This window comes from Rhinolophus ferrumequinum, chromosome 24, assembly GCF_004115265.2.
Source record: "Rhinolophus ferrumequinum isolate MPI-CBG mRhiFer1 chromosome 24, mRhiFer1_v1.p, whole genome shotgun sequence".
In the NCBI taxonomy this organism is placed as follows: Eukaryota; Metazoa; Chordata; class Mammalia; order Chiroptera; family Rhinolophidae; genus Rhinolophus; species Rhinolophus ferrumequinum.
The window spans coordinates 40026378-40097032 of NC_046307.1; the positions used below are offsets into that span (position 1 = coordinate 40026378).

The 70655-nt window shown below is 53.1% G+C and overlaps 1 protein-coding gene across 3 annotated transcripts; it reads left to right on the plus strand.

Moving 5' to 3' along the window:
- The first annotated feature begins 18992 nt into the window (after positions 1 to 18992).
- Positions 18993 to 50601, plus strand: HRH2 (histamine receptor H2). 3 transcript variants are annotated; one of them, XR_004421912.1, is made up of 4 exons: positions 18993 to 19120; positions 29870 to 31410; positions 43291 to 43406; positions 48003 to 48098. XR_004421912.1 is itself a non-coding variant. In XM_033095652.1 (3 exons), the coding sequence occupies exons 2-3, from the start codon at positions 30341 to 30343 to the stop codon at positions 48193 to 48195; spliced, it is 1263 nt and encodes a 420-aa protein (XP_032951543.1). In that variant the 5' UTR covers positions 18993 to 19120; positions 29870 to 30340; the 3' UTR covers positions 48196 to 50601. The 3 variants fall into 3 exon arrangements, 2 of the variants coding, with proteins under 2 accessions (XP_032951543.1, XP_032951544.1); XM_033095652.1 differs by lacking the exon at positions 43291 to 43406 and having other exon boundaries at positions 48003 to 50601; XM_033095653.1 differs by lacking the exons at positions 18993 to 19120; positions 43291 to 43406 and adding an exon at positions 27208 to 27278 and having other exon boundaries at positions 48003 to 50601.
- Positions 50602 to 70655: the final 20054 nt, after the last annotated feature.

Consider the following 70655-nt stretch of genomic DNA (forward strand, 5'->3'; position numbering starts at 1 on the left):
GACGGAGCAGTCACTGGGTATCCATTCATAGGGTGAACTTGGAAATGGCAGTTCAACCAGGCATACTTCACTCTTCTTTTAACATTCAGCAAACTATTACCGAGTGTCCATTCTATGTGCTAAGAGCTGGGCACACAAAGGTGAAAATACATACCCCTGCCTAGAGGTGAAACGTATGACCCAGAGGGTCAAAAAAGAGGCACCCATGTGAATAAACAATTGCAACGGACCAATCTGTGGGCCACAATCGGTGGGAGCACTAGAGGAGGAGTCCTGCCTAATGCTGCCCGGGGACAGAAGTTGAAAACTCATGTGTCTTCCATTCTGAGAGTTTAGGGGTTATGGCTGAAGAAGACAGGCAAATAAATGATATCAATACACCAGTGACCTCCACAGATGTGCGGGCCCCATCCAGCGGGAGCTGTGGAGAAGGTACAGCTAGTTCTGCCCTGCGGAGCTAAGCCAGGCTCCCCAGACCAGAAGAGGAGCTGAGATTTGGGAGCCCAGCGGGGCTGGCTAAGTCTTCTGAAGGCCCCCGCCTCCCTCCTGCCCTCCCAGCGTGTCCCACCAGAACCCTGTTGCCTCAGCCAGTGCCCCAGCTCTGCTCACACTCAGCGCCTTCCTCACCGCTGCTCTCGGGGGCCCTCCCACCGTTCCCCGAGGTGCCACTGGCATTAAGCCCACCTCAGACTCCCGGGAAGGCGGGGCCAGGACAGCAGAATCTCTTGGTTCTGTGCCCACGGAGGTTTAAAAAAATGTACTTTGGGGACTTTCTCTCTCTCTGTTTCTGGAAGCTGCCAATTCACGGACCCCACCCGCTCCAGATTTCACAAACACACAGAATGTGATTTACCCTTCCTCTAAGAAGGGGTCAACATCCTGTATGGCTAACTTATTACACATCTTTTAGAGAAGAGACCACTGAGGCCCAAACATTCTGATGAGAAATGCCAGAGACGGAGTTCACGCCAAGCTCAAGGCTCCAGCGGTGACAACTCAGCGGCCGGCCCTCTCACCACAAGGCCACGGGCAGCTGCCAATGGCCTTCAGTGAAAGGCTGAAGATAAATCACCATTCATTCAACAAACATTATTGAGCTCCTACTGTGTGCCAGGCATGGCCCTACACACGGGCAAGCGGGCGTCGAACAAGCCAGACAAACCTGGAGCTTGGATTCTAGTGAAAAAAGATAAACAAGAAAAAGGCAAGTAAATGAGTCAATAGGACCATTCCAGAGAGTGGTATCACTATGACGACAATAAAACAGGTAGCGGGATAGAGGGTCACGGGAGAGAAAGGGGCTGCTTGCTCAGAGAGAGTGGTCAGCTCCGGGGCAATTTCAGGCTGAGCAAACAGCACGTGCAAAGGTCCTGAGATAGGGAGGAGCTTAGCATGTGCGTGAAACAGTGTGAACAGTGTGGCGGGGGCGGAGTGAGGGAGAGGCTGGTGCTCTGACATGGGCCTGACTGAAGTCCCACTTCTAAACGCTGAGGGCAGAGAAGCAGAATTCAACCACCTGGACAGCTGCTTCCGGTGTTGCCACAAGAGGTCGCTGTTGAACACCGGTCTTGCTCAGTTCTGTGAACACTCTAAGGCAGCAAGTCACCCAGGCTGGTCAGCCGCTCCCGGGTGATGCCACAGTGTGCCCCGTACTTGGCACCAAATTGTAGGTCTCTTAGGGCGCATCCTATATGCTCAGCGCTTTTCTTCTGAAGCACTACCTGAAGCCAGGGTGGCTGAGTCCAGAGGGGCTTTTAGGCACATGAACTCAGCTCTTCCCATGAACCAGACTCCCCTTTCCTCACTGAGGAATTCTTCTTTAAGGAGATCGCCAGCAGTTCCAGGTCAGGGCCCCCCCCCCCATTTTAAATTTCAACAACCATTTTAAAGGGGCTTCCAATCCCTTCTTTTCCTAAGTATTCTGGTATATTTTGGTTTGGAAATCAAATCTGTTTAAGCTCAATGTAGCCAAATCTTCCCATTTTTTCCCCTAGTAAAAGCCATAAATTCTTATTTATATGTGAAATTTCCAGATCTTAAAATATCACAAGGGCCCAAACCAGTCAACTATAAAAAGAAGCACTAACAAGCAATCATTTATTTTGTTTGTCATATGAACACAAACCATACGTGTGTGTGTGTGTGTGTGTGTGTGTGTGTATACTTTTCCAACTTTTCAAACCAGTTCTTTTTTTTCTAGTATCAATGAGAAAGTGAAAACGGCTCCGCTGGCAGCCCGACCATGATGTTCTCATCTGAACATAAACAGCTCTCACAGAACAAACTGAGCCCCCAGGATGGGGGGCTCGAACTGGGCCGTGCTGCACCTGTGTCTCAAAGAAGACGGAGACAAAGCCATTCAGACGCCACAAAAATGACTAAACACCCCTTGTTTGATGAACGTCAGTGATTGCCACTTTCTACTGCCTCCAGAATACAGTGCCTTCCGATACCCAGGGACCAAGTTGCCCTGGTCGTTGACAATACCCAGAACCCGTGTCCCTAATCCCACCTTAGAATCACCCAGGTCAGGCCCTAATGCTCTGCCCTACAGCTGTGGTCCCTCTGGGGTGCACCCTCCCTGACTGCAGCAAGCCCAGGAAACCCACCGCGTGATGACAGCTGCCCCTGGTGGCCTCTGCCAACAGCGTATCTTGAGCCCCTTTTTCATACCAGTCACGACAGATATCAACACGTTTAACAGCTGCCTCGTACTGCGTTGTTTGGATGGCAACATCGAAGTTACTTCCGTGTTTTTCAATAGTCCCCATCGTATATTCCCTGATCACAGCAGCTCCTCACACCCCGGCACTGGTTTGTTTCACTGCATTTATTTGTATGGTCGCTTTGCTGTATTGTAACTGGTTGCTTGCTTCCTGTCTTCCCCACAGGACCCTACGCTCTGTGAGGGACCCCATCCTCCCAACCCAAAGTCTGAGTAGAGCTCAGTGATCGGTGAACAGAAGCAAACGGGAACTAGAAGACCACTCACCACCCAAGCAAAGAGAAGAACAAACAAGAACAGTCTGGAGCGTTTCTGGATCACTGGCAAAATCAGTGGCGCCTGCTCCACAAGGAAGTTGTCGCCTACACAAGAAAGAAGTGACCTGCTGACCTTGGCCGTGGCCTGCCTGCCGGGACCTCTCGGGTCTATGAATAGCCTTCACACAGGGCAGCCCAGCCGTGCTGGACGTCCTGGAGCCAGAAGCAGTGATATACTAATAAGGGCAGCAATGTGGCTGGGCCAGGGCGACCCCCAGCCCGGGGAATGAGCTTTGCCCTGGAAGCAACTCTGACACACAATGAGCCGGCATTCCGTCTTTTATGGAGGGAATAGAATTGAGAAGTGCAGGGACTCCCCACCTTCCACGCTTGTTGAATCCATGTGCCACTAGACGTTCTGGAAATCCAGAGACACCCCCTGACTCTGCTGGGAAATAGAACTCCAGAGTAAGGTCGCCGGCAGCTTAGCAGGCGCCAAGCCCCGTGTGGAGCTGAATCTGAGGGCTGTCCGGCGACAGCTGTGTGTGCTCAGTTTGGAAGGGAAGACCCCACTCTCGGAAGCTGAGCTGGCGTAGAATCAGACAAGAGAGCTCACGCTTCCACTATGGGCAAGACGTGAGCTGGAATTCAAACGTGGACCAGAGATTTTGAGCATGGGACTGGATGTTAGAGGACCGACTGTAGGGTCTTGAGCCCGCTCCTGCTCCCTTCCACCTGCCCTTCTAGAAAACAAGGGATGGGGCTGCATGCTCACCAAGGGCTCTTTTTGCTCTACAAATGGTCTAGCTTGGTCTGTGCTGTATGCTCTGGGACTAGCCACATGTCCTCTCTGAGCCTCAGGTTTTCTGTAGGGAGAAGAGGGAAGTGGGGAACAGTGGGGACAGTGCTGACTGCGTCCTGCTGACGTCATGCTGGGGCTCAGACACTCCCCGGTCCCCAGGAAGCTCATCCTCTGAAGCCAGGACAGGTAAATAGCTCATCGCGATGCCGGAGGGGCAGGCAGAGGCACTGAGACAGGCTTCATCCAGGTGTCAGGCCACCTCCGAGAATGAGTGGGACTTCCCTGGGGAGCAAAGGACAAAGACACCCAGGTGAGGAAAGGTGGGAGCAAAGGCAGCGGTGTGTGTTTTGCTTGGGGAGCACCCAGAAGCCAGGAACACATGTCTGCGTGTTGGACACTTGCAGCAACATAGTCGAGGGCCTGCGGGGTCCGGGGAGGTGATGGACACGAGTGAGGTGGCAGGTGTGTGGCACCAAGGGAAGTGTGGGGACTTCAGAGAACTCATGCCCTGTCTAGAGAGAGTCTTCCTAGATCCTATGAAAAGCTGCCCAGTGAGAATTAGCCCAGTATCTGACTTTTTAGAAAAAGTGTCTGGGTTTTTAAGTGAAATCTTCTGCTTTGTAAGTGTTGACTCCAATGTGCCAGACAAAGAAAACAGGCTGGACAGAATTCTTGGTTCCCCAGTTTGCGATCTCTGAGGAAGGTGTTCCCTGAGGTCCCCTGCGGCTCTTCTCTTCTAAACAAGAGAAGAACAAGAGCTCTTCTACCAGGGCAGGTAGAAGGGCACGTGGAAGGAAGCACCAGCTTCTACCAGCTCACGTCTCTAGTAACTGAGAGCCTGGGCCGTGCAACCAGAAAGAGCTGAGTTCATTCTTGGCACCGACTCTTAGAGGCTAATTCACCCAGTTTGCGAATGTCATCGCCTGGAGTTGTGCAGTGCACAGCCTGAGCAGCTGTACACGGTTGTAACCATAAGCAAGGGCCTTCTCTTTTCTAAACCCCAATTTTCTCACCCGTAAATCGGGATGATTATCATGTACCTATAAAGGGAAATAAACTTACATAAGCACGTATGTTGGGTATAGAGTAAATATTCAAAATGCGACCTTTTTCACCCCAATGCCTCTCTGAGGCTCCAGCTGAATCTTTTGGCCTCCTGGTGGGTGGCATTCCTTGTGCCAAGAGAATGCTGGGTGAGGGTTGGAAGGGAAGACCCCACACTTTGGAGCTGGGCTGGAGTAGAATCAGATATGAGAGCTCATGCTTTTTCCTGGCAAGTTCATGAGCCAGGATTAAAACGTGGGAAAGGAGATTTGGAAAAACCTGGGTACCAGGTTCAGGTTCTGAGAGAATTAGTTAAAGAATATATTAGGAGAACCAGGCTGGAAAATGTTATTTTTTTTAAGCTTCCTGTTCAAGCCAGGAAGGGAGCCCTCGCCGTCACCTGACCATGCTGGCACCAGTCTCCAGGCGGTGAGAATAATGTCTGTTCTTTCAGCCACCCAGTCTGTGGTATTTCATGATGGCAGCTCCAGACCAGCTGGTAAGTCATGGAGCTGGGACTCACACCAGGGAGTCTGGCCGCCCATCTGGCCCAGGGACACAGGACGACTCCTGTGGGCTGGGGTCCAGGGCTCTCGCTGGGACCCTCGGAGCTGAAGTGCTGATTTAAACATGCTCAAGGGACCGCAGGCCATCAGCCAGTGCAGGCAACTTGACCGCTCATTTGTTGCTGCCTTGACACTTCGCTCAGCCCTGAGGAAAGTTCTCGAGCACGATCCTATCCCACTAGGAGTCTGGCCTGAGTATTTGGATCCCTCCTAGTCCTATTGCATGTCACAGTGCCGAGCCTGGTTGGAAGCCAGCCAGCTCCCCGGACCCCTGATGGGGCTGGGGGACCAGAGCAGTGGGGGTCCCCAGTCCTCAGCCTCTGGGTCCTAGCTCTGCAACTCAGTAGCTGGGTGACCTGAGGCAAGCCCCTAACCTCTCTGAGCCTCACTTTTCCTATGAGAAAAATAAGGGTGCTGAAAAGAATCGCACTGCCTCAGAGGGTGTGGTGGGGATAAGTAAGTTAACACAACTGAAGGGCTGACCAAGGGCCGGGCATGTGGCCAGCGCTGGGCACCTTCACCATCGCCCTCCTGGAGACTGGCACGTGGCTCCCTGCTGCAATGGGCGCCTTTCTCTGCCCCTCCAAACTCTCTCCACCCAAAGGTCTGCTGGGCAAAGGGCTCCCTGCCTCCATCTCCCCACTGCGCTCAGCCAATGGCCAGTGCTGCCAGAAGGGCAGGGGAGAGCGGGGTTGGGTCTGTGTCCCCTACTTCTCTACTGTGGGGCCATGGGGAGTGGCCACCTCCCTCTGCAGAAGGTCACAGCTCCTTCTAGACAGTTCTTTCCACCCAGCCCTCTGTGTCCAGGTGCTGGAAGCTGCTGGCTGTCTTGTCCCTCCGACCCAGGGGTAAAGGTGCCCAGCTGTGGCCAGGGGAGGGTGCCACCCCATCTTTCCTTGCTTCCCTGCCCCCTGCTTGCCCTTTGTAAAAAGTCCCTGTGCTGTACCCCTCAAATGACCCAGTTGGGGGGCCATCTGTTTCCTTCCAGGACACCTTCTAACGGGTGTGCCTTGTAGGGGCTGTCAGAAAACTCACTTGGGTCCAACAGTGAGAGAACACACTTATTATTACATGGGGTTAGTAGGTAATTAACTATGTCATCAGAGGGACTGAATGTTGAATTGCAGAGATAAGGGTTTAAATTCTTCAAGCCCTATGTAAGCTCACCAGATGGGGTAAATGGTGCTGAGCCTGCAGGAGCAGCCACCTGGGGAGAGCTGGGGGCTGGGGGGGGGGGGCTAGGTGCCAGCCTACCTCCCACATCCAGGCCCTGCAGGGTTCTAGTCTGCAACCAAGCCAGGCCCCGCCTCCTTTGCCTTGAAGTCAAGGTCCCTGAGAAAGTACCCAGGCAGGGGTCTGGGAGGTGGAGGACTCAGAAGTTCCATGCTGGGCCATTGTGATCTCCTGATTTATAACAAGAAATATATGTTTGCTTTTGTTCCTGTTTCTGACTCAGAGCTCCTAAAACCCTTGGCTTTTCCTAAGTGTTAAGAGCAATTGGTGTTATAACCAGTCCCTTTCAACCAAACCTGAGTTGATAATGAAGTGACTTTTGGAAAATCCCTAAGGAGGGGGGACGGTTGCCAAGAAAATCAATCATATGACTAGAGGTTGGAACGCTCTGTCCTGACCTCCAGGCAGGGGGACGGACTGGAGGTGGAAGCAGGTGTCAGTGGGCCATGACTTAATCTATCACGACTGTCCAGAAGCATAAACCCCCAAAGGACGGGGTTTGGAGAGCGTCCGGGCCAGTGAACAGCTGGAGATTTGGGGGAGAGTGGCAGGCTCGGGGAGAGCCTGGGCGCTCCGCATCCTTTCCCCACACCTGGCCCCGTGCATCTCTGCCATCTGGCTGTTCCTGACTTATATAGCCTGACTTTTGTAAGAAACCAGTGGTCTAGTAAGTAACGTGTTTCTCTGAGTTCTGAGCTACCCTAGCAAATTAAAGGAACCTGAGGAGGGCATCACGAGAACCTCAGATGTGCAGCCGGTCAGTCAGAAGCAGGGGTGACAATCTGGACATACTATTGGCATCTGTAGGGGGAAGTCTTTTAGGACTGAGAAACCGGTGGGATCTGAGGCTCTCTCCAGGCAGACAGTGTCAGAATTGAGTTGACTTGTAGGACACCCAGCTGGTGGCCGAGAATTGTGGTATGGGGAAAAAACAAAACAAAACTCACTGCAGCCATGAAAGTGAGTAACGGAGGAGGAGCTAGGAAGGGGTGGGATTTCTCCCCGAATCCCCAGGAACTGTAGTACTTCTCCTCTGCCCTCTTCTTCTATCACCTGGCACCTCTGTCTCTGTCACTCTGTCTGTCTCTCTCTCCCCTACGTCACCCCCCGAAAACTTTCCCCCTATAGCCCCCTCTTCCCTCTCTCCAGATTTCCTTACCCCCCAGATCCACTCCACCTGGTCTCAGGCAGAGCAATTTCACTCTCTCCCAGCATCGCCACACACAATATCTACATCGTCTTCAAGAATCTGAACGGTCATTAGATGCCGTACTTGACACATGCGTTTAGTGAACAGAAAGCTCCCCCAGTTACCAAAGAGTTAGGGTAGGGGCGAGGGGTTAGAAATATTTTTTTTTCTTAATTAGAAGATACATTTTTTTAAAAAGATTTTTTTATTGGGGAAGGGGAACAGGACTTATGGGGGAACAGTGTGTACTTCCAGGACTTTTTTTTTTTTCCAAGTCAAGTTGTTGTCCTTTCAGTCTTAGTTGTGGAGGGCACAGCTCAGCTCCAGGTCCAGTTGCCGTTTTCTAGTTGCAGGGGGCGCAGCCCACCATCCCTTGCGGGAGTCGAACTGGCAACCTTGTGGTTGAGAGCCCACTGGCCCATGTGGGAATCGAACCGGCAGACTTCGGAGTTAGGAGCACGGAGCTCTAACCGCCTGAGCCACCCGGCCGGTCCTAGAAATATTTTTTGTATACAGTAATAATAAAGTACCCCGCATGATGGTACGTGGCTGAGAGTTATGAAATATTTATGCCAGTAACATTCCTAAGTAATCATAATAGCAGACATTTATTGCACATTTGCGCGGTACCAGGCCACACCCTCAGAGCGTTACCTCACACGTCCTACTCAATGTTCACAGGAAGCCCGGGGAGCAGACGCTACTTCTTCTGTCTCAGATCAAGAAACAGACTCGGGGTGGTTGGGCGATTTCTCAAGGTCACACACCTTGTTAAGGGGATTCATGTCCAGATCTTGCAGGGCCCCAAAGCCAGTGTGCTGAGTCACAGATGCCAGCAAGAGGGAGTCTCACCCAAGATCCTAAACGCTCAGTCACTGTAACGGAGAAAGACACCTTTGAAAAGAGCAAGAGAAATGGCCGAATACCCGAGGATAAACTTACAGGAACCAGCAAGGCCAAGAGCAAGGAAACAAGGCCGCTTCACAAAGCGCAGCAAAGCAGGGGGGTGGGTTCTGGGGCTGTAAGGTTGATGTCCCTCAAATTACCCCCTTCATTTGTTGTAATGCCAATAAAAATCCCATTAGTGCTTGGGAGATGATCTTGGCAAATTAATTAAAATTAATTTGGAAGAAAAAAAATGCTCAAGGGTAGCCAAGAAAATGTTCCAGCAGCGGAATAAGGAGGGGGACTCACTCGTCCTTCAGTGGGTATTTCTTGAGCACCTACTATACACCAGTGCTGAAAATACAGACACCATCCCCGTCCTTGAGGAGCTTCCGGCCTAGTGGGGACTGAACATGCTATGGCACTAGGGCCATGTGAATGGTGCAGCCTGGGGCAGAGCAGGGAGGGCCCCGGCACAGGCTCCTGCAGAGGCATGCCGGGGGATGGCTAGGAAATAATAATCCTGGCGGTGTCTCCTGACAGCTTGGCGTGTCCTGCGTCATTGCATCCCCAGCAGCCCTGTGGATCACGAACCCTGCTGCTGCCCACTTTACACATGAGGACACAGAGCCCAGAGACATTAGCCTGCTCAAGGTCACACAGCCAGTGAGTGACGGAGCAGGGCCCAGAATTCAAAGCTGCCCAACTCCAATGTCCCTGCTCGTAAGCACCACCGACGGTGACTGACAGGACATCAGGAGGGGAAGAGGGGCTTAGTCAATCAGCCGTGTTGGAATCATTACATAAATGATGATTAACTTTGTTTTAAAAACAAATGTGAAACGGGTTAGATATTTAAATGTCAGACAAAACCCATATAAGTAACAGAGAAAATAAAGGGAGACAAGGTTTATAATTTGAGTAGAGAAAGGCCTGTCTGAAATGAGAGTCAGTAATGATGAAAGATCAGTAGATCAGACCACACTGCAACTTAAAATGTCTTTACAGCACAAGGGGTGCACACAAAGAACAAGAAGAGAAACTATATTAACATCATACATGACAGACAAAGCTTGATATTCAAGGAGCTCTTATAAGAGGGAAACACCCCTCTAATAGAAAAATGAGCAAAGGACACAAACAGGCAACACCAGGAGAATCAGAGGGTGTGGGGTTGCTTGCCCCGTGCAGGGCCCCTTCTCTCCTGCCTCTGGAAGGGACCATCCTGTGAGCTCATCGGCTGGCCTGGGACCTGTCAGATCCTCTCTCTGAAGATCTGAATGAAGAGACGAGTCATCGAGCTTGTGGGAAGTCAGAGTGAATGGTTGACTTAGGAGAAGGCCAGAGTCACTGTCATGAAGGCACAGCCTGAAGCCAGACAATCATGAGGGATGCTGCCAAGTGACAAATTGAGAACAATTGAATGTCCATCAACAGGAGACTGGCTAAAAAAACCATAGTTCATCCATATAATGGAATGTCATTTAGGAATGAAAAAGCATGAGGTAAAGGCTTATATACAGGAAAAATGCAGAAAATTAACGATGTTTTTATTTTATTAAAAAAACCCCACATTTTCAAAAATTTATGTTGAGTGCTTGTGTGTGTGTGTGTGTGTGTGTGTGTCTGTGTGTGTGTGTGTGTTTAGGATTCAAATTGCCCAGGTTTGAATCCCAATGCTGATATCATTAGCCATGTGGCTTTGGGCGAATTACTTAACCTCAGTTTCCACATCTATACAATGAGAAAGAACTGCATCATCTTCAAATGGTTGTCTTAATGAGGATTAAAACATAAATTATCTTAGAAGAATGTTAGGAACACACTAAGTGCTTAGTAAGTGGCAGCTATCATCATCATCCTCCATAGAACACAAATCCCAGAAGGACATACATCACATTGTTAACTCTCTACACCTCTGACAGAAGGGGCTGGGGCGGGAATGACACAGTGACATTAACCTCACACACACCCATTAATACATTACTTAAACTTTTCAAAACGGATATGTTTTTATTTTGGACACTGAAAGAAAGCTATAAGGAAGCTTTCTCCTCCAAGTGGAGGGACTGGTTAGTAAAGAGGGGGGAGAAAATGGAATAGATGGGCTGAGAGAAGCAGACCCCTCCTGGGTCCCTGGGGACTGTCTGCAGGGAATTGGGGGGCTTGGCGTCCTACTTCTCATAAGGCAAAGCAGTGGTTTATGGACTTGCTGTGTGTTCTTACAAAAAGAAAAACAAAACACCCTCTTCCATTAAAAAAAAAATTTTTTTAGTTAGTTCAAATGGCTTTGTGTTCCTGGTAACCAAAAAATCCTAACCAAAACAAGTAGCTGATAACATAAGAAAAAATACTCAACTCTACTGAGAAGCAAAGACTGCATACTGGAACACAGAGCTATCCGTGTTCCCCTATCGCTCTGGAAAATATTTAACAGGTTGTTAAACGCTCTGTATCGCTGCCGAGGCTGGAAAGAGTCAGCATTCACATACCGCCCACTGAACATATGCACTGGGTCAACCTCTGGGCTAGCACTTATCCATGAATCGATTTGCCCTTCGATCTAGAAGATTCCACCTTGAAGAATTTTCCATAGACAATCTTGAAGCAATTCATGAAGATACAAGTTCAAGGATGATGACATTGTTTATATTGGTGAGAAAACTAGAAACACCCTAGCCAGGGGTGTCCAAACTTTTTTCAACGTTTTTCACCAAGGGCCATATGCGGTAAAATACACAAATAGCCGGGCCACTCACTCGAGGTGAAGTACGTATTGCCTCACCTGGTTTATTTAAGGAAACTAAATATATTTTTGGAATTTGCTGCGGGCCAATTAACAATGGATCACGGGCCGCAGTTGGCCCGCGGGCCGCAGTTTAGACACCCCTGCCCGAGACATTCATCAGCAGAAGAGTTCAGTAAACGAGACACCGTGGCAGATGGTGGGTGGCCCAGGATCCGGGGTCCTGGTACTCACATCCTTGTGTGACGCCCTCCCCTGGAGTATGGGCGGGACCTATAACTTGCTTCTAAGCAATGGAATACCTCCGTGTTGAGCGGCGATCACTTCTGCAATTAGATTACAAAAGATTCTGACTCTGGTCTTGCTGGCAGATTCTCTGCCTTGCTGGCTTGGATGAAGCAAGTTGCCAGGTTGCGGAGGGCCAGATGGAAAGGAACCGAGGTCGGCTTCTAGCCAACAGTCACGGAGGAATTCTCAACCCAAAAGGAACTGAATCCTGTTAATGACACCACGTAAGTGGGCTTGGAAGTGGTCCTTCCTGTTGAGCCCTCAGAAGAGAACGCAGCCCTGCCCATGCCTGGACCGCAGTCTAGGGAGACCTTGAGCAGAAGAGCCAGCTAAGCTCCGCCCACACTCCTGACCCACAGAAACCGAGACAATAAATGTGTGTTGTTTTCAGCCACTAAGTTTGTGATAACTAACACATAAATAATGCCACTGTTCAGAGGGTTAAGAATAAAGATGGGGAAATAACCACACTACTCTTATGTTAAAAAATAAAAAGTAGATGGAAGAATAGTATGTGTGATATAATCCCGTTTTTACAAATGGATGCTTAAAATATTTTTATGCATAGATAAAAGTCTGGAATGAGATGCAGATCAAATTATTCATAAGCTAATCTCTGGAGGGAATAAGATTTCAGGAAACTCACCCACATGGTTTGAGTTTTTACAACGAGTTTATTACTTTTAGAATCAGTAAAAAATAATAACAGTATTTCCATTAAAAAAAGATAATACATGGTTAAAACGTCGAAGAACCTAACAAATGACCTTGTCGTCTGTGGCACATGCTGCCTAGGGGCCAACCCACCACTTCCAGTCCCAGCCCTCTGCGCCTTTGCCTGCCTCCCACGATGGAGGCTGGAAGGGTGACACTGTCACTTTGCAAACCTCCCGTGTAGCTAGGGATGACCGTGTGGTAGGTCTGGACCAATGAGACATAAGTGGGAACATGCTGAGGGGGTCAAACATCACTGGCTCCCTGCCTTCCCCCTTTCTATTTACCACTACACAGCACCCATCTCGTGGGAAAAGGCCATTACAAGACACGTGACATGGGTATGGACGTAAAGGAGCACCAGGCTAAGAAGGCTCCAGGGAGAGGCTTGTGACCCAGCCAGGGCACTTAAACTTGACTTTCAAAGTAATATCTAGCAGGGGAGCGGGCAGAAACTAGGGAGACTGTCCCAACAGAGCCAAATTAGGTCACCATGCTCTCGAAGGGCAGCAAACTGCAGATGGCGTCATGTTTTCTGCACATTCGTGTAGTTCCCCCTGGGAGCAGGATGTGTTCAGCTGTAAGTCCCAGAAGCCCTGACTCCCAGAGGGTGTCTCATTGTCACACAAGTGACAAAGTCGGGAAGTAGGTGTTTCCAGGGTTGGTCCAGCAGCCCTACGATATCCGGAACCTGAGTTTCTTTGCAGTTCTGGTGGTGTTTCCCTCCCGGCCACACAACGTGGCTGCCTCAGCTGCAGGATCAAGAGAAGGAGGCAGTGGAACAAGCAAGGAGAAGAGCGGGATTGCGCCTGGCCACGCCGCCAGCCTATTACAGGAGGGAGACTCTGCACCCGCTAACGACTTCCCCTTCATCTCATTGGCCAAAGTGGGTCACATGACAATGTCTGTCATGGAGGCTGGGAAAGCAAGTATCTGCCTTTCTAGCCTTTACAGCGGGTATGAGCCAAGGAGAAAGAGGGTAGAAATCACACACAGCAGCAGTGCCCGCTGCCCCTGCCTGGACCAGGGACAAGCTGCCCGAGTCTTCTTGGTGGCCCAGCCTCACCTCCTGACTCCCACGTCCAACCTCCTGGTCTCCCCCCTGCTCCCATCACTGGCCCAGCCGGGCGCCCAGGGGGGTGGCCCAGCACGATTCCTGGACCTGGCTGTGTCTTTATTCTGGGCGATTGTTGTCACTTGAATCCCAGTCTGAGTTGCCTGTGAGAGTCGACATGACCTCCCTGCTCTAAAGCTTCTCTCTCATCCCATCTTGCTTCTCACAGAAGCTCCTCTTCTGTGCACTAGTCAGCCTTCTCCAGACAAGCAGAACCAATAGGGTCTACAGAGGGAAAGAGATGTATTTTAAGGAATTGCCTTAAAATAACATTGAGTAGGCTGACAAGTCCAAAATCCACAGAGTGGGCTGCCTGGCCAGAGACCCAGGCTGAATGTAGCATTTCCGACTCTGGGTTCCCACAAAACAATCTATTTTGCCAGTGGAGGGGGCCAGGAGAGCAGTGCTTGGGCTTTGGAGCTGGCCAAGGAAACCCCCAGGGAGCTATGGGACCTTGGACAACATTGACTTTCTGAGCCTCAGTTTCCTCCTCTGTAACCCGGGCAAAATAATAGTTTCACTTCAAAGGCCCTGGTGCGAATTATTAATACATGAGATGACGTATTCACAGAACCCAGCACAGTAGCCAGAAGGCAGTAGGCAGTCAGTAAATTGTGTTCCTTCCTATCCTGTGAGCCACAGCTGGGGTACCACGCAGTTTTGCAGACGCTGGGGAAACAGCCAAGGCTGGGGTTCCGTGGACTAGCCTGGTGGGGCAGGAACCCGTTGCAATGGTCTGGGGACTCCCAGCCCTGAGGCCTTCCCAAGGTCTCCCTCAAGACTCAGAGCTCACGACGGCAAGGAAATACTGCTCCCCACACACCCTGGCCACACTCTCAGTTGCCCCACTATAAACCCTGCCCCAGCATAGAGAGCAGGGCACAGGCAAGAAACAACCAATAATAAAAACCGGTGGGTTTCGTTGGAATTTTCTGCAGACCACTGTCCCGCATCAGTCAGGGTCTTAACTGTCGCCAGCTTCTTTTTCTGTTTTCAATTTTAAGCTGTCAAACTCTGCAGAGATTACTCATCTGAAGGAAGCACATGTTTTTTGTTGTTTTTTTCCTACTTCTGTCAAAAAGTGGTTTGGGTTTCCTGAGAATGAGAAGCTTCTTCTAGTTTCCTTTGAAAGGCAGTACTTACCACACATTCAGAGGAAGGAGGAATTTGAAGCCATCGGGTCCCAAAGCCCTCTTAATAATAATGATATGACTTCTTCTATAATCAAAGTGCTTAGCAGTTTTCAGATCTAGTACAGAACTGGAAACTTTTAGAGCTGGAAAGGGGTCGCAAATGTCATCCTGATCTGTTGGGTGGCCAACGATGGACTGCCTCCAGCAATAACTCACCTCACAGCGTGTGAGGGTACCATTTCCCTATTAAAACCCTCTAGTGGCTCCTTTTCATTTAGGATGAAATCCACACGCCTCACCATGGCCTTGGTTGGTACCAGCACCAACCACTGTCCGTCTCCCTCAGACATTCAGCCACGAGGACCTGCTCACGTTCCTTGCCGGAGCCAAGCTTGTCCCTACCTTAGAGCATCTGCACGTATTGCTCCTTCCCCGTGGGGGCGGTTCCCCCTTATCTTCATATGCCCGACTCAGCTCAAAGCCACCTGCTCAAAAAAACCTTCTCCAACCGTCTTAGAGTACGGCCCCCGGTCACTCTCTATTACACCACCCAGCTTGCTTTCCTCCTCGCAATTCTCTTCAGCTGGAATTACCCGGCTTGTTTACCATCTTTCTCTTCCTAGCATGTCCATCACTGTATCCCAGAGTTAATCCAGTTCCTGACACACAGTAGGTTCAGTAAACATGGCTTGAGTGAATAAGTGAATTTAATATCTGTTTCTTTTTTCATCTGAGTCCCATCCAGACTCTTGGAGGCAGATATCCCTCTTATACTTATTTCTCAGTCAAGGAAACGTGCTCGGGGATGTTAAACGATTCCCCCTAAGGCCTGTTATCCAGTGATTCACTGCTTTGTAACAAACCACGGCCAAATGTACTGGCTTAAAGCAACAAGGATGTGTCATTTCTCCCAACTCTGTGGGTTTCCTGGGTGGTTCTCCTGCTGGTCTTGCCTGCGCTCACCCATGCGGCTCTGAGAGCTAGAACAGCTGGCTATCTGTCTCCACGTGGCCCGGCTTCCCAGACGTCTTCACAGCCTGCTGGTCTCGGAGCATTTCCCGAGCCAGTGAAAGCAGACGCGCCCAGGCCTGTACCGGCCTAACCTCGGAAGGGGTATAGCATCACCTTCGCCGGGTTCTATCCCTCAAAACAAGCCACAAAGCAAACCCAGACCATGTGAAGGGCCACAGACTCCACTCTTGGCGGGAGGTGCTGTCACCTTGCAAAACAGCTTGGGCCACACTGTTGTGGCTGCCTTTGAAAATCTGTCACAGCTAATAAGTGTCCAGCTTGACCGAACCTCTGACTCAGGGTGGAAAACCAAAGGACTGTGATGACCCAGCAATCCCGAATGACTCCAGAAATCAAATGGCCTACAACACACTGGTCTTTCACTGCCATGACATGCCCACTGGGAGTTGGTGGGGGTTCTGGGACTTTACTCTGGGACCCAAGGTGACAGAGCAGCCTCTCCTAGGAATATTGTCTCAACAGAGCCATTCTCAGGACAGAAAGGAAAGGGAAATGGCAAACACTGTCCCAGAGCCTCTGCATGGAAGTGACACAAATCACCTCCACCAACACATGGGTGGCCAACAGGTCACCGTCCCTCTGGGAGGGGCCCTGAACAGGAGTGGACAGTCACCCCACCCACGCGGAGCACTTTTTTCTCTTCGATCCTTAAACAAACCCTTCTTTACAAGCCAAAACCTGTCTCATTCTATGTCTGTCATTGTTCCAAATGTGGCTCTCATCTGCTCCCTCTTCCCAGAATGCCCTTCGTAGAGACAAAGGTCACTGGAGCCTTCTCTTCTGCAGGAGACGCCTCCCAGCCCTCCCAGCCACCCAGCCTGAAAACCTGCCGTAGACCCATTGCTCACAAGATCAAGTCCAAACTCCCATCCCTGTCGTGTCCTTAAAGACCACACCAGCTGATCCCTGCCGGACTGCCACCGGACTGCGTTCCCTGCCTGGCCAGGCTGTTTCATGCTCTCTGCCTGTCTGTGCTGCTTCCTCTGCCCCTACGGCCCTTCCCATCTCCACCTTGTGAAATGTGGCTTTCCCTTTTAAGATCTGGCTCTAAAAGGCTCCTCTCTGCAGATGATCTTTTTTCCCTCGGCAGGGAACTAACTTTTCCCTTTTCTAAACCCCTTCATTATAGCATCTATTCATCTGCTCATTCAACCAACATTTGTTGGGCACTTATTACTATAAATGCCAGGTGCCATTCCAGGTTCTGGGGAGACACAGGGAATAATACAAACAAGGTTCCTGCTCCTCCGGTGGTTACATGCTGGTGAGTAAAAGCGGATGATAAGCATACACACCAAGTAATTTTAGATAGTGGTAAGTGTTTTCATTACAACAAAAAGGAATGAGATGAAAAACACCATGCCAAGGAAGGGACTGCTTTCGGTAAGATGACCAGGACCCTGGCCTCTCTGAGGTTGGAGCAGCCGTGGGGAGATGTGGGGAAGAGCATTCCTGGCAGAGAACAGCCAGTGCAGACTGCGTGGGGGTAGGGCCGGGTGCAAAGAGGAAGCCACTGCACAGGGAAAGAGGCAGGGAGTGTTGAGACAGGAGGGCAGAGAGGGGGGATACAGCCAGACCCTGCTGAGGTGCTAAGGGGAGTTGATTTTATTCTAACTACAGCAGGGAGGCCAGGGAGGGTTGAGGGCTTCCAGCAGGGGAGTCCCGGAGAGACATGATCTAACTTATACTATTCAGAGATCACCTACGTTGGTTGCTGTGTGAATCGCAGGCAAGCAAGAGTGGATTCCCGGAGACCAGCTTGGTGGCTCTTGCTGTCATTCCACGATGATGCTGGTGACTTGGATTCAGACTGCAACAGCTTCCCCAGAAGCTGTGACCTCAGAGCTCTAGGGGATGGTGACCTTAGCATCTGCACTTCAGCCTGAAGCACAAGGCTGGGCCCATGGTGACAGAAGGACTTAGCATGGTGTGTCAATCATTATTAGCACATGTCTGAAATTTACATTCAGCTGAACCGGCATCCTTTCGCTCTCTTTTGCTAAGCTTCTCTAGAAACTGCCCTCCATGTACCAGGTTCCCCAAGCAACCAGGGGCAGCCCATCTGACTTCCTGCCTCCCCTTCACCGGGCTGGAAACCTGGCATCCTGCCCCCCCAGGCTCCCTCCGCTGAGGTCACCTGTGGTTCGCACAGCAGCCTGACAACACACTGTGTAAGAGCTAAGTTGTCCCATCTGAGTCTATACTTTCTCATCTGGAAGGTGGGCATTATTTTCCCAGGACCCTCCCCCCTACTCTTCTCTCTCGCCATCCTTTCCCTTGGCTAGAACAAATCCACTCTTCTCTGAAGTTCCACTGATTCCAGAATTACCTAAGCTTTTCCCTGGAAACTAGTTCTCTCCCTCTCTCTTCCAGCCTCATTCCAGGTGGCTGGAAGCTGGGCACCCAAGGTGAGGGGTTGCTTACAGCCTTCCCAGGGCAGGCCCTCCAGCTGTGGGTTGAAGCCAGTGCTGGGCCACAGCTGGGAGTCCCCTTCCACTCAGCCAATTACTGCGCAGCTGGACGCTGGGTCCCATGCCAGGCTGTGGGGAGAGTGGTGGTGGTGGGGGGGAAGTGACAAAGAGGATGAAGTTTGACAGAAAGAAAGAGAAAGTAGGAAGTGTCAGAGCCAGAGAGGGAAGAAGAGAAGGTCTAGGGAAAAGGAAAAGAGAAAGTGAGTGAGAGTGTGGGAGAGCGAGAATGCATGTCGAGGGAGAAAAGTCAAGGGTGCACATGCTACAGGTGAAGTGGGGGGAAGGAGAGGAGAGGAGGAGAGGGGGAGAGGGAGAGTGGGGAGGGTGGGAGAGAGGGGAGAGGGGGAGAGGGAGAGAGGGAGAGTGGGAGAGTGGGGAGGGTGGGAGAGTGGGGAGAGGGGGAGAGGGAGAGTGGGGAGAGGGGGAGAGGGAGAGTGGGGAGAGGGAGAGAGGGAGAGTGGGGAGGGTGGGAGAGTGGGGAGGGTGGGAGAGTGGGAGAGGGGGAGAGGGAGAGAGGAGAGTGGAGAGTGGGGAGGGTGGGAGAGTGGGGAGAGGGGGAGAGGGAGAGTGGGGAGAGGGAGAGAGGGAGAGTGGGAGAGTGGGAGAGTGGGGAGGGTGGGAGAGTGGGGAGAGGGGGAGAGGGAGAGTGGGGAGAGGGGGAGAGGGAGAGTGGGGAGGGTGGGAGAGTGGGGAGAGGGGAGGGAGGGAAACTGGGGAAGAGCCAGAGACTTGGAGAGAAAGGAAGGGAAGGAGCGGTTGAGAGCGAGGAGGAGCGAGTTGGGGGCGGAGACGAGGAAGTGGGTGCGAGCCGTCCTCTCCATCTCCGCCCGCCGGAGCAGAGCGGGAGCCGGCGCGGGACCCAGGCGAGCCTGAACCGAGCCTGAACCGTGGCAGGACCACACTCAGGGGCAGCAGCTCCAGGTAACGCGGCCGCCGCCTCCCCTCGGGGCCTGGGCAGGGGCGGGGTCCCAGGCAGGTGCTGGCGGGGGCCCCCCGGGTGGCTGCTCCAGGTTCCCCGCGTCCGTCGTGCCCCGACCCCGGGGTCCAGCCATGGCCTCGCCATTCGCTGGCTGTGCGTGACCTTGGGTTAGTCCCTCGCTCTCGAGCCTCAGTTTCCTTCTCTGTGACCGCGGGGGTCCTGCCCCAGCCAAGGGGGGCGCTACCAGCAGAGGATACAGCCCAGGCCCGCTGGGGTCGGGTCTGTGTCCCCTCCGCCCACGTGGGGATGGATTTGAAAAGTCCACTTGCGCGTTAACAGTCCCTGGTTTGTCGCCGGGTCTGGACGGACGCATTGGAGCACGAGCGACTTTCTGCTTAAGGGAAGACAGCAGAGGGCCTGGGCGGGCGGGGAGGGGTCCCTAGCCCCTTAGGACGCCTTCCTCCTCCCTGGCTTCTGCCCAGAGGCCTGAGAGCGAGGGAGGCCCAGGCAGGAGTCCTCCAGGGGCATCTGGAGAGCGATTAGCTTTTCGGATGAGCCCGGCAACTGGCCTGGGCTAGGAATCCCAGTTCTCCTGCTTAAACAGTGCAGTTGACCTTGAGCAAGCGAGCCCCAGTCTCCCCGCGGCTCTCCCCCCACCACCATGAAAGGGGTGTGCTCCTGCCGGCTTTGAGATGGTGTGGAGGATACGGAGGTGGGGCAGAAAGTGCCACCGCCTGTGGTGGGGGCCTGGGGTGTCCCCACCCTGGCAGCTGTCATTGCCAGGTCTTCTCTGGTCTCCTTTGATAGAGATGGTCAGCGGCCCTGCAGGGCCTAGGGAATTGGGGGTGGGAGGAGTGGCAGGAGCCCCAACTGCCCCCCGCAACCCAGACACACACCCTGATGGTTCTCTAAGAGATGAAATCTGTGAGATGACACTTTGTGTCCTGTAGAGATTCCTGGCTTATCTCTCGGATCCTCAGTTTTCTGATTTATAATAGGAAGCTATTATGAATTCCTATCTGCTAAGGAATTCCTGTAGATTATGAAAGGTAGTTAGATAGAGAGATTTATTAACATCTCTGACCCCGAGATACAACAAGACTTGAACAGAATGAGAAAATAACATTTGTCCACCACCTGTACTGGGAGGGCTGGGGTGCCGTGTGTATGGTGGTGAGCAGGGTCATTCAATCCTGGGGAGCCAGCGCTCCCACAGCCTCCATGACGCCCGAGGGTCACGCTGGTAGGAAGTGCTTGTGCTGGGGTTGGCCCCACGTCTGCCTGGCTCCAGCTGTTTCCAAAAGGCCGCAGCCCAATGGCTGTGAATATGACCGTGGAAGGAGTCTGGCACGGGCTTGGCACCAGGCAGCTGCCAACCCAATCAGCATGGGTGTCTGGTTCCACATGTCATAGGAAAAGCTGCTACATAACCACTGGAGGAAGTCTGGAGGCCGGCAGTGGGGGTGAGCAGTGCCCTAGGGGTCTGCAAGGAGGGAGGGTCACTACTTGTCGCCAGGTAGGGAGCAGGTCACCAGGTAGAGAGAAGGTCGGGCGACTCGCCCATTCCGCCAACTTCTCTTCCTTCCTCTACCACTTGTCTCAGTTGACCTGTCTCTGTGACCTTGGTGAGGCTGCTTCTCTTGGTTCACGGGCACTTTCTCTTCTCCATCCACTGACGACTGGCTGAACTGACCCTCTTAGATGAGGCGTCTGAGGGAAAAACAAGGCCAGCTGTGGTCCATCTCCACCACCCCCCAGAGAAGAGGAAATGGGATTAAGACCCAATCCCAAGGATTTAGCTCAGCCTCCCGGAGGAAATCCTTGCTAATGGGAAAATGGGTGCCCCACTGTGGGAAAATGGGTGTCCCCCAAGGCTAGAGAGGTTCCTTTGCCAAAAATGTTCTAAAAGAAGAAGAGACATCCAAACAAAATGACAGGAATATGAATAAAGGCTCTTTCAAATGCAAACACATTCATCAACAATCAGAGAGTGACTAAATGTCCAACAATAGGGGCTCAATTAAGTAAATCATCAGACATAGTGTGGCTGCTAAAAACGGACAGCGTTTAATGAATGGGGACATGCTTATGCATATACATCTATATGGCACGGTGCAAATTTGTGACAAGCCCTTAGAAAAAAGATGAATAAGCCAAAGAGTGTTAACAATGTTTGCCAGTGGGTGGCAGCCTTATGGGAGACTGGTTCCCCGACTATAATTTCTGAACTTTCCAGATTTTATGCAGTGAGCCTATACTTTAATAACTAGCAGACGTACAACTGTCTGGCTTCTGGTGACAATATAACCCACCCACTCCCACTTCCTCCTGGCCAGCACCCCAGACAAGGCTGACACACAGACGCTTGTCAACGACGGGGCCACATTTGTTGAGGCCTGGCCGGCCCCTTAGAAGAAAGAGGAACACTAAATCATTCATACCAATAATATCCTGTTGTGTTCTTACTATGTGTTCACGATAACCCTACGCGGTAGTACTGTCAATAGCCCATTTTACAGAGAAGAAACCAAGAGTTAGATATATTCAGTCACTTGCCCGGCCCGGTGTCACACAGGATTCGATCCCAGGCCATCTGAACCCAGAGCCTACACTTCTAACGGGAGTCAGGAGGGCTGACGGATTCAATGAGCTGACATTTAAGCACCTATGACAGAAATCCTGGGAGGGTGGGGGGCAGCGCATCTCTGCACTGTGCAGGAAAAGACATGGCTCGGCAGAACCTCCAAAGTGCCAGGCTTTGTGCTGGATGCTGGGGACCCAAAGATACAAGGTGCCATCACTACAGACGGGTGGGGGAGAGCGGTGTGGAAACAGTGTCCTCAGGACTTTGACAGGGGTGTTGTTTAGGCAACTGTGGGGCTTCAGAGGTTGAAGCGTGAAGTCTCCCCAGAAGACATGATACTGGAAGTGGTTCTAGAAGGATCAGTAGGAACTCAATAGGTGAGCAAGAGACGTTAGAATAGTGGTTCTCAACGGGGGGACAGTTTTGCCCTGCAGGGGACATGTGTCAATGTCTGGAGGTATTTTTGATTGTCACAACTGGAGGGGGTGTGATGACATCTAATGGGTAGAGTCCATGGATGCCGCTAAACACCCCATACACCCCCGCTCAGCACACCCCCCACAACAAAGAAGTATGCTGTCCAAACGTCAGCTGCACAGAGGCTGAGAAAGCCTGGGTCTGAGGGAGGGGCATTTCTGAACAGGGAGGGAGGGGCCCAAGCAAGGCAGCCAGGTATTTGCCAGGTGGTTCCCATGTGCTGGGCATATTGACCCTGTGATTGCATTACTGGCTGCCTGGCCTCCTTGCTGCCACTCTGCCCCCAGCAGCAACCAGAGGGGTCTCTCCGTTTTTAAAACATAAGAGCTTTATAGAGATATAATTCACATGCCATAAAATTCACCCACTTAAAGTGTACAAGTCAACTGCTTTTAGAGCTGCGCCACCAGCACCACCACCTAATTCCAGAACGTTTCCATCACCCCAAAAGAAACTGCTGTGACTCCCTGTTCACCCCCGAGTCCCAGACCCAAGGCTAGGAACCACTAATGTACTTTCTGTCCCTGTAGATGTGACATTTCATATCAATGGAATCAAACAATATGTGGCCTTTTGTGACTGGCTTATTCACTTAGCATGATATTTACAATGTTCATTCATATTGTAGCACATGTCAGAGCTTCATTCCTTGTTATGGCCAAAGAATGTTCCCCGGTGTGGACGGACCACAGTGTGTCCATCCATTCATCAGCTGATGGCCTCTGGGTGCTTTCCACCCGTTTGGCGACTGTGACTAGTGCTGCTGTGAACAGGAGGCACAGGTTGTGCGAGGACGTGTGTTTTCATTTCTCCTGGGCACATCTGAGGAGTGGACTCACTCACTGTGTTTAACCTTCTGAGCTGCTGCCAGACTGTTTGCCAACGAGCGCTCTGGGGTCAGCCTCAGCCAGGGCCACCACTGAGTGGTCCTGGGCCCCTCAGTGTCCAGGGCCACTAGCCCCCAGGCCCTTTCTGGCATCTTAGTTTATTTAACTACCTGATAAACGCTGAAGAACTGGGCCCCCGACATGACTACACCTGCATCACTGGGCCAGCACTCGCCCCTCTCTGGGCCCGGCCGCCCCACCTGAAAGCCAGACAGGGTCTACTGGCTGACTTCTCGGGACCTTTCCGACTCTGCCCTTCTTTGATGTGACAGCACAGCCAGGAGGCCATGGGCCTGGCACCTGGCAGTGAGAGGAAAGTGGCTAGAGCCAAGTTGGTCACGGATCAGAGCGGGCAGAGTAGGGACCGTCTGCAGCAGCACATACAGCTGCTCTGAGCTGGTGTTCAGCCTCCAGGACCGGCACAGCGACCTGTCAGCAGCTCCAGCAAGGACTGAGCACCTTCCGCTGCGGAATTGCCCAGTTTTCCTGGCAGAATAACCTTCTCACCTCCACACCCTCTCTGAGCATGTGGGGAATTAAACAAAGAGTCAAAATCTCTGGGTGGCTGGAGCACAGAGGGCGTGCGGAGAGGAGGGGACCGGAAACTGGGTGGGGAGCTGGAGGAAGGCAGGTCTGAAGCCAAAGCCGGGGCGAAGCATGAAGCTCAGCACTCACTCACACCACTGAGCTCTTAGCAAGCGCTGGGCCTCCACTCACTCTTGCAGTCAGCTAACTAGGGACTCTAGGGATTTCCATGCGGCCAGCTGAAGCAAGGTGACGTGGAGACAGCAAGTCACTGCTCCCTATGGCCAGAATGTAACCCACGTAGTTGGTTCGAGAAGCTGCTTGCTCTTAACCTCCACAAGCCTCTTGACACCCTGGTGTGGTTGGAAGTGTCATCCTCATTTCACAGGAAGGGAAACTGGGGCTCAAAGCACAGTTGCCTGGCTAAAATGGCCTCACTGGTGAGAAGCAGAGCAGGGAACGGGACCAACCGCAGCTGCTGTGAAAAACTCTTTGTCATCAGGGGCCTGGAGGCTGAGACGCAGGTGGGGTGAGGGGCAGGCTAGGAGGACAGGCCTTCTAACCAAACACAGTCCCATCTGGCCTTCGGACTGTCCGGGGCTCACGCCGGGCATCCCTGCCTGCCTGCCCCAGATGCAAGTCCGGATATATTTACAGTGCTCATGTCTTCCCCACATCTGCTGGCCTTCAGCGCCTTCCCTAAGAAAGGGACTAAGAAAACCCAGAGAATGGCTGTGGGGCGGGGAGTGACATTTACTGAGGTGCCATCACGCTTCAGCGTGTACCTTCTCATTTCATCTTCCCATTTTACAGATGGGAAAATGGAGCCTCAGAGAGGTCCCTGGCTCCTTTCCGTGACAGGGTATTGGCTTGCTGGGTATTGAGCAAAATGCTTCCCCAAGTGTGGGGCCGGCAGCCCTGGGGTCCTGAGCTGGCCTTGGATGGTCTTTAACCCCCACCCCTGTCTCGAGCACAAGCCTGTCTGCCTTTCTACAGGAAGAGGGTTAGGCTGGGCGCTTCAGGCAGCAGAACCTACAAGGAACTGAATAACACTGGTTGTGTTTTCATGGCATGTATTTTCAGGGTGACCTCTATGAGGGAAACTGGTCCTCGTGGTTATTGTAAAGATAAAGCAATTCCTTTTGCAAGGAGTTCGATCACTTTAAAGAAAAATGTTAAGTAAAAAAAAAAAAAATAGAACTGGTATTTTATGGGTGTGGCAAAAATCATGGAGTGCCACATGCAGGAATGAGGTTTGGGAAACACGGGAGGCGTGGGACAGGCAAGCTGCTGGGAGATGGAAACCGAGAGGGTTCTTCCCAACTCTGACCAGCTGTGTGGCCTCGGCCGAGGTGTTCGACCTCTCTGTGTCACATTTGCAAAATGGGGAAATAGTGGGTGCCCTGGCTGCTCCACAGAGTACTCCTGAGGACTCCAAATGAGCTAGTGGGCGTGTGGAGGGCCCACGGACGTGCGGGAGGCCGAGGTTACATGAGATAAGCAGCCTGTACAAATGCTCCTGGCAAGTGTTCGCTGTTTGCTGCTGATATCATCGTTAAGGTGACAAGGTGACCCAGCGGCTGCAGGACTTTGCCTGTAAGAGCAAGCTGTACCTTGCTGGAAGGGCAAAACCTTCTTGGAGTGAGGTGTCGTGGGGAAGAACAGAGAGGAAGGAAGGTACGGGGTTGGCGGGGCAGTCTGGCGCCCAGGGCTGTGGCAGCGGCTGTGGTGGTGACGGAGGTGAGGTGGTGATGACGGTAACAGCAGTAATCATGGTGACGGCAGTAGCAGCAGTGAGGATGGTGGTGATGGTGGTGAGGATGACGGTGACAGGGATGGGTGCCGTGGAGGGCCCGGGACCAGGAACCTAGACTTGTTCTCTGGAGCCTCAGAGCTTTTCAGGAGCCAGAAATCTCTGCAAACTCTCTCTCTCTCTCTCTCTCTCTCTCTCTCTCTCTCTCTCTCTCTCTCTCTCATACACACACACACACACACACACACACACACACACACAGAGTTGCGGGAAGAAACCTTTGATATTCGAAGCCCATCTCCTCACCTGCCCTCACGTGGCAGAGATTTGGACCTTTCCAGCAAACATTCACAATCTAGGGTCTCACCTGCCTTCGAAGAACCAAGGCAGAATTTTCATTTGGCCCCATCTTACCCGTGTCCTGAAAGCTCTCTCTCCAGGCCCTTCCCACACTTGCCGACTCACTGCTGGCAGTGGATTTTGGCCAAATCACAAAACACCATAAACCTCAATTTCCTCATCTATGAAATGGAGATGAACAATGGTGCCCATGTAATAGGGCTGCGACACAGATTAAATGGGATAAAGCAAGTAAAGCACTTAGAACATCGGTCGGCACTTTCAAAGTGCCGGACAAGTGGAACAGTATAACATTATGATGACTGTTTTCGACATGCATTTAGCCAATCAGGAAGTGCCTGTCAGCGGGGAGCCTGGCCCTCACAGCGCTCAACGGCCAGTGGGGACAGAAAAATAATGAACGAACAGGGAAGCAAGAGAAACGCCAGGAAAACCTGTGCTCTCCCGAAGGCGGTTAGGGAATGGTGAGCGAGGACACAGAACTGCTCAGGGCTCAAGGGAAGCCCATCAGCAGAAGAACTGACATTTGTGCCGTGACGCGAATGTTGCCGTCAGCGACAGATCACAGGCAGAGCTCCGGGGTGCAGAGCTGATGCGTCCGAGGCACTGGAGCAAGGCCGGTGCGGCCAGGCATCCACTGAGGCTTGTGGGGAAAGTAGGAGGTCAGGGAAGAGGGGCACGGTCCCTGGGGCTTTGCGAGCTAAGGCGAGGGTGTAACCGGACAGCATGCACTAGACAGAAGGGGGCGGGCGGTGTCTGTGATCCCAGGGAGAGGCAGGGAGGCCAGTGCAGGGCGGTCACAAAAGTCCAGGCTTGGTCCAGGACCAGAATGGGAGCAGCGGCCAAGGGAAGTGGCCACACCCAAGGTAGATGTATTTCAGAGGAGGACGCCACCGGCTCGATGAGAAGAAGACAGGAGACAAAGATGCTGCCTAAGTATTTAGCCTGAGCACCAAGGTGGAGGAAGGGGGACAGAGGGTGGAGAAGAGGGCCAGGGGTCCTCCCCACGCCCACACTTGCACTTGGCCTGCTCTTTGCGCTCACGGTACCTGGAATAGGCAGACCATGGAGCCACAAAGCAGGTGGGTGGTTGCCAGAGAGCACGGAAGAGGCAGGGGTGGCAGCTTGATGCTGTGGGGTTGCCTTTCGGGGCATGAAAATGCTTTGGGACCAGACCGAGCAGGTGGTTGTACAACGCTGTGAACGTGCTAAACACCGCTGAGGTGTTCACTTTAAAATGGTTAGTGTTTATGGGTTTCACCTCAAAAAAAAAAAAAAAGAGAGAGAGAGAGAGAGACAAATAAAGACTTCCCCAGACCACCAATACCTAAGGGAATTTGTTGTCACCAGATGTATGTAATCGAGTGCAACGTGTGACTACAGACACTCAGACGATGGAACCAGGCCTGCTCCAGAGCCCGGCCTACCACTTTACCAGCAGTACCACTCTGTGCCCTTCCCGAGTGGCTTCACCTCTCTGAACCCGGATTTCATCGTCTGTCAAATGGGAATAGTAATAACCTCTGCCTCACGGAGACATGCAATTATCTGCAGGTGCTCGGCAAACGGAACCGGTCAGTGTCTCGGTCCTTTGCCTCCCACCAAGGTCCACTGTGATCCCACCAGCCTGCTCTGAGCCCCGCCCATGTCCAACGTGTGTGTGGGGCTCAGAGCAGTTGCTACAGAGTGTACCCCGAATTCCAGACAATATCCACTTTGCACCCTGGGCAGAGGGCCTGCTCCAAGGGGCTGCGAGGCTTGGAACAAGGGGCCCTGGAGGACAGAAGCCACAGCAGCCCCTGGCTTGGGCCACTGGCGGCCAGAAGGGCTTACAGGGTGGGAGCAGAGCTCAGAGCCCTGGAGGCTGGCCTTTCTCTCTCGCTGTCTCCTGAACGGCCTCCACCACAAGTCCTTCACTATCTTACGAGGCTGTCACCAAATGCCCAGCCCACTGTGGGGAACAGTTACTACATCTGTGACCAGAAAGACAAGCGTGCTGGCATTGCGGAGGAGGAAGTGTTTTGTGATACAGATGCACAGAGAATCGTGCGGTTTCTTTAAGAAGCCCAAAGGGTGGTTTCTTCCTCTATAGCAGGGGTGTCCAAACTGCGGCCCACAATCTATTTTTAATTGGCCTGCGGCAAATTCCAAAAATATATTTAGTTTACTGAAATAAACCAGGTGAGGCAATACGTACTTCACCTCGAGTGAGTGGCCCGGCTGTTTGTGTGTTTCACCGCATATGGCCCTTGGTGAAAAACGTTGAAGAAAGTTTGGACACCCCTGGTCTATAGGGAAAGCTAACTACTCGGTGGCTGAGAACAGAGACTCGGAGTCAGACAGACCCAGGTTCAAATCCCGACTCTCCCCTTAGCGGGGCTGAGACTTTGGGCACGTTCCTTACCTTCTCTGAGTGTGTCAAACGGGGGACAGACCCCTTGCCGAATGAGAAGAGTACAGAGAGCCCCAGGCTATCGTGAAGTTGCATTCTATATCTGCTGACGAGGGATGTATCCTCACTGAGTGCCTGCCAAGTGGGAGCGAGAGAGCTGGGTTCCGGATCTGCTGCCACTTCTCTGGGCAACTTGGAAACTCAGAGAATATTTTGATCAGAACTAAGGATTCTCTAAAAAATAATCTTGCCGCTACTGTCTCCAAAGTTAATTAAGTATGGCAGTGAGAGCCATGCTGTTTGGGCTATTTATGTAATGAAAAGATCTTCTAAAAATAACACGCAGCAGTCCATGCGGCTCATGCGGCCGGGTGGCTGAGCCAGCTCGAGCAGCAGGAGGTGACCAGAAGCTGTGACCCTGGCACCACACGGTGGTGACGACTGAAGGATGCTTCTCATATTCAGGTTGCAGAACCGCTCCGGGAGCGCGCCTGGGAGAAGCTTTATTTATGTCACATGACGATTAGCTTGTTTCTGAGTCAACTGGATTCCTGCACACTCCCAGATCCCGGGAGACTGTTGTGCTGGCAGCTCTCTGGAAAACCGGGATCGGTTCCTGTGAAAGGGTCCAGGACTCGCGCAGGGCCTTAGCTTATTTGGTATCAACTAGAATTGTAGGATGTCACCACTAGGTGGGAATCTCTGAACGCAGCCATTCTATTGAAGTGATGCTTGCAGTACGATTGGGGGGGCCGGAGGAAGTGACTGGTAATCACCCAAATGCCCATGATAGAGGGGGTGACAGAATAAAGGCTGGCCAGCCCCACCCCCACCCCACAGGCTGTTATGCAGCCATTAGAAACACTTCATGAGCCCTGTACCAACTGACCTGGAGCTGGGACCACACGTGCTGCCAAATAAGAAAAGTAAGGTTTAGAGCGGGTGGTTGGGGTGTGGTTAGCCAACTAGGACAGCAGTGAGTCTGGCCCTTTGCCTGGTTTTCTGCCGCCCATGAACTAAAAATGGCTTTTACATTTTTCAACAGTTTAGAAATAGCTTTAGAATTGGAGGAAATCTAAAGAGGAATATTTTGCAACACGTGAAAATTATGTGAAATTCTAATTCCAGTGTCCATAGTAAAGGCCTCTTGGAGCGAGGCCACACTCACCCACATGCACGGTCTGTGTACGTGCTTTCGCTTCACAACGCCAGAGTGGAGTTGCTGCACGGAGACAGCGCAGGATGCAAAGCAGAAAATATTCACCAGCCGGCCCTTTCCTGAAGTCTGTCGGCCGCGGGTTTAGAGTATGACGACATTCTGTAAAACAGCCGTGTCGGGCACTGCTCGCGGCGCTTCCTCCGAGTAAATTGATTATGTTTGCTTATTTAGTCATTCATCTGACCACTTATCCGTCAGACTCCTAATGCCGCCCTGCAGGGCCAGGCTTGGGAACCAGCACTAAACACACAGACGCAGCCCGTGCTTGGAGCTTGGAGTCTGTGTCTAGATCGTTCTTTCTCCAGTATAACCAGTCCCAGGCCCTCCGACCGTCTCTCAGGTGACACGGAACCCCAGGCCCTCACATGCTGACTCCCTTCCTCCTCTCACCACCTATCCTGATTGCCTCTGTCCCTCCCAAGGAGAGCCACCCAGACTGGCCAATGTCTCCGGGTGTCTCGCAGGGAGATTGAGGTCGAGAAGGATACATCTTGAATCGGGTCACCGATTGGTCTGGTGTCAAAGTGCTCAACGCCTGACCTTTGCATTTTCAGCTCCTGCTCTCCAGTCGTCCCGAGGGGAAGACGCAGTCTCCGTCCCCCGTCACGTGGATGGGAGCAGCCCTCAGCTGTGGAGAAGGATGCGGCCATGTCACTACATGACCCCTCCTGCATCAAACCAGAGCCACCTCCAGACACATGCCCCAGTGGCTCAGTCTCTACGCAAAACCTGGAGAGTGGAGACCTCCTCCAACCTGGGAGGAAGCCGGCTCTGCAGGGGGAAATCTAAGGATGGTACTTTAAACCACCAACTTGCCCTCTTCTCCATTCACCCAGGCCCAGCACTTCCTAGGCGCCTGCTTTCTTACTTTCTAGAAAAACAGCACTGACTGCCCACATTTGGACACTTTCCCTTGGTTCTGCTGGGCAGCCTGGAGCCCAGGGGTTGATGTCATTGACACACTGGGAGCTGGACGAGAAGCAGCCAGGGGCGGTGGGCAGAGGCAGGAGCCCCGGGCTCCCAGGATGGCGTCCAACAACACGGCCTCTTGCCTGGACTCTGCCGCATTCAAGGCCACGGTGGGTGCAGTGCTCACGGTCCTCATCGTCATCACCGTCGCCGGCAACGTGGTGGTGTGCCTGGCCGTGGGCCTGACCCGCCGGCTCCGCAGCCTGACCAACTGCTTCATCGTGTCCTTGGCCGTCACCGACCTGCTGCTTGGCCTCCTGGTGCTGCCCTTCTCAGCCTTCTACCAGCTGTCGTGCAGGTGGAGCTTCGGCAGGGTCTTCTGCAACATCTACACCAGCCTGGACGTGATGCTCTGCACGGCCTCCATCCTCAACCTCTTCATGATAAGCCTGGACCGCTACTGCGCCGTCACGGACCCCCTCCGCTACCCCATGCTGGTCACCCCCGCCCGCGTCGCCGTCTCCCTGGTCTTAATTTGGGTCGTGTCCGTCACCCTGTCCTTCCTGTCTATCCACCTGGGGTGGAACAGCAGGAGCGACACCAGTGTCGTCAACCACACCACCCTGCACTGCAAAGTCCAGGTCAACCTGGTGTACGGCTTGGTGGACGGGCTGGTCACCTTCTACCTGCCGCTGCTGGTCATGTGCGTCACCTACTACCGCATCTTCAAGATCGCCCGGGACCAGGCCAAGAGGATCCACCTCGTCAGCTCCTGGAAGGCGGCCACCTTCCAGGAGCACAAAGCCACCGTGACGCTGGCCGCCGTGATGGGGGCCTTCGTCGTCTGCTGGTTCCCCTACTTCACCGTGTTTGTGTACCGGGGGCTGCGCGGGGACGACAGCGTCAACAGGGCCTTCGAAGCCGTCGTGCTGTGGCTGGGCTACGCCAACTCGGCCCTGAACCCCATCCTGTACGCCGCCCTGAACAGGGACTTCCGCCTGGCCTACCAGCAGCTGCTCCCCTGCAGGGCCCCCGGCCGCCACGCTCACCAAACGTTTCTCAGGTCCAACAGCTGCCGGCTCTCCAGGACTCAAAGCCGAGAAGCCACGCGGCAGGAAGAGAAGTCCGTGAAGCTCCAGGTGTGGAGTGGGAGAGAGGGCACAGCACCCCGGGGAGCCATCGACAGGTAACTGCGCTGGCCATTTGTGTGCAGGACGGGGGGCACGGGGAGGGCCCCACCGACAGGGATCATGAAGGGGACGGCTGCTTATAAGGGACTGGTGCTCTTCGTGAGCACTTTCCCATTGTCCCAACAGCCCTCCCAAGGTGGAATCTTTACCTGGCCAGGGTCACACAGCTGGGATCTGGACAGAGGACCCCCAACTCCACAACTTGTGGGCCCTTTTGTCCAGCTACATTGTCCTTACAATCAGGAGTCCTAAGTTTGAGGCCCAACTCTGCCACTTAGCTGGTGGTCCTAGTGTTCACCTAACCCCCGCAGGACAGCCCGCAGATGGCCGTGAACTAAGGCTGCTTCCCGGGATTTCTCGAGAAACCCAGTTGGTTCATCAAGCACCACTGTGAGTGAGCTCTGTGCTGAGGGCACTCAAGTCAGAGGAGAAAGAGGGCTGGTCACGACGGGAGGCAGGGCCTCGCAGGCCAGGCAGGGGCTTGGACATCGTACTGTAGGTCTGCGGGGAAGATGAGGGGATTGGAAGGTGGGGGTAACCCAGGCAGCTCTGTGCTGTGGAAAGAGGGCACCGGTGCCCCCTCAGGTGTGGACACGCAGGATGAGGCGGGGACATCAGTGAAGGGGGCGGTGGCACTGGTCCGTGAGAGGGGACAAGAGACGAGAGCAAAATCTAGGAGGCTAGGAGAAGAACAGGCTCAGGAACCACTGGATGTTTGGGGTGTCAGAGCGTCAAGAGAGAGGACACCCCACGATTCAACTCTAAAGGGTATCCAAGCTAAAAATAGAAACAGGATCAGGATGAGATTTGGGCCAATCGACTGGTGACAAAACCAATACAGGGTATGAGACGGGAAAGTGCACCAAAGACTTAAGCGGCACTGAGGACTCTCAGCAGCCGCGTGGAGAGAATGTGTGCAGGTCTGTGTGAGTTCTACCGAGAGGAGTGAAAGCGAGGACGCTGGCAGGTCCCCCGGCCCATAGACGTGCTCAGCAAGTGTCACTTTCCTTTCCCTCCCACCGACCGTTCCTTTGCGCCCAGCAGGCTGGTCTGTATGACTGACTCTCTCATTCGTTCCCTCATTCGTTCGTAGGTTCATTCGTTTGCAAACGTGTATCAGCTTCCCACCATGTGCTGGGTGCTGTGCTGAGCGTGAGGAATGTAGAAATAACATCTTTGGCATTTGTTGTGATGCACTGTTATGGAACGTCGACTGCATAGACCCGGTCTCCGCGCTGCCCTCGCTCACTCTGTGGCTTGAGCAAGTCCCTGCCTTTCTGGGGCCTCAGCTTCCTCCTCTCCAGAGCACGGGGTCTGCCCTCACGCAGCCTGCCCTGCTCACCTACCAGAGTTGCCTGAAGTGCACGTGGGCTAAGGGATGCCAGCAGGCTCTGCGACCTCCGTGGTCACATGTTCGCTCTCAAGTACTGAGTGTCAGCCTCTAGAAAAGTTTGGCTGACACCACAGACCCACACCCTCCGGGTTCTGGTCTCTGTGGAGAGCAGGGCAGTGGGGGGAGGGTGACTGTCCAGCTGGACCCCTGAGCCTCATGTGCCCTTTGGTCCTTGCAGCGGTCACGTGGGGAGTGTCCCCTCATAGACCTGGGTGTCCGGTTCCTCCACTGCTAGCTACCCTTCTGGAACAAGCCTTGTTGCTCTGCACCCAGCCTCCTGCCTGGCCTCCTGGCCTCTAGACTCTCCCTTCCAAAAGCACTCTCTAAGCCACTGAAGGTGTCCCGCCATATGCAGATCTGGAGACCTCCTCTCCAGCCCTGTGGGTTAGATGCCCATCCCTGCCCTTCCACGCGCCCTGCTCAGGAAGCAGCCTTGACTGCAATGCCGATGTAGTTTACAAAGCAAACAAAGACCAAAATAGGGGGTGTGGACTCCCCAGAAGGCAGCCAACACGAGCCAGTCATGCACGCCACTTCCTCCTGCTCTTACCTGCGTGACCTCCGCACGATAGGCAGCTTTACCCCTAATCCTTAGGGAAACATTCCACAAGACTTCACAACAGCTAACAGCCACTGAGCACCGCTAGCTGCCAGTGTCACACTTTGGCCATTGTTCTACGTACCAATCACTGTGTGAGGGTGTCCTATCCCCACTCCTGTGCCAATGCTAAGGGGGCAAAGGGAGATAAAGCAAGCCCGCACCCCCACCCCAGGCTGCCACTTGCAGCACCTGGAGGGTCTAGTTGAGCGACTGGCGATGGTTTAGTGCAGCACATGCTGAAGTTGGAAAGCACCGGCACCCCACCTGACCCCTCCATCTGCTCTCCTTGCCTCTGCAGCCAGAGAGGGCATTTCCAAACCTAAATGGGGCTCTAAACACCCCTCCTGGTGCACTTGCAATAAAATACAAAGTTCTCATCCTAACCACCAAGGCCCTGCACCCCATGCACCCCACCCTCAGCCCAGACCATCTCTTAGCTCTCTTGACGCACCCAACAGTTTAATGTCTGCTCCCCCAGACCATGAGCTCCCTGAAGGCAGACCTGTATCTGCGACAGTCACTGTTTACCCCCAGCACCTAACACTGTGCCTGGCACAGCACCGGCCCAGCCATGGGTGTTGAATGAATGAATGAATGAATGAATGAATGAATACCTTGTTCTAGGTCCCAAGAGCCCTGAGAAGTGAATAATGCTGCCCCCCTTTATAGATCAGGAAAGCAAGTCTCAAAGGGGGCGTTCCAGGAACCTTGTGGGAGCTCGGAAATTCCTGGGTCCCTTTTCTAAACTGGACGTCACAACGGGCCTCCCTCCAAACGCTGGTGTCAGGGGCAGCCTCACGGCGCCATCCGCCACCAGCTGTGACTCAGAGGATCAGTCTCGAGTGGAAAGAGGCCCCTGGCCTGCCTCTGTCACAGGCAGGCCCACGAAGGACCACACACAGGAAATGCTCAAGCTGGGGTGGGGTCCCGCGTCCCGACAACCTGGACGCTGGCCACTGCATCTCCATGGCCCGGTTCGGCCAGAGGCTGGGGACAGCGGGGAGGATGGCGCTGACCTGTCTTCTGCTGTAAGTCCCGTCTCGGCAGGCAGACGAGGCTGCACTGCCGGAGCGGAGAGGGAAAGCCATGCTTGACGCACGCACGTTTCTTGGGCACGTCACCGGACAGTCTGCACTGCCGTTTCCTCACCTCACTGAACGCCCCAGTGGTTGACTTTGCAGAGTCCTAAGAACAAAGTGGAGTCAGGGACACAGGCAGGGAGCAGAGTTCCTGCCACGTGGCGGGCAACGTGGATTTTGTTCTCCACCGTGCATCCTTCTCTCTTTCCTCTCATTTTGCCTTTTCTTTCGTGTTCTATCTTTCTTTTATATTACAGGTTTTTGGAGCTGTACTCCACACACTATGCATTTCACTCATGACAAGTGTAACAATTCACTGGTTTTCAGTGTATTCACAGAGTGGTGCAGCCATCAGCACAATCCATTTGAGAACATTTTCACCACCCACAAAGAAACCCTGCAGCCTTCAGCTATCACCCCGTCCCCACAATGGCACCCGACCTGCTTTCTGTCTCTATAGCTTGGCCTCTTCCAGACATGTCCTGTAATACCTGGGCTATTGCACCTGGCTCCTCTGTGCCACGCTGTTTGTGCCACTTGGTATGATGTTTTTGCTGTTCCTTCTTCCTTTTCTCCCTTCACTTCCTTCCTGTATTTCCTCTGTTGTTTTGTGTTTTCTTCCTGCCTGCCCCTCCCCCACCCCTTCCCGCCAGGCTCCCATTTCTCCTTCACCAAGAGCGTGGGTTTGATGGCAGCTCTTGGCCATTTGCAGGCCCGGGTGGGCTGCTCCAGGCGTGAGGCTGTGTCCTGCTCCCCCAGGTGCCCATGTCCCCATCTCCTGCCCGGGTTGGCTCAGAAACCCTGACCTGTGCTTCTGCACAGCCTCCCAGAGCAACTGGCTACACCAAGGAGTTCATCCTTTTCATCTTCTGTCTCTTCAGAGAGTTTGGGGAGTGAGAGCCCCCTGCACCCCGAGAGGAAGTCAGGGAAAGAGAGCAGAGGGACAGGAGGTGGAAAGCCTTTTGCAGCCTCAAAAGTCAAGGAGAATAAATGATGAAACCCCAGGAGTCACCTGAAAGGAGTCACCAGCTCCTCATTTACCCCCTGCTGACGGCGTCTTTGGTGCCAGCCCCCTGCTCCCTGGCTTCATGCAGACCCTTGTTCCTGCCCTTTCCACACCTTCACTTCCAGCTCTTTCTGACGCAGATCTGATGGGACCTGCTATGGAGCTGCCGCCCAGGGGCTGTGACGGGGAAGGAAGGAGAGCTATACCTCTGGGCCACTGCTACCGTGTTTCCCCGAAAAGAAGACCAAGCCGGACCATCAGCTCTGATGAGTCTTTTGGAGCAAAAATTAATATAAGACCTGGTATTATATTATATTATATTATATTATATTATATTATATTATATTATATTATAAGACCCGGTCTTATATTATAGTAAAATAAGACCGGGTCTTATGTTAATTTTTGATCCAAAAGACACCTTAGAGCTGATGGTCCGGCTAGGTCTTCTTTTTGGGGAAACACGGTAGTAGCTTTGTACCCATAAGAAAAATGTGCGCTCCAGGTAAACAAATTAGAAAGGAGAAAGCCCTTTCTCCAGGGGACCCGGCCCAAGGCACATGGTTCGGCAAGCAGAAGGAGCTCAGGATTTCAGTCCTGATACTCCCATGTAGGGAACAACCTACAGACCCTCCAGACCCCATGGGAGATGGTGTGGTATAGGGCAGGTAACAGCTAACCTTTTCTGCAAAGGGCCAGATAGCAAGTATTTCAGACTTGCAGCTCATACTTCTCTGACACAGCTACTCAACCTTGCCCTTCTAGCTGGAAAGCAGCCACAGACAATACGTAAACGAATCCGGGGAGACTGTGTTCCATTAAAACTTAATTTATGGACACCAAAATGTGAATTCCATATCACTTGCCCTAGTCATGAAACATTCTTCTTTTATTTAATTTTTTCCCCACCATTTCAACAAAAATAGGTGTTAGGCTGGATTTTGCCCACAGGCTACAGTCTGCCAGCACCTCCCCATCCCCCCCACCCCCCGGTATAGGCAAAGAAAAGGGTACCAAGTTCAACTCCAGCACTCACTGGCTCTGTGACTTTGGTCAGGTGGCTTGCCCTCTCTGAGCCTCAGCTTGCTCATCTGAGAAACAGGATAAAAATGCTTCCCTATGAGGACTGTGATGGCACTTAGCACCAACTTATGCAAAGCGCCTGGCACAGAGTAGATGCTTATAAGGGGGAGTTTTGCTTTTGTCTCCCCCACCGCCCACAGCCCCTCTACAACGGAGCAGCTGACAGTTCAGGGCATGGCTTTGGGGGCTTATGTCTCAGCTGTGCCAGTGGATTGCTCGGGCCGGGCCCTGAGCCTGAGCCTCGTGCCCCTCATCTGAAAATGGGGGGCTTTGGATAAGTCTCAAGGGACTATTCCAACACTAATTATATATAAATGCTAAATAAGAGACAGAAATTATGCCAAACCCCCAACTGTGTTTGTGTCAAGAATCTTCTGGCAAGGGCAGCGAAGAACATGTTTTTCATACTAATGAATCACTCTGAGTGTGGAGGCAAATTCAGTAAAATGTGTCCTTGTCACGACCTGAGCTGCCAGTGCAGGGACCAGGGACAGATGGGTGAGACTGGCCCAGCAGGGGGCTGCCAAGAGAGCCCCAGCCTGGCGGAAGAGACTGGGCTTCTCACGGCCTCTGCCACTAACAGGCTGTGTGGTCTTGAGAGGATCACGTCCCTGTCTGAGCCCAGCTTCCTCGTGAGTCAGAGCTGAGGCTGCAGGCGGCAGCACTGCTCCTGGAGAACAGCAGAGTCAAGGCCCTCTGCTTCGCGGTGACACAGGTGTCTTTACACCCACAGGGGCTGTATGTGGCAATGTTGAGGGATATTCCTGGGTGTGCACAGCCCCTGGCTCTCCTGGGGTGTGAGGACCAGTCCCTCCCGGCCCAGAGATGGGAAGAGGGGGCGGGGGAGTTTGTCCCAACTGCCAAAGGCGGCAGATGGCTCTACAAGCTCTGCTGGTGCGGAAGGCTGAGTGTGGGGCCGCAGACCAGGCATCACGGGCCCGGGGAGAGACTGAGGCCGTCCTCACTGCCAGGCAGACGTTTGGGGTGGGTGGCAAGGCAGTGCCCAGTGCCCAGAAGACTCAGGGAACTTGCCCTCTGCACACTGACTTGGCAGACAGAGTCCATATTAGTACTGAATTACTGTTGACTGTTGAAATGGAACATTAAAATGCAAAGTCGAAGAGAAACTCCACTCCTGTTGCCAGCATCCACAAGCCCTGAAGTCACGGTTCCGTTCTCCCTTCCTGGCTTTCATGAGCAGATGTGGCCTCAATGTGGCAACAAGAGGACCCCATTTAGTTCCTAAGCAGGTCACATGTCCCCCGTTTTAGGGGCTGCTGAGTCTTACTGGTTCACATTCACTCATCCTTTAGGGCCCATTCCCGGCAATGTGGGGGGAGGGGGGCAGGAGACACTGTGGAGGTCTGGGTGAGCAGGGAGGGGTACAAGCATGTGTGACAAGTGCTTGGACCTGGCAGGCGTGGGGGCTGAGAGACCCCTGGCCCAGCCTTCTGGAGGGTCTGTCATCTCGGTTGACTCCTGAGAGACACCAGGCATTTTCTAAGCCGAGGGGGCAGAGGCTGGAGGTGCCATTCCAGGCAAAGGAACAGCACGTGTGAAGGCTGAGGGGGTGTGTTGGGGCTCCCACAGGAAAGGGCGGCCTGCTCTGTTGAGAGAGCTCCGAAGGCTGTCCTCCAGTGCTGCAGGCTGGGTGACCTTGGGCAAGTACTGCCTTCTCTAAAACTTTGTCCCCATCTGAAAAATTGGGCTGAATCCCGACAGCACCTCCCTCCAGGGCTGCGGGCAGGTCCAAGGGCGTAAATGCCTGTGTCTGGGACAGAAGCTTAGAGCACAGCTCTGAATCCGCCCAGGTGTAAGATTCGGTGTTTCATTCTGCTCGGGCGCCCACAGGCCACCATACGACAGTGGGAAATGTACATTTTCCAGGTCAAGGGAGCTCGGTCAATTTCAGTTGTAAACGCGGTGACTTTGGAAGTTGAACCATCAATACAAGGAATTGTATTGCGTACAGTACAGCGGCTACATGAAGCCTCCTTGCTGCCATGTCAGTAGGGGAACCTTCCCTTGTCCTGGCTTCCAGCTAGGAAATATGGCACAAGCCCATGCTCCAGACCCCCCCACGTCCTCCATCGGCCCCCACCTCGCCTCCAGTTAGGGCTTTGAGCTCAAAAGAGAGGGGTGGGGGCAGGGCCCACTCCACCCCCAAGTGGTTCCGCCTCCTCTCACAGGTTCTTGCAAACCAAATGTCCGTGGGCTCTCTCACCAAGGACATTTTGGGGGCTCAAGAAATCATGTCTGCCTTCACCTGCAGTGGCTGGCTGAAGGGTGGGGGTGGCACTGGCTACGGGACACGCCCGGGTGAGAAGCCAGGGCAGCCCATGGACATCTCGAAACAGTATCCTATCCCCGCACTCCCCACCCCCTGCCGCCACCCGAGGCACAGCACACACCTGGCACTCTGGCCCACGTTCCAGGACCGCCTACTTGGTGACAGTGACTAGTAGCCCCCACGGCTCTGGGAATGCTGAGCCTGGTGGAGTCAGGTTGCCTGGGAGACTGGCCGTGGGCACGTTACCTAGCCTGTGCATGCCTCAGTTTCTTCATCTGTAAAATGAGGATGTTACTAGTACCTGCTTCAAACTGTAGTTGTGAGGATTAAAGGAGGGAATAAATCTGCAGGCCCGAGAACAGTGTCTGACACGTGGGGCGCCCCAATTGACTGATACATTTTCCTATCGTTTGCTTTGCCGACATCTCCACATTATTTTTGCTCTTAGAAGCAACCCAGAGATGTATGTCAGCAGGGAGCATTTTGTTGCTTTCAGATTATTTCCCTAGAAACCAAATTTCTAGAAACAGAATTACTGGTCAAAGGGGGAGGGATATTTTAGGCCTTTTGTGACACTCTGCCTAATTGTTTTCTAAAATGTGAGGGGCTCCCCTGCCACCTGCCACATGGCAAGGATCACTTCCTGGAAGCCAAGTAGGGGCGGGTCCTGGAAGTGCTGTGGGGAGGCCTGAGCAGGGCAGACAGCGTAGAAGGTGAGAAGGGGCCACTGGCATTCAAGGATGGGTAGGGGGAAGGGAAGAGAGAGAAACATCTCTGAAGGGGCTGAGGAGAAATCACCAGAAAGGTGAGACCCCCCTCCATTCAGAGACAAGAGAAAATAAGCCTCAAATCAAAACGACAGGGAGCCAAGCCCAGGATGCAGTGTGACAGGCCAGGGTGCCCTTGGGCAAACAGCCGTCCTCCCTGAGCCTCACTTTCCTCGTCTCTGAAATGGGTGTGACACCCGCCCGCGTACCAGGGTGGGATGGAATGAGCCATAGGAAACAGCTTTGGGAGGTGAGTTCCCAGACACCCTGAGTTCTTGCCCGCAAGCAGCCACTGGCAGGAGCAAGCAGGGGTTTTGGGGTTTCCTCAGTTCTAAAAGACCTGCCAGTTTCAAGGGAGATTGGACAAGCCGATCAGTCTCAAATGGAGGTTGCTGGAGGGTGCGAGAAAGGGGGCAGGGTGAACACAAGGCCAGGACTGGGAGATGTGCATAAGACCCAAATTCCCTGTGTGGTGCAAGGGGAGGGGGCAGGCAGAGGGTCTCGAGCTTTGCGGCTCAGCCCAGCGGGGCTCTCGAGATTCTCCGCTTCCTTGCTGTGAGCCCCTGGGCCAATGACTGAAGCCCTTGGTGCTCACACTCCCTCATCTGTCAGAAGTAAGAATATAACAACTACATCACAGGTATCACATGGATGTTGTGGAAGTTCAGGGCTAAATTCCCAACCCATGAGAACTGTCATCGTTTTATTTTTCTGCAAACCCAGTTCAGCAGCAGGAAGTGGGTGGGAGGGAGGCAGGGGAGGGGTTCAGTGGAAGTAGGGCTCCCCATATCTTCACTTCTCCTTCAAGCAACAAACCCAATGTGCTGTAACATGTAACACAGGCTGTGTGACCTCAGGCAAGCTTCCTAACCTCTCTGTGCCTTAGTTTCCTCCTCCATCAAATGGGCGAGAGTAATACATGTGCATTGATGGAACTAATACTTACAAATTGCTTAGAGCTGGGCCAGGCCTGCCGTGGGAACTCAGTGGGTAGTGGCTGTTATTCAGATGCCCGAAGGCTCCGAACACAGGTGTTAGAACTAGCAGACGTGGCACAGAGCCCTGTTTCTCTACCCAGCAGCTGTGTGACCTTGGTCAGGTCACTTAGCCCCATGAAGGACCAGTGCCCTCATCGAGACGCCACGCATACAGTAATTGTTCAACGTGGCTGCTGGCTGAGGGCTGTGGAGAGGACAGCCAGGAAAACTGCCAGCCCCATGCCCTGCCGCCTTGGCTCCCCCAGGGGAGGGTGGGTGCATTCTCCTCCCCAGAGGGGCACCGTCCTTTCCCCCAGCCTCCCCGGGCCACCCGCTGCCATGGGCAGGTGCAATCTCACTGATCCATGCAGTTGTAAAATCTTGGAGAAGGGCCAGTGCAGACCACAAGCTGAGACCATTCCTTGGTCAGTCCCTGACATTCCCCAGTTCCAAAGCCTTCGGCAGCGGCCAGTCCTGCCAAACACATGCAAGCCCCTCCATCAGGACCGTCCTGTTCTGGCCACTGAGTCGCTGTCTGTTCTCTCCTCCCGCTGCAGCCCAGGCTCCTTCTCCAGCTGCACTGGACTTTCCTGTTCTCAGAACACAACCCACAGCCATGCTGCCCCTCAGTCTGCAGAAACTCCCCCATTACACCCCCGTTCCATTTCCACCCATTGCCCCAGGCCCAACTCAAATGCCACCTGTTCCCTAGAGCCTCCGCTAGGCCCCAGGGCAGAAGTGGCTTCCGGGCCACACAGTCCTGCCCAGCCCCGCCCCCACACACACTCTTGTGTGCGCGCATACCCCACTCACTCACACACCCACGCACACCCGTAAGTTACTTGACACCGCGGCCCTGCCCTGCCCATCCCCACAGCTCTCATCTTAGCTCTCGGTCCAGTTCTGTCCAGTTCATTCTTTAGGCTGGCCCTCGTGAAGGCGCATGCGCACTGCGAAGGGAGCGCACTTGGGCGTCAGCAGCTGAGGGTTCGAGTTTGAGTTTGGCTAGTGAGTGACCCGGGGGCATCACACACCCACCGAAGCCTCAGTTTCCTGGGCTGTGAAACAGGGACACCTGCGCTTGTCTTACGGCGCCCCAGGGGAGGATGAACTAGAAAAAGGCTGCGAACACCCTGCACAGAACCTAGCACGGCGCGCTCCGTAAATGCTGCTTCTTGCCAGTCACTCGCGTATTCACCAGCACGATGCTCGATGCTGGCTGCAAGCGAGGGGGTCCACGGGGACGGCCGGTCACAGCCAAGCCCTCCCTCGATGGGCTCCCAGGCTGGCCCCAGGCTGTGCCCACCACATTCAGGGATGTGTGTCCTGGATTCCTTTCAGGAGCCCAAAGCGCCTGACCCTCTGTTTCCCTTCTCATGGGGGAGAAAGGGATTAACGGTTTGTGACTGGGTTACACTCTGCTCTCAACTAAGTCCAGGGAGTGCTGGCGTGCCTTTCTTGGATGAAATTCACTGTATTTTGGATAAATTTCACCTTATTTGACATGAAAATAACCACCGTGTCTGCAAAGCCCACAGCAAGTCTTTGCCCAGCTGTCTCCGACCCTTCCCACCGGAGGACAGAGCTCCACCTTACGACTTACAATAGGGCGACGCCCCTGCCCGGCATACCTGCCCCTGGCCCTCCCCTTCAAAGCAGCCGCTGGCACAGACAAACCCCCTGTGTTTACCTCCAGAAAATTATGAGAAAGCCACGAAAAAAATAATTTCTCTCATGAGCAGAGCGCTGAAGCTTGATCATTTTGGCGTATTGGCCAGTCCTGGTTTGTGGTAGAAAACAAAGGTTTATGAAGAGAACATTCTGATTGGGCTCTGGGTAACTTGGTGTCCTGACATTTTCATCTCGCAGCTTATTTTAAAACAACCAGAAATTAGGTCTGGCCTGGAGAGGAGAGTTGCCCCAGATTTTGGCAAAGGCTTAAGGCAAGAGGAGAAAGCCCTGGTGGGTTGCAGCTAGCTGGCTCCCAGAACAGGAGACAGCCACTCCCCTTTCTAATCTCCTCCACTCTCACTTCTACTTCTTATGAAAGAGACAGGACTTCCTGGTAACCCAGTTCCCAGGATGTCGGTGAAACTGATCCTGTGGGTGTGGCAGTTTCTGGTATTGCTGGGCACAGGATGAGCAGGGGTTCAGGGATTGCCAGACCCTCAGCACACAGTCCCTCAAACACCAGTTCTCAGGAACCCTCAGGGGCTTGGCTATTGCAGGAAATAAGGGGAAGGGAAAAGCAGAGGAGGAGCTCTTGGAATTTCAAAACATTTCATTCTCCTGTCTCATCTCATGGCTTCACCAGCGCGTTCACTGGAATTACCTCCGTTTTACAGATGAGGAGAGGGGCCTGGGAAGGGAGTGGGGTTACCTGAGACCCACAGCCGGGAAATCTCACCCTTGCTCCCAATCATCCCAGCCTGTGGCTGGTGGTCAGAAGGTGTTCGCTGAAATGGTACCCTCCCGGTGTTCCTGCCCCGAGGCTCCCCAGGCTGGGAGCAGTGCGAAGGCAGCTAGAGAAATAAAGCCAGCATGAAACGCAATGCATGGGGGTAAGGGCTGCCAGGGACACCAGGGGAAGTGTTCTGCTTCTGATCTGTGAATTTAGAAGTCAGAAGACCGGACAGTCACTGTCACAGAACTGAGATTTATTGGGCTTTTTGTTCACTAGTTCACACACATGATTGAACCCCTACTATAAACCTGGAGAGTGGGTAGAAGAGGAGAGATCCAAGAGCTGCCTTTAGTCTGGAAGACGGACAACCAACTGATGGTTAACCCAGGGAGGTAAGCGCCTCAGAAGAGGGGCGTAAGGGGCGGGAGGAAATCTGTAACCCGGGGACCTCAGAGACAGCTTTCCAGAGGAGGAGATGCCTGAACAGAATCTGGAAACAGAAGTAGAAGTTGAACAATCCAGAAAAAAAGTAAAATAAATGACTTTGAAGCAATGGGAACGACATATGCAAAGACAGAGCACAAGAAAGAGCCCAGGAACGTGTGTGTGGTGGGTCAGTGTGATCATCTGTCCTGTCGGCACTCACAGGTGATGGAAAGGGCACTGCCATTCATTATCTGTAATCCTCACAACCGTCCTGTGAGGTTGCGATTACTAACTTAGTCACAGATGAGAAAACCGAGGTTCTGAGAGGGCCCCAGCACAGCTTCTCATACAGAGTAGGACTGAAACTGGGTCCTGACTCCTGGTGGCTGAAGGTAGTATAACCCCCTCAGTGTGAAAAGATGAGGTTCAGATTTCAAATAACATTGCTTCTTTGGGGATATTTTAGTCAGGACACTGTTAGCTCCCTGGAGCAGGAGCCCAGCTAAACGAGGCTTGGGTTGGTGGAGGGGAGGAATTGGCTCATAGAACTGAAGAGACCAAGAGTAGTTTCAAGCATGGCTAGATCCAAATGCTCAAATGTCATTAGAGATGTGTCTTTCTCCAGCTTTCAACTCAGTTTCACACTGCATTGATTTCATTCTCTGTTAGCCTCCCCAGGGTGCCACCAGCACTCCAAGCTTCTATCTTACCACTTTAGCGGCCCCATGGAAAACATGTCCCTTTCCTACCTATTGTTCCAACAAAAATTTTTAGGCTTACATTTCATTGGCTGGGCTGGGTCACGTGTCTACCTTTGTACTCACACCTGGAGCCAGGGCAAAGAATAAGAGGTCAATCGTACTTCGCCCACATAGAAAAAGAGTGGGGAAATGCAGATTCCAAAGAATCAGGGTACTTTTCCCAAGAGAAGGGGAATGGATGACGGGAAGGTGAGAACGACAGGTGTTTGCAAGGGGCACCTGCTGAGTGGCAGACGCTGTATTCTGTGCTCTCCTACAACCCCGTTAAAATCCCACAGCTGCAAGTATCAGGGCTCAGGGCAAAGATGGGCCATGGGGACATGAAGCGGGTCCAGGAATATAAAACCTACTCGTATCTCAGAAGTGTGAGATGTAGTAGAGTCTACACGGTGTGGGAATCGTTCCAACTCACGTCTGGCACAGACGGCACGCCAAGTAAAGGAGGGGGGCTCCATGCCACAGGACGTAAGTTACATAATGTGAAATGTGCGTGTTAAACATGTTTTATCCGAGGACAGAAATTCCATATGGTCAGGAGGAAAGAGAATGAGGAAAACAAGGCAATTTAAAACAAAGTAAGAAAAGAGAGGAGAAATTTGAGAAAAGGTGATGCAAATATAAAACACAAAATCACATTGAAAATTAGTCAAAATGTATCAAGAATCACAGTACGTGTAAATGGATCAAGCTGGCCAATTAAAAAATGAAGATTGTCAGATTTGATTTTTATAAATCCAAACAAATATTTTTACAAGAACTAGATAGACATAAGGAATCAAACAAACAAAAAAATGTTGAAAGTATAAGGAAGGAAAGATAAGATAAAATAGGCAAATACTAACCAAAAGAAACCTGGGTATCTGTATTCATATCACACAAAGTGAACTGTAAACAAAATGTATTACTCAACGTAAAGGTGATTATACTTTAAAAAAAAAAAGATTCAATTCACCAGAAAGACAATAATTCTAAACTTGTATGTACCAAGTAAACTGGCTTTAAAAATATGTAAAGTAAAACTGACAAACTACACACAGAAATTAATCGTTAACATCACAAATAAATAATATTAAGAATGAAAGGGTAATATTATTAAAGATGTTGCAGAGATTAAGTATGATAATGAGAACATTGCAATCGATTTTACGCCCCCACCGAGGAAAACTCAGACGCAGTGACCACATTCCTAGCAAAACAGGACTTGCCAAACCTGACCTGAGAAGAAATAGAAAACCTGATGGCCCTATAACTATTAGAAAGAAATAAATGAAATGAATGAAACACCAGCAGCGCTTGCTTTTGCAAAGGAGTTTTACCAAACACTCCGGGAGCAGCTCATTCCATCATGCACAAAACTCAATCAGAAGAGAGAACAGGGGAAACTCTGCTGTTTACATGACAAGGCCACTGTCAAAAGCAAGTACGAGACGAGAAACGATAAAAAGCAAGAAACAACTCCGATGTCCGTCAACGGGGGAGTGGGTAAAGAAACTGGAGTATATTCACGTAATGGAATGTTTGCAGGAGTGAAGATAAGGTACAGCACACGTACCGACACGGCCTAAGCTCCTCAACAGGATGTTAAACAACAAGCAAAACAGCAGCTACAGGAAAACGTCACAAAACACGATTCCACTTCAATCAGAGTAAGATGCAGGCAGAACTACCCAATATATTGTTGAGGGATACATAAATATTTGCTGAAACAAGCCAAGGGCTCGTAAAGTTCTGTTTCGTAATCGGAGGGGTGGTTACACTAGTGAATTTTCTTTAAACCACGTGTATGTGTTTTTATATAGCCTCTTTGGATGTATGAATGCATTTCGTTTGAAAATATTTACTGATGGAATTGACATGTAACGGAAAGATACGTCTGAATTAAGGAGTTATTTGAGATGTTTATTTCCTTTGTTTTGTTCACTTCTACGTTCTGAATTTTTTATTGTGAACATGTGATATATCCAAATTATTTTAAGTGACTTTTCAGCCCTTAAGGAGAAGGGGCTCGTTACTTCCTGGCCTAGAGCTAGCTTTTCTTTGATAATTTCCCTCATTTCAGTGAAGGTCACTTGGTCAGAGCCACAGGCTCTGTCTGGATTTTAAGCCAAAGGTAGTAGACCCCTGCCTGCTTGGTCAATGTGTACAATACTGGAGCCTCTGGAGTGCCAGAGGTACGACCTTGAAGTCCTGGTGAGGGCAGGTGTTCCGGGGAGGGAGGGGCTGGCCAAACCCCCAGGGAGAGCTGGGGCCTCCAACACTGGCTAAACTGGACGTACCGCGCACTGAAGGAAGCCTGCGTGCACAAAGCCTCAAACGTCAGGCGTCCTTCTGTCTGCTGGGCCCTAAGGACAAGCTCTTCCCTCCCTCCACGAAGAAGGGGATAGGAAAATGATCTGACGCCCTGGTGGCTTAACAGATGATGGACTGCGATGGGTCTCAGGACCAAGTGGTGGGAGACCCCCAGGTTAGGAGGGGAAGAGGAAAGCTGTCACTCCAGCCTGGGCAGGAAAGGGAGAAACGTGGCCGTCTTCGTGGCCTTCGAGCTAAAGCCGGATTTTGTCCTGCCCTGGAGCTGCCCACCCGCCCAGCAATCTCTAGGACACGATGCAATGCTCAGCTTCCCCTATGTTTGGGTCCAGGGCGAGCTGGGGGTCGGGGGGATCGGGGATGCAGGACAGCACTCCACAAACCCCAGTGGCTCGCAGACTCCCCTCCCTTCTGGGTTCTATGCACTTAAATATCTACACGACTCTGTGCTTTCACTGAAATACATTTGTGAAAAAACGTTCTATCGTCACCATAATGAAAATGCAATATCAGTTGTGGGAAACAGAAGTACAGTGATACAAAACAATGGCATCACAGTTTGGTCAGATCCAATTGCCGATTAAAGCCCTGAGCCTGGCCCCAGCTCTCTGTTATCACGGGGCACGCAGGTGTTAGGGCTGAAACTCGGGGGCTCCACGCTGAGCCTTTCCCTCCGGACCTTGTGAGGTTTGCAATAAAAATGGGAAAGGATCTCACAGAATGTGGCTGCAGGGAAGAGCAGGTCTGCCAGCCACATCTTGGCAGGCACAGGGCACAGGAACTTTGTATTCCCACAGGCGAGGGAACTCGTCTGCTTTCTGACAGTACCTGGCAAACACTTGGTTCAAAATGGGCCGATCAAGCGTTGGGCTCATGAACCTTCAGCAGCCTCTCCTCCAATCAGATTGACTCCACAAGTATTAACTGAGGGCCTACTGAGCGCCAGCTACATTGCAGAGGTTTGAAAGGCAAGTGCCTTGCCTTCGGAGAGCACACATTTGGATAGAGACAGAGGTGTTCACGACTGATTTTGATGCCAGGCTGAATACATCTTTTCATCTTCTTCGCCTCATCTTTCCCCAACTCATGCAGGGCGTGCTGTAGGTAGTCAGGAGTCATTTCATTAAGATTCAGAAATAGCAAGTATCAACCAGGCTCCTACTGTGCGCCAGGCTTTAGAACACTTAATCCTTTCAAGACTTGAGAGGTAGTTATTTTTACCTCCATATGACGTTCAGAGGGGTTAAGTAACTTGACCAAGAGCACACAGCATGTTAGAAACCAGCTTGGGATTTGAAAGCAGGTCTCCAGAATGCTCTCCCCTGTGGGCTGAGGGAAGAAGTTCCTGTTGCACATGGGAGATCTGACCACCCCCCCACCACACTTCCCTGTCCCTGGGGCGTAGCTTGGAAGGAAAGGCCGAGGCTAGGCTCTGGCCCCACTGGCCTCGCTTAGGGGTCACCTCAGCCCTGACCTATGCTTGTGTGTCCTCAGGAAGCCAGCCCTGTCCTGCACCATGTGCTCCGGCAACCTTCTGAGCTGCTGCAAGAGTCTGTGGGGCCTTCGGTTCCTCCAGAGACACGTGGGAGGCCCCTCGGAGGAGCAGCCAAGGGAACTGCTGGCCAAGGGGCCACGGAGGACACCGCCTGAGGAAGCGGTGAGGACACTGCCCTCCCAGGCTGTCTAGACCCAGCCCCAGGACACTGAAGATACAGTTCTCAGTCACCAAGATTTGACTCCTGGAGCCACTAAGGACCCAGCAGCCCCCAAAGCCACCGAAGATGCACCCTAGCCTGTGTCTGGGGAACTCCCAGACTCACAGCAGGGGGGTGGGGTGCTCGGGCCTCCGGTGGAACAGCCTGTCTGTGCTCAGCGTTCCCAGACAGGTGCCAGGACTCCCCGGGGTCGCAAGCTCACACTCGTGCTGGCCCTGAGTCGTGAGCAGAGACAGCGGGACATTCGGGATATGTGCACGTGTGCGTGGGTGTGTACGTGCAGGAGCACGCGTGCCCTCTGAGCATAGCAGACGGTGTTGCCATAAAGTGTTAGCCTCTCATTCCCTCGTGGGTTCTGCAGATTAAGGACAAGAAAAAAGGAAGAGAAAGGGAAGGGAAGGGAAAGAAAGGAAAGGAGCCTTTAATGAACACCTACTGTGTGTGAGGTACCTCACCAGCATGAACTCCCATAACCCGTATCACATGTGACAAGGATTACGGTCGCAACTGTAGAGGTGGAAACTGAGGTTCAGGGAAGTACGGGGCCTGCTCAGGCCACTCAGCTAGAATGTGTGCCCGGCTCATAGGAGGCGCTCGAAAAGTAGCTGTTGAATGAATGAATGAATGAACGAATGAATGAACAAACGGGAGGATGAGTGAAAAGCCAGGCCTCCAGCCCATGCTCTTGACACGATAGTATGTTGCCTCTCAGGAGAGGGGTCCCTGAGGCTCAGACCCGCAGCCTGGGGTGGGGGGGGCCTCATGCTGCTTTTCAACAAGAAGTGGTGTGGACTGGACTTGCTGGGGAAAGTGTACGGGGCGTCAGGGATGGGGAGGTGGACGGTTGGGGGACACAGTAGCTGTGAGTGGGGGAGTGGACCCCACGGCCCCCTTTGCTGGATGTGTGACCTTGGCTGAGTCAGGAGACCACCCTGAGCGGCTCTTTACTCCTCTGTCCTAGTCATGGGGTGTTGCAGAGACCTCAGGAGGTGGGGGTGGTGAGGGTGTCCATGGACTCTCCTCTCCGGCCACGGCCCCTCCCTGAGCCCTCTCTTCCCCTCGTTCCAAGGCCCCTTCTGGGGTCCTCTTCCCTGCCCACCCATGCCTTTTCAGTCCCTCTGGCCCCCAGCTCCCCGGCCGTCAGTGTGGCTGTTCCCCGAGCCTTTTCTTCTCACTGTGGTTTCGTCCCCTCTGCGACCTCACCCGCACCTTCGACACTGAAGTTCCCTGGAGACTTATCTCAGGAGATTGGTCACAGATTTGTCGCTGGGGCCCAGGCTCCTTCTGGGAGCTTTCCGCCCACTGCTGCCTACACAGTGCCCTCATCTGGGGGTGCGAACGAAGGCACCTCACCTCTGGCATGACCGCGACTGCCCCTGGACCTCGTCCCTGCACCTGCTTCTCTCCCAGGATGCCCTTCTCAGAGACAAGCCTGCTCCTGGCTTCCAAGGCCGAGGGTCAGTCGGGGCGTTCTCTCCACCTGCCCTGTTGTCACTCCGTCCTACTGCCCTCCCCTCGGTCAGGACCATGGAGACGGCCCTCCGCACTCCCCACTCACTTCCCTCCAGCCCACGGTGGGCTGTGCAAAGGGCAAACCTGCTCATGTCACACGAGGAAACCTTCCTGGCACGGTCCCTGGTTTGTTTGGCTGCTTCATCTTGCTGCTCCTTCCAGCGACCAGGCCATGCACAGAGTTGTGTCCCTGACTTGCAATGCTCTTCCTACCCTTTCGCCACAGGATCTGTGCTGAAAGAGCACTTCTTGAGGAAGTCTTCCCTGGCCCTCCCTGTTAGGCCCGGCCCCTGACACCCACCCCCCTCCCCCCCAGAGCTCTCCTCGGAAGCCGTGGGCAGGGTAATCCATAGCCACCTGTGATTTCCGGGCCCCCGTCTGTCGCCCCCACTCAGGAGGTCATGGATCCAGCCTGACTGTTGACCACTGTCTAACCCCTAGAAGACCATCTAGCACACAATAGGAGCTTTAAGCAGCTTCTCTGCCAATACACCCGAAGGCATGATTTGCCCTGATGGCCCCAGAGGTACTCAGTCTCTTGGCGGGGCTCCTCCTGGAAGCCCAGAATCTCCTCCTCGGAAGTTTTCCCAGGAGTCTGAGGCAGGCGAGTGTCTAAGTCATGGCCAAGTAGGTGGACGCACAAGACTGGCCTGGCTGATCACAGATTCAGATGGTCAGGGCTGAGGGCAAAGTGCCACACGCCGCCTGCCACTGCAGCAGCTCCTTCAGTTCTCTTTCCTGTCCCTGCCCTTCTGGGGGCCCCCTGAAACCTCTGTAGGCTGCGAAAATGGGGCACAGGCTGCCTAGAGGAGGAGCATCTGTGGTGAGCCCCCAAGACCACGTTCCGTGTTCCAATAAAGCTATCAAAGCAGACGCTGCCTTGCAGGTTTATTTTCTAACTTCCTGGTGAGGAAATACTCCCCCAACTTCATCATACGCTGTGTCTTAATTTAGAAAAAGAGTTATAATAAGATGCTGGGGTAAAGACTAAATTGGAAAGTTCTCAGCAATCTAGGTTTCACCGGAAAACGCCACAGCAGAAACGGGGCGGGCTGGTTGACAGGATCAGGCCTCGATCCTGCAGCTGGCGGGCCTGGTACGCGGCAGGTGCTCGGTAAATGTTTGTGGAAGGGAATGTTTCTGAAGTGGTCAGCTTCAGAGATGCTTTTGTTAAGTGGGAGAAAAAGGCATCTTTAAAATGGAAAACTATCAATCGAAGTCCGCAGTCGAGAGTAAGTAGGGGAGGTGCGGTTAGGAAATCAGGTCAAGGAAAATGCATGGATTCTGTGCAAGGACTGAATCACGAAGGGAAATGCAGGGAGGGAGCGGACCAGAGTCAAGATCACTGTCTGAATTGCGGTGTCACTGGCGAGCAGGGTCCCCTGGGATGGCGGGAGGCGGCTGCAGGCGCCTGTGGCATCCTGGACTCCGGCCTCCAGAAGACGCACACAGACACATTGTGACGAATTCCCACTGGAGGCAGAGAGAAGGGTGTGAATCACCACAGCGCAAGCTTCCAGGAGCTGACCTGCCCCAAACGGGTTTTCAGATATTTCAGGGGAGCAGAGACAAAGCCGTGTGAAGGGAGACTTGGGAAATATGGAAGCAGCAGGTTAACTGAGTCAATAGATGATATCAAGCAGGTCTATGGAGACGGGAAAATGACAAGGAAGTGTCCCCTGAATTATAACCTGGGTGCCATGAATATTGGGGGTTTTAGGCAACCAGCCAGGGCTGGAAGCCTGGGCACTACAATTTCCAGAATCCTGTTCCAACAGGTTTAGACTGCACCAACGGGAAGAGGAAGAGAAGCAAAACCACTGCTGCTACGTAGGCAAAGGGGGGTGGGCGGAGGGGCAGGAGCCTGGCATGGCGGGACCCAGGGAGGCTGGCCCATCCCGCGAGGAAGGAATGGAAAGGTCTCCATCGAGAGGGGGCTAAGATGATGACGTCTGTGTTAGGAAAAGACCACTCAGACTCCAGTTGGGAAAATGGACGGGGGAGCAGCGGGTGGAGGCGGAGTGAGCAGCCCCACCGCAGGGGAGGGTCACTGCCACATCTTCTTAGGACCTACTCAAAACTCCACTGCAGACCTCGGGCTACGTGCCGGGAACCCAAGGCAATTAGACCCTTCAAGCCCTCCAGAGAGACGGGCTTGTACCTAAACATTACCGGGAATCAGGGAAAAACTGGGACACGGGGGCCAGAGCTGAAGTCACCAAGACCGGCGGGGATCACGCTGCAGTGTGTGACAATGTGAGCTTCTAAAGGGACATGCTTCTGGCACACACGGGCCGGGCTGCTTACACTCAGGGCAGAAGCGTGGTGGGTGGCAGGGGGTGCTCGGCAGCCTGGATTGAGGGGATCCGTTTGGAATCCCACCTCAGCGAAGTGGCCCACAGTTCACCTTCGCTTAGTCCAGGACCCTAGACCTGGTCCTCAGGTCTAGCTTTGGAGGACAGTTTATCATCTTCATTGTCCACCTGAGGGCGCTCTTTCTAGAACATTCAAACAGGAAATGATAGCGAGGACACACATCTCCCACCAGAATTCCCAGATCCCACCAGAATTCCCAGCATTGCATTGATAATTCAGGAAGCTTCAAAATCACTAACAGCTGCAGGGTGATGGGGGAGGCCCCCTTGCCCTCCAGCGGGCTCATAAGTCGTTATTTGGGAGGTCACTGCAGATGGTGTCACGTCCCCGACCTCCCCAATCAGTCACACACTACAGCTGCTCTCACGGCCAGAGCTCTGCCTGGCTGGACCACGTCCCTCACGCCCTGGGCACTGCCTAGTGGACCTGGTAGGGGTCCAAACGAAACAGGGCCCCAGAGGGTAGAGGTGGAGAGGGTGGGGGGAGAGTGCAGAAGAAAAAGCAGAGACAATGTGAACGGCTCCTCTTCACTGACGGTCCTCTGTGGCGCTCAAGAGAGACTCGAAGGCCCTCGGTCCTCAGAAAGGGTCTTCAGGGCGAACTCGGCCCCCACCTCCTGGCAGCACCCAGGGTCACGCCTTGTTGTGGTTTTCCTGGGCCCCTATCTACCTTTCCAGTCCCCATTCTCTCCTCCTCTCATAGGTCTGGCCACCTCACTGCACCCCCAAAGACACCCCTGAATGGGTAGACGATGGTGTCTGGCTGGCTTTGAAATCCAGCTGTGTAAACAGGTTACTTTACCTCCTTGCACACCGGTTTCCTCATCCATTAGACGGGGGTAATTCCAGGATCTCACAGGGTTGTTGGAGGATTCAATGAGGTCATGCCTGCAAGTTCTTAGGACAGTGCAATGCAAGGGCTTGCACACTAGTCACGCTCAGGAAACACGGCTGCCAAGATGCAAGGCTAAGCACGCTTCGGCTTGAACACCTATCTGGCTCCCATCACCTGTGCAAGCTGACCAGGCTCCTGGGCTTGACAGCCCCAGCCCTGCCTGATCTAAGCCCGGCTATCCCCCCACGCTCCCAGGAGGATGGGGGTTCCAGCCATGAGATGCACACGCGCTACTCTGAATGTCTGTGCGCTCTTCTTCTGTCAGTTCCGAGCCTCCCAAATGCCAAGCCCTGGCAGGCTACCCTTCCCCAAGGCTGGGGAAATCTCACATCCTGAGCTCGGTCCAGGATGTGAGACCCAGTCAGGGCTGCTCTGGACACCCAATGTCCCATGGTGCGTTAGGGACGAGCTCATTCTGAGTTTACTCTCAGCTCTTCTCCCAGGGACCCAGGGCACATCTGATGTAGGGGTCTGAGCCACACAGGGCAATGGCAGTGGCAGACGCAGTTCTCTCCGACCCTCATTTTCTCATCCATGGCACTACGTACATGTTTCTTTATGCTATTTATAACCTAAATGGCCTTTTCAAGAAGAGGTCCCTGTATTGTTACCTGGGTCCCCTGTGTTCTGTGCAGCACCTGGATGAATCTGAAAACGCACTCATCTGCATGACGTGAGGAGAACGATTTGGGATTCCTGAGGCACAGTCTGGGGTGGCAGATGGTGAGGAGGGATGGGAAAAGGGGAAAAGACAAGAGCCCCTAAATGGGGGCCATGCACATTCCCCAGAATGACACTGGGAGGAAAAGGGGAGGCTGGTGTTCGTTTCCTAGCTGTGTGCCCTGATGTGATGCAAACCCTTCTCCCCACCTCTCCTCCTACACACAGATCTCCGGGAGAATCCACTGCACTCATGCATATGTCGTATGAGTGGCTTTGGGGGAGTCTGGGCAGGGTGGCGTTTCCCATCTGGGCCCACGTGGAACACAATGGAAGGGGGCGTAGAGGAGGCAGGCGCCCAGAGGCGGGGAATCGGAGCCCTTCAGACAGTCCCCAGGCTCGGGGAAGGCTGTGGACGTCCCAGAGGGCAGGCAATGGCTGGGATCAAACCAAACTTGGGCAGCTCTCAAGGACCGCGGAGGCCAGATGCCATTTTGGTTATACGGGGTTAATAACATCTACTTTGTAGGTGGCAGTAAGGATTAAAATAAATAATGAATAAAAGCATCTGATGGACACATAGGGACACAGTTATTTGAGGTGGACGTTCTTCACAGTTATCTCCAGAAAATGTCTCCGCTGAAACACATCACTAACGGTAGGCCCAGCCCAAGAGGAATTATGGTTTGAGCCAGCCAGTAGGGAGCCCTGAAACATGATAGAGATAAACCACAAATATGTGACCTCTGGTTTCCAGAACCATTCTTCTCTCATTGCTGGCAAAACGTGCCCTGGCCACTGCGTTTCAACAAAAGTAAATGGCATCCTCTTACGGAATTTTTAAATCTGTTGCGCTGACGCTTCTCTGTTGTTTTAATTGAGATATAATTCATATACCATGAAATCCACCCTTTTAAAGTATACAATTCAGTACTTTTTAGTATATTCATGAAGTTGTACAAGCATCACCTCTAATTCCAGAACATTTGCATCATCCCCAAAAGAACCCTCATTGGCAGTCACACCCCCAGCGTCTGAAAACCACTAATCTCCTTTCTGTCTCCATGGATTCACCTGTTCTGGACATTGCGCCATATGCACGCGCAGTCAGAGCAAGCTTGGATCCCAGCATGGCATTTGCTGAAATTCAGAAGCACAGTTGTTCCTGCTGCTTATCAATAACAAATGTATTACCTAAAATTAAAGTTCTTGACTACGCCTCCCACTGAGCCATTTGATTTGCAGATGCCCCAAAGGCAACCTAAGGAAGGAACAATAACCACCCAAAAATGAGGAATGTTTGGCTGAGTGTTTTCAGAACACTAACTCCCCCCGGGGCCAGGGACATGCAGTAGTAAGTGAATTGCTTTCTGTGGATAGTTTTGATTAACAGAAAAATCCGTTTCCCCCTGACTCTACTGAATAAATGTTGAGCCAAGATCGAAAGACATAGATCTGCAGGGGTGCCACACTACTCGCCTGCCCGTGCACCCAGGCACCTAGGTCCAGCCCTGACCCTGGCAAGGACTTGCTCAGAAAAGCCCTTTTCTATCGTTAAGAAAATCCATCCAAAACTTGGCAGTGAGGCTAGCGGGTGACAGCACGTCCTCTGTTTGTCATGTGGGGCTGTATGCAGCAGGCCCGGCCAGGACTGTCTGATTTTCTAGAGGAAATGACGGACCGTTTACTGTTGACTGTTGATCGGGGACCAGACTCTGTCAAGTTACGTGTTCACTTGTAGAAGATGGATAAGTTGCAAGTGGTTTTCCTTCGGCCAAGTAGAAATGCAAAGGATTTCTGCTCAGGAGGAAAGATAACACCTAATGTTACAGCTACTGCCCGGTAGGAGACTGGCCAGTTTTGTGTCTAACTTGTTAATCTTATTTCAAGATTCTTTCTCTCCAGGTATATTGCTGTCTCTCAGATAGTCTACGATCCTGTTCGCTCCCTCATGAATGGGTTAAGTTAAGCTCTGTCGTGTGTTGACCATACATTTGTATGAGTCATGCTTTTAATCTTTTGAAAATTATGCTTTGACAACACTGTGGGCTTCTTTCTAACCACAGCCAGCGGGCAGGGATGCCCCCTGCTGGCAGGGTCATTCTCTCCATTAGACACGGTATAAGCACAAGCTTTTCCAAGACCGAAAAAGATATTTGGGATCTGAAAAAACATTCAGAGCTTCTAACATATAAAAAAAAAAACTGAAAATGAAAAAAAAATGAATAAATGCTTAGCAAATATCTACGAAACACCACAGTTTAAATGTCTACAAGGTATACCTTGTCAACCATAGCTTAGCTCGTGATTATTTAATAATTACTTTTAAGATGGGACATTCTCAGTGGTCACAACTGATGTTGGGGACCCTCAAGACAAAAGGGGAAAAATATTTTGTGAGGCAGTTTCACTGAATGTAAAACAGAGCCAAAAATAGTTGTTAGGGACATTCTCTTGGAGGGGCAGTAGTCCCACCTGCCCTATTTCTGAGATGAGATTTATTGTAGGTCACAGAAACCCAAGTCCACTGCCGAGCCCACCTGGGCTCCCCAGGATCTGGCAAGAGAGGGTGGGTACAATTCATGCCCTCCCCTAACTTCCTGTATCACCAAGACACTATGCCATGTCTGTGGTCCCTTGCCATGTTTCAGGGCCACTGGGGTGGGCTAGATCCATCTGGGCAACAGGAGACCACCTCCCCTTTTGCACAACCCACCAAACTTCATGGGAAATACACTAATCAGGTCTCCTCTACCACCTGGTGACAACAGTCAACCAACTGGTTTGGCGTCATCAAATCCTTACCGCAGCACTAAGAAATCCTAGAACTGTCCTAGGTTTGAGCTGTCTTCCAGGCAACCTATGCACTCTTTCATATCCATGGTTACCCTTTGGGGCAAAGAAGAGGTTTGACAGGGATGTCACATCTCCATGTCAGCAAGGTCACAAACTATGTTTTAGAAGATCCTAATAACCTAGAAGTATCGATTGTGGTCCTCCATCTTGCTAGTAAAGTATAAAATAGCATTTGCTGTTTCAAGCACAAGAGACTCTGAACCAGACCCAAATCACTCTTCTCACCATAGGGTAGGGTGAAGGCTCCTTCTTCACTTCCCTGAAACTGTAGGCAGACCCAGCATGTCACTGTAGACAAAGCCAAGTTATATTTTGATGCAAGATGAGAGGAGAAAGCAAATATGCAAACTGTGGGTCTCAAGGTTTTTACTAAGAAGGACCCTTACTCCTCTCTTGGCCTCCAAACACTAAGATCTGAATTCTGGCTCCAGTTCAAGTTCTAAGGGAATCTGGGGGTCTATTTCTTATTCATTTGTACCTCAGTCTCCCCATCTGTGGAATGGGATTGGCCATTAGTGTAGGATCAAGTCAGGATGGAACCAGACAATGTGACAAAGTACACAGCACCTACAGGTACCTGATAAATAGTCCACAATTTTAAAGTAAATGACTATTTTACATGTCACCAAATAAAGATAGTAAAGGTTTCCAGGTTTAAAAAAAAAAACAAAAGTGCAGTTTGATGTTTGATGAAGGTCCTTTCTTACAGAGATGCGAATCTGGGAGGACTTACTCCACATCTTACCAGCATACTAAAATGTTTTCAGACCCTGCCTTAAAGTGACTCTAGTAGAGTTGAACTCAATTGCAGCTCACCAGCTGGCATACTATTATTGCTTGAAGAATATGTTTACATATAAACAGTGATCGGTTTTGATTTTGAAGGCTTATTATCATATTCTGGAATCAACCTTCTCTCTCTCTCTCTCTCTCTCTCTCTCTCTCTCTCTCTTTTTGTAAAGTGTAGGCAAAAGTTAGACGGCTTGGGGAGGGAGTTGGGTTACAAACTAGTGAGAGAGGGAGGAAGTCCTGAGCTGGAAGTTATCAACTACAGCAATGTCCATCGAGAGCACTCGTGGGGTTGTTTAAACACCTGCCCCAAACTTAAATAGAATGTGACTTTCAAAAAATTGGAAACGACTGAAAACCCTTTATTTGGCAAGATCAGGTCCATCCATCTTCCTCAAACCAGTGGTCTCTGCAGACAAAAGTGACATCATTGGAAGAAAATGGACTTTTAGCAGTGAAGCCACTGCTGAGCTGACCTCTGCCTCTAGTCCTATACATTTGCCCTGTGTGCTTCCTGCCGCGGCAGGCAACTGTCAGTGGTGCCTTCCCAATCCGTGAGCACCGCTCACTTTTTCAGTTTCCCCTTTGTGGGCTCTTCCTGTCCCGGGTGGAGCACAAGCACTGCATTCTCCAGCCTCCTTACCCCTTGGGTGTGGACATGAGACGTTGAGTGGCCCCACCAAAGGCAGTCAGCACTTCTGATGTAAAAAGGAGCCCCGCAGAAAGTGCAGGGCTGTCTCGGGCAGCTGTGCCTTAGCCTGGTGGGTGGACACAAGCACAGATGCCCACCACACAGCTCAGCCACCAATCTGTGAGCTTTCTCAGAGCCTCTGAGCTTACCGGTCCCTTCCTGCTTAATCCCAGCTCCTGGCATGTAATCGGTCCTCAGTGAATTGTAACCGAATGAGGGCCTGTTGAATGGAAAGCTCTGCTGTGTACAGGGCTCCGAGAGCCCGTATGCTCAGAGAGAAGGACGGCGTCTGCTCTGAGGTATGTCTTCCCACTAATGGGAAGGCAGGGCTGTGTCCTCCCAATCCCTGCTTGCCAGGGCCTGCCAAGCTTGCCCCAGCATGGGCCCCAATGCCGCCTGGACTGGCATTGGTTAATCCCCTCTCTGCCTGCCTGTCTCTCTGAGGTTGCTTTCGTTCAGGCATATCCCTGGGGGGGCGAGGGGGCTCCCCCATCTGAGAAGGTTGGAACAAGGGGCTCGCCCTGGACCACCCTCAGACCCAGGCAGGGAGGCCCCCCCGCTGTGGCTCCTTTGGAAAACCCTGCCCCGGCTCCCCAGCTGCACCCCAGGGTCAGGAATCCATAGGGGCAAGAGGATGTGCCCACCGATGCCCACTTTTCCTTCTGAACCCCACTTGGAACCCTGGATTTCCTTGGCCAAATGGTGCTAACGCCCAGTTCTAGGGCCTGAGCGAGTCTCTTCCCCATGTCCAACCTCGCAGGGCAGACCACGCTGACCATGCGCGTGGCTGGACCCAGGGGCGGCGACTTACAGGGGAATGTGGATGGAGTTTTACCCGTGGGCGTGTAAGAGACCCAGGGTGGACGGGATGGAGCCAGCGTGGGAACATAAGGGGCTGGCCTCGGGCATGGTCCCACTCTCTCTCCCACCATGTCCTGGTGCAGGACGCCACGGAGTCCAAAAATTTTATATCTGAACCTGACCTTCCAGGTAGTTTTCAAAGTATACTATGTCAAGGTCAAAGAACAAAACCTATTTAATTCATTTGGTTGGTGCAAAAGTAATTGCAGTTATTTTTAACCTTTTAAACTGCAATTACTTTTGCACCAACCTAATAGGAGTTTCTTTGCGTAAGGAATTACCCCAACACTCAGAAGCTTACAACAACACGTATTCACTATCTCCTCGTGTCTAGGGTCAGGAATCTGGGGCCTGCTAAGCCGGGTTTTCTGCTTCATGGACTGCAGTCCAGGTGTTAGCCCAGGGCCGACAGTCACATCTGAAGGCTCGACTAGGGAAGGGCTGGCTGCCAGGCATACTCAGCGGCTGTGGGCGGCATCTGCTTCTCACAGACTACGGATCAGCTCCTGGCCGCGTGGGCCTCCCCTGAGGGCAGCTGACCCCATCAAAGTGTCAAGCCAGAGGCAATAGAGAGCTTGCTAGCAAACCAGAAGTTGCCATCTCTCGTACTTTACTGTGGACGTGACACCCCTCACCTGTGTCATATTCTACTGGTTAGAAGCAAGTTACTCGGCCAAGTCACACTCAAGGGGAGAGCACAGAGCACCCCCTTGCGGTGCCCCATATGTCCCACCCCAAGGATCCAGCAGGACCCAAATGCTTCCCCTTGAGCCAAGCCCAGGGCTGTGTGAGCATCGCTTGCACCCAGGAGCCCAGCCTGCCCAGGGCACCACGCTGGACCCTGGACAGCTGAGCAAACCCCAATTCAGAGAAGCTCCCGTGAAGGACAGAAATTACCACCTCCAGTTCCAATTACCAGCTGAGCTAATTGCAAAAGTAATTGCAATTGAAGAGTCTAATTACCAGACTGGGCCAGAGAAGCGCCTTCTCCCCGCCTTTGGGGAGGCTCCTGCTGCCTCCTGGGGGCTGTAGACACAGGGGAATCCCATTTTTGAGGAACAGGTCTGGTCTGTGTCCCAGAGACCAGATTGCCAGAGACAAGCCCCCCTCATCCCCCCAGATAAGTCTTCCCAGCCCTGACAGTGGCCCCTCTCTGGACCACTGCCACAAGTGCCGAGAAATCCGAGCAATGGGCTCCTCCCGCGGGCATCGGGGTCCTGGCCATCTCCCTGCCCTTCCCTCGCCCACGTGTCTCTACATTAGACTTGCTCAGCCCTGTCTGGCTGGAGCTGCTCTCAGAACACCCCTCCTGCCTGTGTGCAGCCCCAGCCTCGGGATTCCACAACCTACCTGCAGGACCCATTCCTGGCCCCCAGGCCTGCAGAGCACATCTGGCCCAGAAGCCTAGCCTGGCCTGGCCCTGGGTGAGCCCCGTACACAGCACACTGTAGAGAGACTGAAGGTCAACGAAAGGGGCCACAGAGCCTGCCCTCCCCTACCTGACAGCAGCTCCAGCTGCCTTCTGCCCTCTGTTAGGCACCCTCCAAATCCCTCTCCACACCCCCAAAACAGCTGTCCTTGGGCCTAGCCATGCACACCCTGTCTGCGTGGTCCACCCTCTGGACAGTGGAGCCTGAGCAAGGCTTGTGCAGACCATGGAATCAGGTCCCAATCCCCCAGGGTGTGATCTGGGTGGGGGCTGAGGTGGCTCCAGGTGGGCCCGTGACGCCTCACCGGTGGGGAGCTGCGCAGCTGGGGGCCAGGACAGTGTCCTCCAAAGCATGCGGACCATGGCAGGCAGGGATCCTCCCGCCGGGTCTGCGCGTGAACCGGAAGGACTCCTTGTTCTGCAGGAAACTTTCTAACTCAGGAGTGGCCTGGTCATGGTCCTGCTCAGAACCTTCGATGAGGCCTCGCTGCCCCCGGATGGAGGCCACACCTCCTAGCTGGCCCACCTGCCACTCTGCCTCTGTCATTTTATCCTCTGCTGTCCCCCACATTCTCACTCACCCCACCTTGGCCTCTCCTTTGTCTGATCAGAGCCAGGTTTGGGGGAGCCCCTGAAGCTTACACAATTTGGGGTGGATATCATGAAGGAATGACCACAAAACTGCAACACGAAGTCAGAGCCCTGGAAAGTGAGAGCCTCTGAAACTTTGGGCCCTTAGCTGCACCCCTCTCCTTTCTGGTCCCCAGCTCCTTTCTGACACTTGCCCCACCTGTTACCTTCCTTGACCAGCCCTTCCTGACCCCTCCCCCCACTCCCCATTCCTGCCTGGCTTAGGGCTCCCAGGAAGCCCTGGGCGTGGCTTCACCATGCCCACGTCTCCCTGCATCGTGGGTGTCTACCTGTGAGACTGGGGGTTCCCTGAGGGCAAGTGCTGTGCTGAGTCATCAGCATTTCCATCTGGGGTGCACCGGTGTCTAGAGACATGTTGAAGAAATGAACGGATGAACACTTTTCCCACGAGTAAGCACATACACGAGCATCTGCTGTCTGTTCTAAGACGCTTAAACATTCAGCTGTCCAAAAGCAGGGGCTGCTGCACCACGAAGGTCTGCTTGAGCCCACCCACAGCTCCCAGCCAGAAGCTCCCAGCTCCAGGCTCCCACACCTGGGGCGGGCAGGCGCGGGGCGGCCACCAGGGGGCAGTGCGGGAACACGGAAGCTCATCCACCTGCGAGTACCCGCCCCGCCAAAGCCGCTCCCTGCAGAAAGCCGCTGGTCCCCGCCCCACCGGCCTGCAGCTCCCAGATTCCCAGCTACTCCTCTGCACTGTTTCACAGAGGAAAACCAGCTGGGGAGTCAGGCAGATCCAGGATCAAACCGCCGTTTACCATTTCCATTCTGACTGTCAATTTAGGCAAATTCCTTCCGGTCTCTGAGCCACAGTCCTCTGACCTGCAGAGCTGTTGTGATGCCCCCAGGAGCCTCTGAAAATGGGAAACTGCCAAACGCAGGCTGATTATTGGTTAATTCATTATTAACCAATTCTCTCTGTCCACTGTCTGATTCCCAAACGATGTCACATTAACGCGACTTTCGCTTTGGGGGAAAAATGATGAAAATGGCAAGCCCAAAAAAAGGTTGTTAGAAGCTCTGAGTTACTCTCTACTAAAGACATGAGCAGTTCATTGATTTTTTTCAGGGACACGAGAGGAAACAGGAGCGAACGTTTCTGGGCACCAATTGAATTAGCGGTTGGGACTTTGTTCCCTGGGAGACTCCGGGCTCAGCGGTGCCCTGTCCCCGAACTGTCCTCGCCCCTGCCCGCAGACTGCACGCCCCTCCAGACTGCAGGGACACCGATGCCTCTCTGGACCCCAGCACCTAGCACAGGGGCTGGCACACAGTCGGTGCTCAATAAGTGTGCACTGCCCGGCTCTGCGGACAGCTTTGGGAAACCTTGTCTTCCCATCGCCAGTTGGGGTGCTGTCTGCATCATAGGAGTCCGTGGCTGCGAGCCATGTATCCCTACCTGGGGGAGCCGAATCTACTGGAAGTGTCAGGTAGCTGACACAAGGGAAGGGAAAGCTGGAGGGCTGAGCTCAGCAGATGCGGGGGACAGAACTCTCCCACTCTATCATGCTGCCACTGTGATGAATGGCAAGAGGTGAAGAATGACCTCTGGTGCTCTCTGCCTATGATTCAAAACCTCTGAGTAAGGCCACCTCCCTGGTACGGCATGGCTGGAGAACACGCGACACTTTGATGGCCAGCCCCAGGATACCCTACCCACAGGGCAAGTCCCCCTGCAAAGGAGCAGGGAGGCTGAGTGACCAAAATCAACAAAGGTCCATGACACAATCCAATGCAGCAAGTTCCGGCTGGAGCTCCAGCCCCTGTAACCCCAGCAGGTCCCTGGACGCAGCCCTGCAGCGTGGAACAGGGAGAGGTGGGGATGTGGGGTGACCAGGAAGATTCCTCCTTCAATGTATCAGCGTCCGGCCCATGGAGGACAGGGCAGAGTGAGCGAGAGAGAGACAGGCCCTCCGTGCACACAGAAGTTCTGCAGTTCATGGGCCAGAACCCAGAACTCAGCCCGCGGCCTCATCTAACCATACGGGAGGCAAGAAGCAGCAAGAAGAGAAAATTGACCGGGGTAACAGCCAACAGTCACGTTCAACCTCATCTTTGGCGGGGGTTTCTCCCTGACCCCCTCTCCCCCACCTGCCTAGCTTCTATTGTCATTCATTCATTCAACGAATATTTGCTTAGCACCTACTGTTGGCCCTATGAGGGGAACCGGTGATGAATCAGACACTGTTTCTGTCCCCTGAGCTCACAGCCTAACGGCCAGACCAAAGAAACTGCAGTTACACCCCAGCATATTCGGGCTGACGGGAGTGTGCAAGGAGGGGGGCTGACAAAGTGTGGCAGGGGTACACTGAAGCTGAGACGGGGGCGTGTGGCAGTTGTCCCCACGGAGGAGGGAAGTTCAGGTGAGTCCCAGGGAGTGACAGATCCCCACACAGCCCAGCCTGCCTTGTGGGGTGGGGCTGAGAGGGACAGACCTGAATCCTACCCTCCGCCCGTCAGTGGGGGGCCCTGGGAAGATGGTTCTCTCTAGGTGAGGGAGGGGGCCAGGGTGGAGCAAGACGCAGAAGGTGACATATTAGGTACTGAGGGGTGTATTCGTTTCCCAGGGCTGCTCTAACAAACGGCCACAAACTTAACGGCTCAAAACAACCCAAATTTACCATCTGACCATCCTGGAGGTCAGCTGTCCACAATGGGTCTCAAGGAAGCTCAAGGGGAGAACGGGCTGCCCCGCCCTCCCAGCTCCTAGAGGCTGCCCCGTGTTACTTGGCTGGTGGACCCCAGCCCGCAGCTGCGTCCCCCAACCTCTGCCTCGGCCCTCCCTTCCCCTGCCTCCCTCTTTCACCTGTAGGGACCCTGAACCTATTACGTGATTACATGGAGCCCGCCCAGATAATCCAGGGTCATCTCCTCAAGTTCCTTTTGCCATGGAAGGTCACATATTCAGGTTCTAATGATTAGGATAGGACATCTTGTGGGGGGCGCGGGGTGGGGAAGAGGGGGAGGAGGTTGGGGGACAGGAAGGCAGAAGGGCTCAGTAGTCAGAAGGAAAAGCGGTGGCAGCTGCTGCCACCAGGAAGCCCAGCACAGGATCAGGCCCCAGCCACGGATGTCTGTTTTCACCACTGTTTCATCCACTCTCCCTCTTCTGGTGACTGCACCCCAGTTTTCCTTATGGAAATACTTCTGCACATTCTTAACCCAGGGGAGGGGCCGTGACCCAGCTGAGATCAATCAGAGCCTGCCCTGCTGCTCCGGGGTGGGCCTGGCCCGAGCCAGGGCAATGACGACTGGCTGGGGAAGAAGTGCTGCTGGGAGCCATCTTCGGGGGACCCCCCGAGACAATCCACGGGGAAAGCAGACGTGAATACTGAACGAGACGATGACAGTGTTTGAGAGTCAGGAGCAGCTATGCCTGAAGCCTCCCTGGACTTCTCAATTACATCAACAACAACGAAACTCCCCTTGGGGCTTACTCCCCTTTCTAGCAGTTACAGACAAATGAGTGTTGACAAATCCAGCCTTTGGTACTGGGCTCAGGTTCCAGGGCTCCCTGCACGGTCTCTCCCCTGCTCCCCAGTCTTCCCCGCCCTTCCAGACTGTGTTTTCTGTCACCTTTCTGAGGAGCCAGCCCTGATTCTCCACACTCCCAGCTCCCCTGGTCCTGCCTGGAACACTTCCCGTAGGATCCCGACTTCTCCAGGTGGCCACCTCACCCAGGTGCCTTTCCATAGCCCCCTTGAACTTCCCTGTCCTTCCAGCCTTAGCTAATGAGCTGCCCCTCTGCTCCCTGGCCACTTGCAGCTACTACAACATGACCTTCCCTGAATCCATCAGAACCAGATGCTAAGCTGCAGGAAAGCCAACAGCTGCCATACTTGAGAGCAGGGAAAGAGAAGCATTACTGGCCCTTTGCCAAGGGTTGCTGTGCCCTATCCTTGACAGGGCTCCAAAAGTCAGCTCAGGGCTTCTCACTCTGGTGTTTCTGCAAGGTCAAAGTCACTCCCAACAGAGGAGCAGTCGGATGGTCTGTCATATCCCCTAGACACAAAGAGTCAGGAAGGGTCATCCTTTGAGGATCCCAGTGCCCTCTCATGTCTCTGCCCAGTGGTCATGAGTATCTACTTGAATGCCTCCAGAGACAGGGAGCTCACCACTTCTCTGGCAAATCATTCTCTTGCTAGATAGTGGGTCTACGTCTGGCCCCTACACTGACTTTTCCTCCAGCGCTCTGGGAAAGCTTGACTTCATACCTCTCCCCACTGCCCACCTACTCCCCAGCAGTGGCCCCAACCCCAGCACGTGCTGGCTGTGCAGCGGGACAATCTCTGTGGGGGGGCAGTCCCCCCCCACTGCCGCCCCACCCACACTTACACAGGCCCCTCCTTTTATACTCTAAGTATTTCCAGCCATTCCCTGATGGGTCTCTGATATGGTTCTCAAGCTCTGAGAGCAGAAAGCAAGGTTCCAGAACCCCCAGAGCTCCTGACTACCCCAGGCTAAGTGGATGACTTCAGCCAAGCCTGGGGAGGAAGATGAGCAAAGCACCCCACCCTCAGACCTCCTCCTTTCCTTGAGTCCTAAAGATCCTCATCCAGGGGACCAAAAAGGCAGATGGAGGGTCCGTGTGGGGCCAGGCACTCACTCCTCTCCCACGGGTCTCTCACCTGGAGCCTCCAGGACAGTGCGCCCCGGTGGGGGACACAGTAGATGCCCAGAGAAGGACACAGCCTGGGAGAGCTGACCTCATACTGGAACTGGCATTGACTCAAGTACCCAATGCCAAACACCACAGCTCTTCCAGGCTTCCAAGGAACACGGTCCCTGTGGTACATCTGTCCCCTGGCAGCCTCTCAGGAAATGTCTCGGGAAGGAGGGAGTGTGTAGGAAGAGGGAGGATGCATTCTGTACACCTCCCGGGTGCCAGGGACTCTTACTGACACTTCATTTACTTCACCCATCAAGACAGGATCAAGACAGGTGAGTGCTCCCATCTGCAGAGAGGGACCAGGAGGTGGCCAAGGTCACACAGCCAGTGGGTGTCAGAGCGGCATTAGAACCCAGCCTGTTTGACGCCCGAGCACCCCCACCCTGCCCATGCTGTGCCCCTCTCAGCCCTTCCTTCCTCAGCAGGAGTACATGCTATGGATGGTCCAGCAGTGTCAGAGGCTATTCCAGCTCCTCCTGGGGAAGGAAGAAGCTGCTGCTAAGAGGGAGATGCGGTGAAAATTTGGGGTGGGGGGAGGTGCACAGAGATTTCAACAGATCACATCATCAAAAGTTTGGAGCCTAGTCACTTCTCACCGCTGGCTAGGCAAGGCTTCTGTTCTGCCCCAAACCACCCTCCTTCCAGAAGCTGCCCAGCCCTGTACATGGAGCCAGGCTCTCCTCCCCAGCCAGTCGCAGCCCAGTCACCTGCCTGGGGCATAGCCCGGCCAAGCATGGGATTTAACAAGGGCCAAGGGGCCCGGGACGGTGGGGGGTGGGAGGGGTGGGCGGTCAGGAGCGCCCCCACTCAGTAATTCCATGAACATTTATTCTGATTACAGACGCCACCTACCAGGTTCCCACCAGGCCTGGGGTAGGTCCCAACTCTGCAAATCAGTTCTCTCTCTCCGTCTGTTTCTTATCTGGAAAATACACATGACTGTAGTGTCTGCCTTAAAAGACTGTTGCAAGAAATAAAGGGAATGACTAAGTCTTCAAATAACATTAGCTACTGTTATCACACCACTTCTACCTTGACAGCAACTCAGCGAGGAGGTACTGCTATTCCCATTCCACAGAGGAGGAAAAGGCCCCGGGAGGCCCAGAATCCTGTCAAGTTCCAACAGGGACAAGGGGGGTGACAGCGGAAGGTCTCTCTTTACCACACCTTTGTGCCTTTATTTCCCAAGCTCCACCTTCACTCCCAGCAGCCCATCAGGGGCCAGGCTCTGAAGCATATCAGGCCTGATACGCAGTCCATGGAGGGAGAGACACGGACTGTTACAATTCCAGGGAGTGGGAGCTGAGATGCCCGGGAAGCTGGGGGAAACTGCGGAGGGTCCCAACCCTGCCTGGGAGCCCTGGGGAGACCTCATGAGAGGTGACCTCTCAGCCAGCCCTGAGGGCTGAGGGTTGTCTGTGCAAGCAGCCTGCAAATTCCTCAGAGAAACACCTGGAACGGTGGTTAAGGACGGGAGCTTTAAAGCCTGGCTCTGCCCCCAGCTGTGTGACCTTAGAGAAGTCAGTCTGCCTCTCTGAGGCTGTTTCCACCCCTGGCGCCTGGTAGGAAACTACAGCTTCCAGAGTCCTCTCTGCTCTCAGTCTGCAAAGGCCTGTTGCGCGCCTGCAGCATGCCGGGCCGTGGAGGCAGGGTTACCATTATCTCAATTTACACACGAAGACGCGTGGGCTCAAGTTGCTGGAGGGACCTGCCTGACGTCACATAGATCCAGAATCCACTCTGCGTCGCTGAGCGCTTGCTAAGTGACCACCACCTCAGCGAACCAGCAAATGTATCTGAGGATGAAGTTATTTGCCTCCATTTCACAGGTGAAAGAATGAAGACCCAGGAGGTGGACCTGTATGAGGTCGTCAAGTGCCCCCGTCGATGAGGCCATGACAGGGGCAGGTGTTACCCTTCTTTGCCAGTCCCTGCCCACTCCCGCCCAAGCACCTCTGCCCCCGGGCCCCATATACAGCCCTGGAGAGACGTCCATACCAGCCACTTGGTTCCCAAAGGACTTTGTAAGTTGACCATTTTTTTGGAAGAAATAAGCTTATCAAAGGGCGTCGAGTTAGCTGCTAACAGAACCGTTAGGACACAGGTTGCGTGTTCACCTGTAAACACAAAACAGTAACCCTGACTGCTCGGTGCCCGGCCTGGGACAGCACAGCCCGCTCTGGTTTCCCTCTGGGACCCACCCCACACGTCTCGCAATCCGTGAGGTGGGTCTGAGCCAACACCCCAGCTTCAGGCGTGGAGCCCAGCAGAACTAGCCAGCCTGGCACAGCGCCCCAGCTGCAGGGTTTGGACCCAAGTCCCAAATGTGGTGTCTCTGATGCGAAGGGACAGCTCTTTCAATGGAGCTGTTGAGAGAAGACGGAAGCAAAAGGCTGCTGAACCCGGAGAGAAAACAACACGGGGAGCAGAGCCAGGAGACAGAACCTGCATCCAGACCCGTCACCGACTGTTGGGATGCAGCCTCGTCTTGGCTAAAGCGACTTCCTCCAATATTTAACTACAAAAGCCAGTAAGTGTCCACTTTGCCCTAAGCCACTTTGAATCAGGTTTCTGATACTTGCAACAGCCGAAACTTGACAGATACCTCAGTAACCCCAAGTGGAGCTAAGCTATCACACTTGCCATGAAAAAATACAAGAAAGCATTAACGTTTTAATGGTAGTAATTAAACAAACAGGAAAACAATCAAATTAAAGAGTTTTACTTATCTAGAAGGCAGTACTTAGGAAGAAAATGATTTATTTAGGGAGGAATGAGGGAAATTTTGTGGGGACTTTGCAATGCCAGCGAAGGCAGCTGTGCACTCAGAGGAGAAGCTGCTGTAAGTTGAGGGCTGACTGTGTGCTGGTGCTTCTCCAAGGCAGACTGTTCCATCCTCAAACTCCCAGCACAGCCAGGGCTCCACACCCACTTTCACAAAGGAAGAAATCCACGTTCACAGGAAATCGACCCTCAGCCAAGCACACTTCAAATATGCATTGAGCTCTATCTCTTCCCAAGCCCAACGCCATTTACTCATCAAATCATTCATTCAACAAGCATTTATGAAGCACCTAGGGAATACCAGCCCCCAGGATGGCTCTATGATTACCGTCTGTTGGTCACCATAAGAGCATTGCAGAAGATCTCCAAAAGTGGGAATCCACGGGGAAAATGAGGGCCGGCATCCATGGGGGCCAAAGCTCCGGAGGCTGCCTCCATCCCCACCCACTTCCGGGACCTCCAAGCACCAGGCCCTAGAGGACCAGCACACACTCTGTCCCTGGGACCAGGGAACTGAATACACTCTGCTCTTGAGAAAAGCACTAACTGCCTTGTCTGAAAACCCTTCGAATCTTCCTTGCACAAATAAATCCCTTGCAGATAATTATACAACCACTACTCCCTGATTCAAATGGAAAGCAAATCCTCCTTCGTAAAGCTTTTCTAAAATTCCATCCAGAAACTCTGCACCTGATGGGCAACTTAAAGAGCTCAGAACCCCAGAGGGTCACACTGGACCCCACTGAAGTCAGGACCGAACATGGGACTACCATGAAATGAGCCCCTACTGTGTGCACCAGGCACTGTGCTATGAGCCCACCCAGGTTACTGCTTCCCGGAACCGCACCCCACCCCATGCCCTGGCCATTGCACAGATGAGGGGAAGCACGGAGGACTCAGGACAGAGCAGGACTTGAACCCAGAGCCCTCTGCTTCCAAAGGCTACCCGACTCTGATCTCACCACCCTGGCCAGCACTGAGAAACACTAACCAGGCAGGAGCAGAACAGAGCTCCAAAACAGAACGCTCTGTACTGCCGCAAACGGAAGCTGAAAGCACCCCAGCCCTGGTAGCTGCACAGAAAGTTGCAGGGACTCTAAGGAACCAAGTCACTCACGTTCTGCCCTGACATCCTCAGAATATATGGCAGCGCTCTGGGAGCACGTCTCCTTAGCCCCATAAATAATGGAGAACCCGTGCGTCCTGTGGCATTTCTGCTGAAATCATCACTCACCCACTCTCTGGGCTTCCTGCAGCGCCCAAGAAATTCTTGCAGATTTTTTTTTAAATGCGGCCTTCAATTGAAATTCGTTTTTGAATTCAGCCTCTATGGAGCACCTACTCAGGGCCGTGCCCCCTGCTAGGCACCGGAGACACAGAGATGGCCTGGACACAGCCCTGCCCTCAAGGATCACAGATCCTGCTGAGAAGAGAGACCCACAGACTATTGGAACAGCCACCATGTCAATTATTCACCAGAAGAAAGAGGAGGGGGCAGCCGGGAAGGTGGGAAGGGTGGTAGGTAACTGAAGACTGGACTGGCAGGTCCGTATCTGGTGGGGGGAGGGCCACTCTGGGGAGAAGGGGGCAGGGCTGACTGGGGAGGGTAAGAGGGTTCTGTTCTGAGCCATGCGATTCCTCTGTCACCCTCAGGCCTTCAGGCGAGCTATCACACTCACAAAATCACAAGTGTGGAGAGGGGAGGGTACCAAGGTGCACACAGCAGCCAAGCTGAGGTGACGCACAGATGCAGGAGTGAGGAGCACGTGGGAGGAAAGCCGGGGGCGTGCGGAAATCAGGGAAGGCGGGAAGCGGCACAGGCTCTGAAACCCGGGAGTTTGGCTAAGTTTAACATCTTCCAGAAGTGGGTAGTCCCAAAAGATACCTGGCAGTGCAGTGTAGTGTGATGGGATGGACACACGGAGCAAAGATGGGCTGAGGGGTCTGGAAGAGGGGGTGACACTAGACGTAGAGCTAGGAGGACGAGTAGTTGTTTGCCAGGTGGAGGAGAAGGAAGCATTTCAGACATAGGAAGCAGGGTCTTGACTTCCCAGCCCTCGTGGAGTAACTGCCTCCTGACTTTCCTCTGGGGAATCCTCACTCTTGGTCCCTGTGGAGGGAGCCAACCCCACCCTCCTGGATGCAAGAGTGGGTTTATGATCCAGGCCCGGCCAATCAGAACACTCCAGCTCCCAGTTGCTGGTTTAACAATGGACACTTGTCCCCAGCCAGCCAATGAGAGTCTGCCCTGGGACCGCTG

What these genes read in the sequence shown, in the direction of transcription:
- HRH2 (XM_033095652.1), top strand. Translation starts at nt 30,341, where the DNA reads ATGGCGTCCAACAACACGGCCTCTTGCCTGGACTCTGCCGCATTCAAG. An exon ending in CCCCGGGGAGCCATCGACAG is followed by an intron (nt 31,411 to 48,002) that starts GTAACTGCGCTG and finishes GTGTGTCCTCAG; the next exon opens with GAAGCCAGCCCTGTCCTGCA.